Below are 59,612 nucleotides of genomic sequence, written 5' to 3'. Positions count from 1 at the left end.
TTACTATTAAGATAATAGTCACAAGATGAGAATATTTAGTTTTATTGTGCTGGAGGAAAGGAAAAATGGCCATTGGGAAGACATTTGGTCATTCTATAGCCAAGTTGCCTCATACCTGTTTCCTCAAGCATGCACATAGCCTGCAAAATTCCCCTGAAGGCTCCTGGGCAGGCACAAAAACGCAAAAGAATTCTGTAACTTCATCAGATATCAGTTTTAAATAAAGAGTAAGAGATCTATGGAGACTTGCGTTCAAACAAGGCTCTGCATTTCCCTGCTTTTTCTTCCGCAATAAGTGGGCTGAGATGCTTCACGCGTAAATGAAGTGTTCCCAGTAGACAACTGGAAGCTTGAGCTTCAATAAATTCAAGAGGAAGCATAATTATTATAGGGAAAAGTGATCTGACACCTATTAAACAGACAGTGAATTGTCCTCTGTCCACAAAAGACTAGGAGAGAAGTGTCGCTTTGTGCATTTCCCACATTAATTGCAAGGCTCATTTCAATAGCTGGCATTGTATATTATCAAATAAAAGGACCTCTTACCATGTTATTTTAATGTAATTAAAGTTCACAATGACCCTTGGGCTTGTCTTTGCTAAACATGAAGAAATATTGCACATGGGTAAACTGTAGTGAAATGAAATGAGAACTGCCTTTTTGTGACCTTCAAGAGTATGTTAAGGTAATCCCTTACCTACTACGGCACTTCAGATGAGTTCAGAAAGTTCTTCTTCTTTCTTCTACACAATAAGAATTCAAATAAGGGGTTTAATATTTTTTTTTAATATACTATTAAACCTAAATTGCTTTTGCCTGGGGGAAAAGCAGGGGTTTGGAACTGGCCTAAGGCAATCACCACCATTACCTCCCTGTTATGCATTCCAGCCTCTCTGCTTATCGCTGTTAAGACAGAACAACATTAAAAGGTTTTAGAATACGTATAGAGATCTGGTAGGGGTGGACCCCACTGTCCCCATGGTTAGAACCTTCCTGGCCATCTCCCAAATCTATCTTTGGTTCAGACTTGGGCCATCCTGTGATATAAATGTCTGCTTGCACAGTCAAGTGCCTCCTCAGCATCTAAGCAGGACTGTCGAAGCATTGTATCTTTTCATCTCTGACTGCAGCATCAGAAACACCACATATATATAATGAAAGTTATTTGTGCCACATCTCCCAGGTAAAAGGCTGGGCTGGTTTGTGCAATCAGGCACAACAACAATTTCTCACTGATAGGTGAGGTTGCTTGGGGGGAGGCAGGCAAGAGAGATTTAATCAGCAAGCAAGGCACACCACGTTAGAGGTGAAATTAAAGAACCTTTCTTAAAGGTGTTATGTTCCAAAAGTGAGGTATATAAAAGTTACGGTTCCATTTATAGCATCATGAATTGAAATTGTCTAAAATGTGTGTTGGATCCTTACCTCTAAACCTCTGAGTGAACTCTCTGAATCTCGGGCATGCAATGAGAGATAGCAACACAGTCACCTGCAGGAGCATGAGGAACTGGGGCTTTTCAGGAGCATGGACACAACATCTGTGAGGAGGCTGGCCTGAGCATCGTCACTTTGTGACTATTCCCCTCACAAAGCTCTTTTCCCTGACACTGAAGAGCTCTTCACTGCCAACCTCTAATTAGAAGACACGTAACTCCTCATTTACAACTCTTCTGTGTCTAAGATCAGGGGCAGATGAACTCAGTGTAAACAAACCTGGGCACCCTCTTTTCCTCACTCACAGCAATACAATTTTTGTTCCACTACAAAAGGTCTCTGCTCCAGATACACTTGGCCCAACAAGAGGAATTAATTTCTGTGTGCAGAATGCATTGATCTTTTAAATAGCACCTGAACAGCACATTTGGTAATGTGTCTGTCTACAGGAACCTAGCTCTAGGGTGATATTACAAGAGCTAAAATAATGTTGTTGTTGTCCAGCAATTTGCATTTGTACTTTCTTTATACATTGGGTTTTATTTTTAGTATAGTCGTATAGTTTTTGCTGCAGGGGATGCAGTTACTTAAAAGAATAATCTTTTCTAATGCCAATATTCTATTTATAATTTTTTGTAGTACATTATTCATGCACTACTGTAAATCTGAATTTCATTCCTGACTTGAAGACCATGAACATCTAAAGGCAGAGCCCTGTTCTGTTTTATTCTCTTCAATACATCATACCCATAAAGTTGCATCTGAGCTTCCTGCTGTCATGCATTAAGCAGTATGACTGACACCTGCCATGTGCTGTTTGTTCCCTTGTGGTTCCCCAGGGAAAAGTGCAGAGCAGACAGCCTTTCATTCAGAGGTAGGGGGGTGCTTTTTAAAACATAGAGTTTGCTGCAGTGCTCAGGGGTTATAGAGATGTTAGACATGGCAAGATCAAGAAACGATGCCTAGCAATTGGAGCGCTGCCCTTGGAAAGTTTGCCATTTCACACGTGCTTTCGCAGCACACATGGGCTTTCTGAGTTCATCCTCTCTGCAAGTGCTGGAGAGCTTGCTCTGCAAAGCAGCTTGGTAAAATAACATCTGTTTTGCCCAAGAAGCAAAGCTGGTTATCAAAGTCTTCATCTCCGAACTTCAAAATCTCAGCAGAGGATACCTTCAAGAGGAGGGTTTACGTTTGGAAGATGGCTAGATATTGTACAGAAGACAGAAGACATGAGTAGAAGCATTAAGAAATGTAAGACAGATGTAATGTGTTTGCTATAGTTTATGCTGCCGAGCAGATGCTCTGTTAGATGATGTTTGTGCAGTCCTGAAGGCTTCATGCCTGGGTGTGCTGCATTATTGCAGGGCAGAGAAAGGCTGTACGTGACCCTGGTCATCATCTCTGTGTCAGTGGGGTGAAAGCAAATGCTGCCTTCAGACACTGGCAGGAGTGATCACCCTCACAGTGATGGTCCCACTCCATAGTTGTGTCCTGCTAACAGGGCTGACCACCTCTGCAACCACCAACATGCTTTTCCTCTGTGCATTGGTTGTACATCTTGTTTATTCATAGAATCCTGGAATTACTTGGGTTGGAAGGGTCCTTAAAGCTCATCTAGTTCTAATCCCCTGCCATGGGCAGGGTCACCTTCCACTAGAGCAGGTTGCTTCAAGCCCCTGTGTCCAACCTCTCCTTGAGCACTGCCAGGGATGGGGCAGCCACAGCTTCCTGAGGTTTATCTGGTTTTCATCCCCAGCTTAAATTCTCTGGCTATTGAGTGCTCACAGTGAGATCGTGCCTCGTAAGGACCAACAAAACTATGTGTCATTTATGCGTGTTGGGCATGTGTCTGTTACTGACCCCAGTGAGTGCAGAGAGGAGTGAAAAAGGTCCACCTAAGGACCAGAAGAAGTTATGAATGCTCCATCCCCGGCAGTGTTCAAGGCCAGGTTAGACAGAACCTTGGCTGATATGGTTTAGTGGGAGGTGTTCCTGTCCGTGGCAGGGGGGTTGGAACTGGATGGTCTTAAGGTCCTTTCCAACCCTAACTATTCCATGGTTCTATGATTCTATAAGCACAGCTTTAGTGCTGGATGTACCAGTCCTCATTTGGTGTCACTGAACACTGAGCTGGTCGGGTAACATGCCTTCTACAGTATAAGCAGCCTTTAACACACAAGCGACTCTATGGGCTATATTGCTAAGAAAGAAGTATGCCCTTAAGTGTGGGATCAAGGCCATACTGCAGAGACAGCCTTGTAGTTTAGACAGATAAAAAACCTGACACGGTGCAAGGCTTTTAAATTCATTTTCTTAACTGCCACAGTGCTTCAATGGTGCTGATCTTAAAGCTCCTGAAGGAACCACATTGGTACCTACACTGGCTCCTCCTAAACACCAGTTTCTCCCTGCCAGTAAAAGGGAGCGTTAGCTTTTTGAATGCAGGGATCAATAGTACTGCATTTTCTCATAGTTCTTATTAATGCAAGTGATGCAAGACGGAGCAAGCGGCTCGACGGTGGAACAAGTGATCCTATCTCCCCCTCTGCTGGAAAACCACGATATGACCTCCTGGCAGAAAAAGGATGAGATGCGCAGGGAAGCAGGCTGGAGTGACTGCTCTGGCCCTCCTGGGGCCAGAATACAGCATAAAACCTGAGCTGTAATCCCCCCTAGCACAAGGTTGTGCTCTCCTCTCTGCTTTTGTCCATTTTTATGGGTTCCGAGGTGTTTTCTCAGATATACAGACCCCACTGTATCGGGTCCAGGAGCAGCTATTTACCTCCCATCTCCTTCACACAGTGCTGTCCCACGTGCAGGGACAGTGCTGTGACAAGGAAAAATCACTCCTCAGACCATCCTCGATCCATAATATTACGACACTGGGCTAACGTCATCACCAATTATGTGATGGGCAATACCTGAATTCAGTTGTCATCCAAAGAAGACTTTGGATTGCCCCAAAATTTCCCTGGTCTTCACAAGTCACAATGTCCTGCCTTCCTAAAAGCCTGAAATATCAGGGATAAATCATATTCCTAAATAAACCATATCATAAATAAGCCATATGGCAGGGGGGTTGGAACTAGATGATCTTTAAGGTCCTTTCGAACCCAAACCATTCTTTGATTCTATGATTCTGTTCCTAAGATCTGCTGTCGCTTCTGGTCTCTTGTAGCAGCTCTTTGAAATTTAAAATCACACAAAACTATCCCAAATCTATATAATATAACATATAACAAATCCCACCAGTCGCTAAGTAACTGAAATGAATAACGCAGGGACAAAAGGTCTGCTGAATGCCATGCTTGCAGCCCTTGGACTTGCTGTATCTATAGAAGATACTAACTGCACCACTGCAAAAAAGAACCCAATCCACATCATAAGATTTTACATTTTTAAACAGGCTGAAATTGTTTGTTCTGGGAGGTTTTGCATGCTTAGGAAGTGTTTTGTGCTGTTGCTCTCAGCAGTGGTGTTTGGTTTTATCCCAGTTAGGGTTGTGCCTGGGAATGCCTGTTCTGGGTCAGTGCCTTTGATACACAAACCTAGCCCAAACGCTGAGCTCCTGCTCCAAACTGCTGCCTGTAACAGGCGGTGGACAAGGTGGTCATTGTGTTTTACAGGGGCATCATCATTCATGGCAATTTGCGTCTTGGTGGGGACCGATGGGAGGCACCAGCACTGTGGGCAGAGGTGGGGCAGGAGGGGAAGGGCTATCCAAGGCATTACCTGCCTGGCGTGTCGGAAAGGGCATTAGGTCCTGGTTTTGTCATCTCCTGACATGTCCGTCTAGGTTCTCTAAGGAAATTGTGCCATATGGCCCATTAAAAGGTGACTTACATAGAGCAGCGCCAGCACTTTTACCGTCAGGCATTCCCCAGGAAGGTCCAGAGCCAGAGGAAAAAAGCCGGCTTCCACTTCTGTGGTGTTTGATCTACACAACACCACGGCTACGCTGGGCTCCCGCTGCAGTTATTAGAGCCCGGTGCGATTTATGGCAGCCCTGGGGCTGCTGGCAAAGAGAGGTGAGGCAAGCGGGCTCCCACCAGGGCTAGCACGCACAAAATGCATGTCTTAAAGAAACCTTTGGCATTTTTCTGTTTGTTTTTAGAGCCCGGATGGAGAAATCTGCCCCGTCCTTTTCCCCAGGACACGGCTCTGAAGTCACAACCTCCTGATTCTCCAACAGTGCTTTAATTCACGGCCTGTGTTCATACCACTGGGCGGGTCATAAATCCTCCCCAGCTACCTGTACACAAAGCTGGCATTCATTTTCATCACGCCACAACTCCAGCCCTGACTTTGGGGACTTCCCTGCCAACTCTCAGCTCAGCAGGACCCCGCTTTCTTCTCCAAGACCCCCACACAGCAGCAGGGCTTTTCATGTGGTGAGGAACGAGACTGGTGCTTCGAGTCATGTCGCCAACAAATTAATTGGGTTCCTCCCCTCCCCAAGTTTCTTTTCCCTTTTATTCAGCTCTCCCCAAGCTTGGCTCTGGAAAGCGGGGTCAGGTTAGGCTGCGAGGGCATTGGTCCCATTCTGAAGGCATTAGGGATGCTTGAGGCAAGGCTTTCCTCCATACCCATGTGCAGAGAGGGAATGTCCGTCCATGACTCAGGTATCGCAGCCATTACCTTCAAATCATGGAGAGAAATCACCTTCAGACAATCATATGTGCATCAGATCCTACACACGATCATAAACACATCAGATCCTACACATCACAGACATGCTTTACAAGTCCCTTTTCCCCCTAAATTTAAGGCCTGCTATTGCTGCAGAGTTTCTTTTCCAGGCAGCTCTTTGGAAAACAGATATAGATATAGATATAGAATCATAGAATAGTTAGGGTTGGAAAGGACCTTAAGATCATCTAGTTCCAACCCCCCTGCCATGGGCAGGGACACCTCACACTAAACCATCTCACCCAAGGCTTTGTCCAACCTGACCTTGCACACTGCCAGGGATGGAGCATTCACAGCTTCCCTGGGCAACCCATTCCAGTGCCTCACCACCCTTACGGTAAAGAACTTATTCCTTATATCCAATCTAAACTTCCCCTGTTTAAGTTTTAACCCGTTACCCCTTGTCCTGTCACTACAGTCCCTAATGAAGAGTCCCTCCCCAGCATCCTTATAGGCCCCCTTCAGATACTGGAAGGCTGCTATATATCTTTATAGATACAGATGTAAATATAGATATAGAAATATGAGAGATGTCATGTCCTATTATGTGGGATTAGGGTCTGCTGGTGATGGGTGACTGCTGCTCAGGCTGCCAATGGCTTCCTCCCCACCCAAGCTCTATCAACATCCCCCTCTGAATACCACTCAGCACCGGGGCTCCATGCAGCAGTTGTCTCTGCTGGAAGGAAAACAGCCAGCTCTCCCGCAGAGAAAGATGAAATAATATCTGATCAGTTGTGGAAGCAAAAAGCAAGTCTTGGGGCTCTCAGTTCTCTTCTTGCCAAGCAAACTTGGCTTCCTTTAGCTGGGAGACATGCTCTGTACAAACATGGGCTCAGCGTTCGGACAGTGTTCTCCAGGGCAGAAATATCCAGTGATGGGAAAAGTCTTGTTTGCCCTAATTCAACTGGTCTGTCCTTAGGACTCTGGGAAACAGCTCAGCCTGAAAAGGAGCTGCTTCACCAGGGAATATGTGTGGGTTTCAGAGAGGATGACTCCTTTTGCTGGGCTCTGCTGTGCTGAGATGAAGAAAACATTTGGCTCCTTCAGGGAAACGTCTGTTTTAATCACTCTGAGGTCTCTGGGTTCTGCTTGGGAAGAGCCTGGTGTGTGTTTGGCTGATGCAGTGGGGTGGGTGTGAGCTGTGCTTGCCTCAGGCGTGAGAGGGGACCTGAGAACTGCCACAGACATGGCCACCCATGATCATAGAATCGTAGAATCAACTAGGTTGGAAAACACCTTTAAGATCATCAAGTCAAACTCATACCCTAGGACTGCCAAGGCCACCACTAAACCACATCACTGAGGGCCTCATCTACACCGTTTTTGGACATTTCCAGGACGGTGACTCCAGCACTACCCTGGGCAGCCTGTTTCAATGCCTGGGCACCCTCTTGGTGAAGATATTGTCCTAATCTCCAGTCTAAACCTTCCCTAGTGCAGCTTGAGGCTGTTTCCTCTTGTCCTATTGCTTGTTACTTGGAAGAAGGGACTATGCACCTCCTGGCTCCATCCTCCTGTCGGGCAGTTGTAGAGAGTGATGAGGTCCCCCAGAGCCTTCTCTTCTCCAGACTAACCCCCCCACCCAGGTTCCCTCAAACTCCTCATTACACTTGTGCTCCTTCACCAGCTTCACTGCCATTCTCTCGACCCAATCCAGTACCTCAGTATCCCTCTTGTAATGAGGGACACAAAACCTAACCCACTATTCAAGATGCATCCTCACAAGTGCCCAGTACAGGTGGATTATTACTTCCCCAGTCCTGCTGGCCACACTGCTGCTGATACAAGCCAGGATGCTGTTGGCTGCCTAACATGATGAGGGCAAGAACCGTTCTCCCCCCCCTCAGCATCAAACCAAGCCCGGTTCTCCCCTTTCTGATCCCATCCCAAAGCCTGCCCGCCGTTGGCTCAGGGATCCGGAGATCAGCGCGGGCGGGCAGCTCTCCCCGCCCCGGGGGCAGACCCGGCCCTGGCCCAGGTGTGTTATCGGGCTTGCCCCGCCTCGCCCAGTGCGGCGGCGGCGGCGGGGACGGACGCGGCGCTGGGAGCGGCGACGGGAGCCGGGACACGGGCACCGATAGCGGCTGCCAGGCTCCTGCAGCGCAGGGATGGATGCGGTAACTGCAGGGGCGCCGCTGCCCTTCACCCTCACTGCATCCTCTCCCCCGGAGCGGGTGCTGGTGCTTTGTAGCTTGGGGCTGTTCTCTCCACCAAGTGCAGTTTAAGCCGGGACTTTAGGTGTGTGCTCTCACTGCTGCTTCTGCGCTGCATGGGGACCACAAACCAGCAGCTTTCCTGACCCAAAGCAGGGGCTCCCACTGCCTGTCTTCTTCCCCCCTCTTGCTCTGAGATCAACTGCGGTTTCTGTCTTTTAATTTAACAAAAAGTAGAGGTGGATTTGATGTTTTCCTCTGGTTTATGAGAAGATGGTATCTGTGCTGTGCTCTCGTCAGTGTGCTCGGGGTCCTGGGCCCAGCTCCAGCCGCCCTGCTGTGGGCAGTGCTGATTAAACATTTACCCACAGGACCTCCCTTGGAAATCAAGATAAAGAAGGGATTAAGCCAGAAAAAAATCAGGAGGGGAACATGCAGTGCTTCCTCTTGGCTGTCCTGCATGCCACGTCTTGAACTGGGTTTTTCTTCCGGTGTTGATTTCATTGTAGGAAATCAATTGCAGAGAACTAATGAGAATGAAAATTCCTTTTAGTTAGTCCTTAATAACAGCACAGACCTCCAGCTGCTGCTCTTTCTAAAAGGTATGCTTATCATAGGCTTAAGATGAGCTTTATTCTGCTTCCTAGAATGATATTAATGTTAGAAGAACTATTTTATTTATAGGGAGAAAATATGGAGAGTTTAGCTGTCCCCTGGCTCTGTGATGCTCACAGCTTTCCGGCCAGTGGAAGTTTGTTTCCTTTTTATTCTCTCCCTCTCTCATCTTGCATGGGCTTTTGCCAAATGTGTTATTATTCACAGCGAATTATTTGGCCAGATGTAGCTGTAATGCACATTGTGAGCTTTTGGCAGTCCTTTAAATGTATTAGTGCATTCTCCTCACTTGTCAACTGGTCTAATTGTCTCCCTGCTGTGCTGAACCCTCCCTGGACTTCACATGTGTCCTATCTACATGCGACCTGCTTGGCACCATGTTTAGGCTGAACATCTCCCTGTGTTAGCTTGAGGTGTGTGGGTCAAGCTGAAGAGTTGCTTGGGTGGGTCTGAGGTTTGAAATGGTCCTGGCTTTGATGGAAAACTATCCCTGCAGAGACCAGGAGAACTCATTGCACCTCAGAGGATCACACTAAGCTCAGCCCAGTGCCTGGAAGCAGTAGCAGGAGCTTTGTGGAGAGGGAGAGAGCATCAGGCTGGGTGTGGGTGTGCAGGAGGTGGCCGTGGGGTGCAATTAAACCCCATCCTCCCAGGCAGTTCATTGTGCTTGGCCGGGGACCGTACGTGTCCCTCCTGTGCTGGGTCTGTGCATGCTGTCAGTGTGAATACCCCAGCATGCGGCAAACTGGGGGAAGCTATATTGTAGTGAAGGGCAAGGAGAGTGCGTTAAGCACAGATAATCTTCCAGTTAATTAGGCAAATCATTTGAAGCTGCCATTTCAAGGCAAGAGGAATAGCAACTTGAGGGAAGGGGGAGAACAGGAGGCTTGTATCCATCCCGCTTTAATTAAAGGTAATGCCAAGCTAGCGACTACCACAGCTGTTTCTGTCACAGCACTGCCAGGCTGAAACCCCTGTTTTGCATGAATCCTCCTCACCTGTGGCACAGTGAGACATGCAGGTCTGTTTTTTCTCCTCTCTGAGGACACTGATGAGGAGCTATGCATTACAGTAAAGAAAATCACTATGGAGAGGTAAACAGCACTGAACCCTTCAACTGTAGCTGCAGCACGTGTGCAAGCTCGGTGCGATTGCATTAGGGCACCTCGCTGCTTTATGTCCTGTCTGGCAATCCTGGAGGGATCGGGTACATGGGGGATTATTTTTTTCCTCCCAAATCTGATTGATCCTCCGTGTGCTTCTGAAATCTCCCATTCCCACCGGCTCGCCGCTAGATTAGGCTGTCTGGGCAGCTTACCCAGCATCACGCTGCTGACCACTAATATGAAATATAATTGGAGCAATTCAACCCTCTCCCCCAAGGGTTGGTTCTTTACATCATGCACTACCCTGTGAAAGTAATAAAGCCAGTGAAAGGGGTTATTCAAGAGAAATTGTCAGTGTTTAATAAATTGTGCAATTAAATGCAATAAACCCTCAGTGCGCTATTCATCTGCTCTGCCTTAACACTTAAGGCTGGGGCTTTTTTCAGAATAACGAAGTTCTGTCCTAGATAATTTTTTCCAATTTCCTCATTAGAGGGGTTCTCGTGAAGCCTTTCAGTTCTCCGCACTGAACCAAACTGCCAGAGTAGTGCACCTAATGTAATCACGGCATATAAAATGTTATAGAGCAGTTCAAGGACTTAAGTAGCTCATAAATTTCTCTTCATATTTTCTCTGTAGTTCAGGCCAGGGTTGAATTGAAGCCTCGATGTTGCAGGTAAACATTGTGGTCCCCTTTCTCCAGCATGGGACAGGGAGATACCTGGGGACAAAGGCTTGAAACAAAATGTTAAGTGCCCTTTTAAACTGTGCTGTCACCTATTAGCTCTCTTTGTTCAAAATCATATGGGGTCTGGTAACTGTGTTAGAGAGGAATTGAGTATCTCAGCCTGCATTGAGTATTCATCACCTGAACTGAGAGATGCTCTTGCTGTCCTTGTGTGGCACATGTTTGGGTTGTATGTCCTTTGCTTCCTGGGAGTGAGAGGGAATAACAGCAAGAGGAGAGGCATCCAAAAGGTTCTAGGGATCTGAGCTAAACTAGCACAGTGGAGGAGGATTGTGCCCCAGGGATCATTTAGAACCTGCCAAGGAGGATGTTTGTACTTCATTTCCTGTGGCGGAGCTTTCTAAGGGAAGCAGGGGATGGACTGGGGATCTCCACTGGCCTCTCCCCTGGCTTGTGCTTGTGTACTGAAAATAAGGAGCAGCTTTCCTACCCAGTAGGTGCATAAGTGGTAGCACAGAGCCTCTGCCAGGAAGACCTAACGTTCATTTTTGTGTTTGCCGAGTCCTCTGGAGGGAGATTCTCCAACACTGGGTGATACTGAGGGGGCAGAAACCGTTTCCACCTGGTCCCACTGGCTCTGCTTGGCTGTGTTTCCATGCTCTGCTCCTGTGTTTCCCCCTGTCTCAGCTCTGTTGTCTTTACAGAAGTGATTTGGGAGTGTTTGGAGCATCCTTTGAATGAGCTAATTCTCCTCTCCTGCTTTTAGTTTCTCACTATATGCTTGACACATCCTTGGTGACCAGGGTGGAGTCTGTGACCTCTTTCCCTCTGAAATGATGTTAGAATCATAGAATGGTTTGGGTTGGAAAGGACCTTAAGATCATCCAGTTCCAACCCCCCTGCCATGGGCAGGGACACCTCACACTAAACCATCTCACCCAAGGCTCTGTCCAACCTGGCCTTGAACACTGCCAGGGATGGAGCATTCACAACTTCCCTGGGCAACCCATTCCAGTGCCTCACCACCCTTACAGTAAATAATTTCTTCCTTATATCCAATCTAAACTTCCCCTGTTTAAGTCTGAACCCATTACCCCTTGTCCTGTCACTACAGTCCCTAATGAAGAGTCCCTCCCCAGCATCCCTATAGGCCCCCTTCAGATACTGGAAGGCTGCTATGAGGTCTCCACGCAGCCTTCTCCAGGCTGAACAGCCCCAACTTCCTCAGCCTATCTTCATACAGGAGGTGCTCCAGTCCCCTGATCATCCTCGTGGCCTCCTCTGGCCTTGTTCCAACAGTTCTGTGTCCTTTTTTATGTTGAGGACACCAGAATTGCACACAATGCTCCAATCATGATCATATAAATTGCCCGTTGCACCTCCGAAAGCAGATGTTTTGTGCTCTCCTCTCTCCCCCCACCCAGGAAGGCGTGAGCGATTTCAGAGCCCTCCGAGCAAAATTTCAGAGTGACTCCAACGTGGCCCCCAAGCTGGTGCAGCCACGCAAGAAGCCTCCCCCTGAGGCTGCACCCAAGCCGGGCTCTGCAGGGAACGCTGTGCCCAGCCCTCTGCCCCGGAGTAAGAGCAAAGAGGTAATACTATACCCTAAGGATGAAGCTGCCTCCCTACCCTCTGCGCTCACCCAAAGCAACCCCTTGGTATGGCCTCGAGCCAAGCTGGGTTACATGAAGCCAGCAGGGCACAATGAGGAGCATAAAGGCAACATCACAGAGAAAGGGCTGAGTTCTCCCAAGAGTGATCCAGGGAAGCCTCTGCCATCCTGTTGCACTGACCAGCAAGGATCAGCCAAAACAGCTCCAGAGAGCCCTTCGTTCCCAAACTCTTTCCACCATGCCCTACAGATTTGGGAAAACGCCTTATCCCACAATGAGAAAGCAAATGCAATGCTCCCAACCCAACGGGCGTCGAACTTGTATGTGCACCCTCACCCGGAGCAGAGGGCAACGCATGCTCCTGCTGAGACAAGCAGTAGTAGGATACGACCTTCTCGAAGCAAGCCAGTGCTGGACTTGCTGGCCCAGAAGAAGAAGGATGCTCTGCTCAGCAGTGGGCAGGCTCTTCCTCAGGCTCCCAGGAAACACAGGACCTCTGAAGAAGCAGATACTGAGACTGCAGTGGCAACTGCATTCTGCCAGCAGGGTTATTGTGCATCGAGAGAGCAGCCTCAGCACCAGAAAGGTATAGTAAGCTATACTCCGTGTCCCAGCCCATGGCAGGGGGTTGAAACTAGATGACTTTTCAGGTACCTTCCAACCCAAACCATTCTATCCTTCTATGATATATACAGTTAAAGGCATTGTCCACATTTTGAGAGTAGGATGAAGAGTGAGGACAGGGGAGTATCTTTGGTTTTGGTCTGCTTTGGCCTTTCACAATCACAAGGTAAATGTGGCTACACCCCGCTATTCGGTTTGCACACAGACATATAAAGGCTTGGCTTTTCTGCAAAGACACTTCAGTTTGAATTAAAATGGCCTAAACCTGATCTCCCCCCTCTGCAACCCTCCCAGCTTTGCAGAAGGTCATGTTTGAGCTCGGAGGGCATATTCTCCTTGCGATATTTCATACAGAAACGGGTGCTAGGAAACTCAAATGCCGTGAAGTTCCCCTTGCTAACGTCACACCAAGTGACGAGGCACTGAAAAGATTAAGCCTTTGTTTACCCTGGAAAGCTACCTCTCTTGGGCTGTGTATTGAAAACAGCTATGCCACTAAATGCTGGCAGATTAAACTGTTATCGGTACAGAAAACGAGGCGAGTATTTTATAATCCAGAGGAAGGGAGCTGTCGAGAGCTGAGGCCCCAACATGGTTAACTGTAAAAATGGACATTGCCATTTACTTTGCCATCCTGGTAACATGGTTGGAGCCTTGCTGTGTGATGGGGACACCGAAACTGGGAGGAAATAGAGCTGGGTAGAAATGTCTGTATAATAACTAATGATCCTCTATGGATTTTTGTTCAAATGAGGGCTAATTGCTGCCTGTCCTTGTGTTTCTCTGGAGCAGAATCCAAGCCTGCGTTCTGCCAGGCCAGAGCAGGAAAACGGTCTCACACCCCACAGAGTGAGTGGCCAAGAATTAAACCTCTCCCTTCAGCTGAATCCCTTGGTCCTGCCCCTGTGAAGCCTGCAAGACCCCCGGAGTTTGATCTCAGTGCTTTCCGAAGCGCCGTGCCTTTGGTCCACAGAGGAAATGAAACAAGTAAGAGATTTCTAGTCTTTCTCCCCAGACCTCTTCTGTACAAAATGAATCATAATCTGCAGTTTATTGACATCCATAGGGCCACGATTCCAAGTGCACAGAAATAAGGTGTTGTTACTTGTTTCTAACGTCTTTCTCAAACATCAAGAAGTGCTCGGCAGCTTCAGGGAGGCTGATTTTTGCTCTTAATCTGGAAAAGGGATCTGGTTTTCCAGGTTGGCCGTTATCCCCCATGCAGAAACCAGCCTTCCTCCCAGCTGCAGCGTGTTGTGAGTGGTTTACAGCTGGCTGTAAAGCAGCAGCAGCTGCCTCTGAGGCAAGCTGATCTTTATCACTCCTCTTCAATGGGAAATGCCTTCACTCTGAAGCACACAACTGTGGGAAGGCACAATAAAATCGGTAGAAACTGGTCTGCTAATCCCCCCCCTTCTGTTTTAAATACAACAGAATGCAATGTTGTTAAATGTTCCAACATCAAGAATCGCAAAAGTTCAGTTTCCCATAATAAAACCCTATTGATGTTGCATAATAGAATATTCTGGACTACTTATTAAGCAGCTAAATGGTGTTTCTTTATAGATACAGACTTAATTATAGCCAGATCTTTAGGCTGCTTTTCTAAGAAGTGCTCTGCTAAACTCTCTTTGGCTTTACTGTGCCAGTGCTTATTGTTCTGCCCTGGCCTTGATAAGAATAAGAGGGAAAGAGAGGTTTTCACTGAAGCTCTTTTCTAACCTCATTGCTTCTAACTATATTAATGCTTCTAAACATATTAATTTGGTGGAAGGAACTATTTACATTTAGATGTTATCATCTCCGTGCCCTCTCAATATTGCTCAATTATAGAACTCTAGAAAGCCTGAGGTTGTTGCCTGGAAACATGAAATAATGTTGTGTTAACATAGCCACATCCCCACTTTCTGCTGGCAATCTTATTTCACACCTTTCTTTGTGTGCAGACAGTGGTCTTGCCTTCAAATACTAATCCTCTGTGTGTTTGTGTGCAGCTGCTGATGAAGAGGATTACTTGACCCCTGAAAGGTGAGTGTGTAGTGAGGCAACGTGTGGCTCATAAGTGATGAAGGCATCTCCATCCCATGATGCTGAATGATCCCTATGTAGTCTGGAGGGAACATCCCACTCCCAAAGGCAGCGACTTGCTGGGATGACCTTCTCCTAAAGTAGAAAGCTTCATCCCTGTTTTCTCCTCTGGGTTCTTTGAGCAGTGTGGAGAATCCTACCTGTGTGTCATTAGGTCTGGTTCAGCCGGCCAGAGGGAAAACACTGCCAGTGCTTTGGCTGCAGAGATCACTCAGCACCCGTGTTTTTTGCTTCCTGTTTTCCATGTACTCAAGTGGTGTTTTATAAAAGAGATGCTTTTGAGAACTGTTGTGAAACAAAGCCCTGGGGTAACCAGCTGGTGTTAGGGGTTTGTTGTTGCCAGCAGCAGAAGAGCTTGCCCTCCTGCATAGATACCTTAAGGTCCTTTCCAACTCTAACTATTCTGTGACTCTATGTTTGTGCAGCCAGAACGCCAGAGTACAGGAGCCTTTGCCCCCCCTCCCCATCGCCAGGGCTTCATCTGTCTCCACGTGGAAATGAGGTTTTTAGGGAGTGGTGGTCCAAAGTCAACAGAGGTCACAAGCCGACCGGTGCAGCTTCTGATACCATAAGTGTCCAAAATGGCTCAAAATCTCACAGACACCATTGCCTTTGTATACAAGGGGATTTTTCCTGCTATGTCTCTGAGTTGTCATGAGTGGTTGTTAGTGGTGCTGGTTCTTTGCCACAAGAACAGCTGAAGTGTCGGAAAATAGTCATATATGTGTTTTGTCTTATCTGCCTGAATATACAGCTGTGAAAAAAGGGAAACAGAATGGCTTATCCAAGGCAAAAAGAGCCGAATACTCAAAATACTTTCTGTTCCCAAACAATGAACTCTTGCAGCTATTGACATAGCAAGTTGTGCTTTTCACATCATGAGGTGTTCCTGCCGGTGTTGGCTGGTGTTTCGTTTAACTTTTAACCTGTGCTTGTCGGAAGAAAAGTGGTCAAAAAATAACCAGCTCCAAAGCTGTCATGCACCACAAGGAAGCTGTCTTAGCAATAGATTGCAGCAAGATTAGCTGTCTTACGCTAGTATTTCTGATATGGTCTTGGCAATAGGTTACCTGTTAAATATTAATCAGGTGTAACTGGGGAAATGAATTCAATGAATTCCAGCATAAAAGTGAAATCATGGGGTTGGAAAGGCAGAAATTCCCCTCCTCTAAGGCGCACCTGTAATAAAGTCTGGTCTCTTAGAGACCCTGACACAGTTGCTTGGGCCAACCAATCTGGAGCTCTGATTCCTTGTTTGGGGATAAACACTCTGCTTTCACTGGTGCTAGTCAGGGATCCATCAACCCAGTTGTATTTCAGGTCTGGTGTAGCACTGTGGTGTATATAAAGGGCTGTCTGGAGTCCAGCCGAACTCCCAGGATGCTGTTTTATCCAGGGGTTGGGCTGGGGAAGTGAAAGGTCAGGGGTTTTCCTGGCCTCCATTTCCTCAAGTGATGGTACCAGGGACAAAATACCTGTATGTATATGTGTGTCCCCTTCAGTGGGAGACATGTCCAGAACAGCTGTGGGACCAGCAAGCTGGAGGCACTGCCCCCAGTGCTAGGGGCCTCAGAACAGGGACTAGGGCAGCCTTTGGTATTAGCACAAGCTTCTGACTGACTTTAGGTGCCCTTTCTTACTTTGATTACTTTACTTTAACATGCAATTTGAGTTTCTTGTTCCTCATGCTCTGTTTTGCAACAACTACTTAGTCCTTACTCTGCTGAAGATGAATTGTGATAGTTTAGGGTGATTCAAGGAAAACCAAACCCTCCCTGAGGTTTATAATAGACTTACTGTTAAAAGATGGAAGTTCTCACTATAGCTTTTCCTGGTACTCTTTCACCACCCTACCCTGTCCTCTGCGTGTGTTACAAGCTGTATTATGTGCATTTGCCACTTCTTAGTACGCTCCTGAGGTGCCTAAACCTCTGCTGCAGGGGGCACAGGGGAAGAAGCCTCTGGGATTTGCCTGGGTAATGTGGGAAGGCTTGGATTTCTCCCTGCACCTATTCCCAAATGATGCTAATTTAAATTTCCAGAGAAAGAAAGGAAAAAGGAGAATGAGGAGGTGGAGGCTGGGTTGGGAAGTTCAATACTTGAGGCTTTGTGGTGCTGGGGCTGAGATGCGGCTGGTATATCCCACATGCTGTGTCAGCATGGAGCATGTAGCTTGTTGAACTTGGGAGCAGGATGTTTAAACCTACCCTCTGATACCTCTGCTTTCCCCTTCCTGTTTCCTTAATTGAGAAATAGCATGCCAAACAGTGCAACTGGGTTGTTTTTCATTTTAAAGTAGCTGTAGTAGGCTTGAAAAATGCTACACTTTGATTTCCTTGGATTTTTATTGTTCTCTTTCTACTTTTGAGGGATTGCTGTAGGCAGAAGACCATAATCCCAGTATGAAGTGCCCTGATGTGCTTTGAGTCCTGTAAGCACAACCTGGCCTCCCAAAGGAAAAGCAGTGGCACAGGTCTTCCTCCGAGGAATTCCCGATTTCACTTTGCTTTCTTGTAGGCTCAGTATCAAAACACTTGAATTCCTTGTTGTTAAGATGATTTTTTTTCCCCCAAACTTCTAAAAGGGCCAGAAAAAAAAAAAGTCTCTTTTCTCTTTTCTTTCATCTTCTCAGTGCTCAACTTGAAGAGCAGCATAATTATGAAGAAACGCCAATGTACCTGAATCAGTCTGGGGACACCACAACCTTGTGTGTCATTGAAGGTACTTTGAAAAGCCTGATTCATTCCTAAGTGAATTATGTGCTATCTGGGATAGAGCCTTTGAGAAAGGAAATAACACAGTTGAGAAAAGCAGATGCACACCGGTCCAGGTGACCAAATATGACTGCCTGTACTGTCTCTCTTTGCACTGGCTATGTGTGAGGACATTGGGGCACAGATGTTAGCATTTTGGTGGTGAAATGCTGCAGTAAAGCTGCAGTGGGGAAAAGTCAGGAGATGCTACGGATGTAGAAGAGAAATAAAAGAAGACAGTGAGGCAAACCTCAGCATCTTCTTGGGCACGGGTACAGAGACAGAGCAGTACTTCTTCCCAGTATAATTTTCTCTATCAATCAGAGTTGCCACTGCTCTACTTCTGCTTTTTGGGGGAGGTTTGTTTCTGCCATGTGCATTGGTTTTCTCTCCTATGGGATCAGGAGCCAAGCAACTTCCTTGGGGGTACTTGCTACATCCTTCTTGGGTTTGCTCCTTGGACTATGAAACCTGTGGCAAGTCAAGCTCAGTGCTACAGTCCTGTGAATGTAAGCCAGTGCTAAATAACACATTGAAGGATGCTGGCCTGTAGGACGTGGTGAATGTGCCATAGTGCACGTATGCCTGGATGCTGAGTGTGCAAGCTGAAGTTGGGTTTTGCAACTGAAAGTGTGGTGACTTTAACATGGTCTAAAAAGTAATACGTATTCACAAATTTCTTTTCTAGTACCTAAGGCAGAACCTCAAGAACTCAAGGTAAGAATTCTCATCACAGCCAGTTTTGATCTCTCAGTCTTGACAGTGCCATACACACCATGTTTTCCTGTCCTAAAACCTTTTAATAGCGGCATTTATTGCCTGCTGAGTATTTGTGTGTGTTGTCTGTGAAGACTCTCATAACATAAACAAGAAGCTGCAGAGGGGACACGAAGACTAATGAGGTTTCCAAACACACCAGGGGTGAGAGTAAGTTCCCTTGACTTCTGTTGTAAGGAAGCAGTAACACCATCTGGACATTGGTGGTAGACCAAGTAAGTGTCAAGCACTGATATCAAGATCATGAATTCCTGGAGGAAAAACCCACTGAATTGTTCTGGAGGTTCCTGCCAAAGATGGGCTGGTGCTGGTAAACCCTCTATGAAGGCATCAAAGCGAAATTGTGCCAGGTTCCTTGTCATGGCAGCACGCTCCACGTTTTGGCTCAGAAGTGAGGGCAACTGCTGTGGGCACGACTGTTCAGATTTCCATGCCCTGTTTTGGGGCTATCTCTGCTGCAAACTGCAACTTGACTCTCTTCATTTTACTCTGGCTGCGAAAGGGGTGGCTGTTCACCATGGCAGTGCGGATATCCTGCCATGAAGCCAGGATAGTGCATTGCACAGGGCAGGAACTGCTAAAGCTGTCGTCCTAGAGAAGACCTGCTTGGCTGCATGGCTGAGCTCACAGTGAGTAGCTGGGCTAAGAGAACAGGTCACCTCATGTCAGGAGATGATCATGTACTGGGTATCAGTTCTGGCTCTGGTAAGAGGGGAAACTACACTTTGGGAAACATCAAATTCCACTTTCAAGCCCTGACTTGCAAAGCAATCATTGTCCAGGAAATAACACAGGTTTCCAAATGCACTTACCTATGCATGACTTGCAGAGAGGTTCTCTGGCTTGGCTGCAGTCTTATTTTATGGTAGGTTGGAAAATCTTTAATTAATAAAAAAAATCCTCCTCTTCTGTAAGGTCTCCAACCTGTAATTGCTTTCATTCTGACCGGTAGCTTGCACTGTTATATTATCCTTACATAGCTTGTCAATATGTGTATCTCCTGTCCTGCAAAGTGGAGGAAATATCCTTGTTTGATGACTATTCCAAATGCAAAATGCTTCTGGGCTTTCTAAAGAAATATTTCTTTAAATACTAGATGACAGCTGAAGCCTTGTATAAAAGCTTGACTGTTGAGAAAAGCACAGTGACTGAAGGCTTTCCTCTTCTTTATTTCAGAAACAGAAGGCTTTTCTCTTTGCCAAATCCAGGTAATTTCCTTTCCTTTCTCTCAAGCCTCTTCTAAACCCACAACTAATTCAGGTTAGGATTAGAATACTGTAACTCTCAGTAAATACAAAGAAATATCATACGTTTTGTGACCAGGACGATGTAGACAATGATGCTCTTCTGTGTCAGCGTTCATGATTGTTTTCATTCTAAATCATATCTGGAAGGGAGATTTTCTTCTCTCCTCTGGCACACAAGGAAATACATTATCTTTTCCTACTGAAACCTGAACTCTTTCAGTATAAGAAGGTATGAGGTATGAGGCTCTCAAACTGGGACACCTGCTTCCAGGTCCAAAGCTGTGTAGTAAGTCAAGGTCTACACTGAATTTCACCCTATAAATGTCACGTTTCAGACTCCTTGCGCTGTATAATTACTGTCACTGGCTGAAGGCTGTTTTTTCAATGAGAATTGAAGAATCATGTGATAAAACAGGGTCCCTTCAGTGGGAAATGTTGTGATGCTGGAAGAAAGCTATCAAGTTCTTCCTCCTGTTGCTGTATCTTCTTTCCGAAGCCACAATATAGTACGGTGAGAGGCACAGCTCGTGAGCCAGGTACCACCACTGGCAAATAGATCTAGCTTGTCCATTCCTGCTATTAGAAAACAATCATCTTATTTTGTCTCTTTTCCAAAAGTGACTGCTATTACTCCAGGTAACCAGCAACCTTTAGACTTGGATTTGTCCTTACTTTTGGTACAGACAGTCTTTTTGTAACCTACCTCATTCAAAGGGAAAATGAGCGGCTTATTTGAGCACAGGCGTAAAGCAATCAGTTTGTCCGTGACTTTACTAAAGTGTCTGTGTTCTGAGATATCTCTCATTTCTCAAACTCTCAGTCCTGGAAGAGCTACAATAGATGATGAAGAAGAGGGAAAAGCAAATTTTGAAAGAGAGGAACAGGAAGCAAAGAAAATTTTCAAGGTATTGTATCCCTGAGATTACTTTTAATAACTACTGTGGGATATCTCTTCTCCTTTTATCCTCCCTCCCTTTGGAAAACAGTTGGAATGTGGGTCCTTAATCACCTGGGTTTTTCTGCCTTCTCTTTTGCTTGCTCAACTGCTGCTGCCTAAAAGACTACCTAAAAGGTAGTGCTGCCAAACAGCATCTGTGTCTACCAGCAATTCCTGATGGAAAAAGGTGTGGAACTGTTTCAAGTCCAAAGATAACTTATATTCTTACAGATATGCATATGTAAGTTATACCCATTTCTACTGGAAAGCTGTTTCTAAAGACTGTATTGACCAAACCAAATGTCTGATCTCAGACAGGTGGAAATGAATATGTATCTCCCACTAACCGAACGAAGGAAGATGGTGAAAGCGGGATGAAGGCTCTGCAAGTGAAGGAGGATGTGACCAGTACCCAGACTGCAAAGCATCCTACCCCAAAAGGGCTGGCAAAAGACAGAGCAGAGCTCTGTGAGTATCTCATTGCGCTCTTGAGTGTTTCCTCAATCCTCGGTCCCATCTGTTGCCCAAATGTCTCTTCCATATGGGAAATAATGTTAAATTTGGATGCAACTCTTGAACCAATTTAGTTAAACCAGGGCAAAAGGTTGCATGTGCATTTGTATTTTGGTCTGAATCATTTATTTTGGCTTTGCAAATAGCTTCCTAAGTTGGTTAACCATCTGCGTAACTCAAACCGAGGTGTTTGTTTTTCTAGCAGATTGCCCTTATCCAAGAGAGCTGAAATCCATCTCCTCTGCTCCTCATAATTTATTGAGTCTTAGAAAAGGGTTTGGCTAAGGCTTGTGATAGAAACACACGTGAGCAGGATGAGAGCCTGAAGTCTCGCCCTGTCCCTTATGAAGATGGATGATGGCTTCTTGCTCCATCTTCTTAGTAGTTCCTGTGAGCCTTTTCTTTGGGCTCCTTCTTTCACAATGCTCTAAGGTAGCATCTGGAGCTTCTGATATGCACCATAGTTGCACAATTAAACTCAGTCATGTTTCCTTTGCCAATACTATTTTGCAACTTCAGGTTTAAGTGTGCGTGGGCTTACTCCTGCTCTGCAAGCCATTAGTATGGTATGGCAGCATTTCAAAGATGAAAGAGGGAAAAGTAGCTCTATTGGGCTCTGTGGACAGACCAGGAGTATGAAGGAGAACGTGTAAATTGACTGTGGCTGTTGGTGGTGGTGTGGTCCTCAGGTGTTGTTTTATTATTACTATTTATTATTATTTTAAATCACTTCATAGCAATTTTCTGTTATGGTTGGTGTCTGGTTTTGTATGAAATCTGCTTGACTTTTGAACAGCTGGAGGCAATTTCTGTTGGGAATCTGCCTTAGAAGTGCTCATGCTGAGCCTCCTGCCATTGCTTCATTAGGGAATTGTTTGGTTCCCCACCCCATCCTTTTCTTCTTCATAGGGTTTGAATGCTCGGCAGAAACTTTGGTCATTAACTCCACCATACTGTGGTGGTGCATGTTTCTGGTGAGACCTACTGCATACACCCATGTTCATTACAAACACTATTTGCTTCTATTTGTGTGGCTGCCTTTCTGTATTACATGTACATTCAACTCCCTTAAATCAGTTTTAAGGATTTGCTATTTCCACTAACCAAGCCCTCTAGTAATAATCTTTTTTCTAAGCTCATGAAGTGCAGCTCTCATGCTTGCTTCCAGCTCTTGGTGAAATACATCTCTGGGAGACTCTCCCTCCTTGTTTCATTTCTGAGATGTTGATTTATAGGTGTATTCCCAATGGAGAGGCCTGTTATTTGGATCTTAGCATCTCCACCAACCATGCTAAGCCCTCCCTTAAATCACTTCTCTGGACATTCATAAACAGTCTCTTGGAATGTCTTCTGGTGAGGAGGACTTGAGCCAGAGCTGCCACAGTTGAGAATATTGATGGGCATTTTAATTTTTATTAAAGTATTTTAGTACTTCAAAATATTTTAAAGTTAAATGTTTAAAACTTCAAATCTTTTAAAATTCTTCACTGGTCCATCTCAAAGTGGCTCAGAGCAGAGACTTCCCTGGACGCCTGGAATAGAAAGTATGTCTGTAAGCTCTTATTTCTCATGCTATCAACTGTTACCCTCAACAGCTGTCCTTGCCCTGTGACAAGGTCCTCAGAAAAGCCTCTAAAGCAAAGCTCCTTTCTCATTTCCAGTGCGTTATGTGTATGTTGGTGCTCCAGAGCCAGGGGTAGAAAGAACAGCATTGGACCAAAGCACTTGGCAGTCTCTGCAGGCACCAGAGGATATATATGATGATGTTGAAGAAATGCAAGATAGGCTGTGAGTATGGACTTGGGCTCTTTGCAATAGCTGTGTCTACGAGATGGCTTTTAAAAGCTATGCTGTAGCAAATCCCTATGTGATATTTCTGTCTTCTAGCAGCCATGGGTCAGACGCCTCACGTCCATTCACTTCAGCCAGCGGTAAGTGCAGCACGTGGAGAAGCTCAAACAGGAGCTGCTTTTAATTTGGGCTGGTCCCTGGGAGATGATGTGGATAGTTTCATTTAACTTTCAACATCTACAGCGTCTCCTTTTGGCCTGGTTGCTCTAAATTCCCATTAAAACCAGTGGGGAGCAATAAACGTGTCTTGCATGGAATTAATTTGAGCAACCTTGAAGCATCTGTAAGAGTAAAATATTACAGCCTGGGTGCAATTTGTCCAGTGAGCCTCACCTCATCGCTGCTGAACGTGGTTTCTGATAATGGCATGCCTTGGTTTTAAGTTTCAGGAAACAGCTATGAAGAAACATATGAAGATGTTGAGATTGGGAGTGATAATCCAGCAAAAGTGGAGTAAGTTGCAATTTCTTACTCTGTGTTTTGAAATACTGACCATGCTTCCTTGATCTCACATGCCAGTTACTGGCTGGAGGCCTTTTTTTTTCCTAATGCAACTGCAGAAGAGTTGTTGTATGGGTGGGTTTCTTCTTCCTATTCCTCCCTGTTTCCCCTTTGGCTGACACTTATAGGGAGTGAAAAATAGTTACCAGAATGAAATCCCTAAGCAGTGAGGCCTTTTTCTTAGAACTTGTAGCACTCCCCATCCACTGGAAGCACTTCCCTTACAGAACTCTCCTTGCATAAAACACACAGGACAGTATTGCTGGCTGCCTCTTGATCAAAAGTTTTGCTCAGCTGTAGCCGAGAAAGGGCATCTTTTTTGTGTGTCAAGGGACAAACGGGGACCTTGTCCCCATAAAAAGGGACAAAACGCTCACATTTCAGTTCAGTGAAGGCTGGAAAGCTGAAAGGAGCCCAGGCTGACATGCGGTAACTAACTTGCAACCTGCTCTTTTTTATTCAGCTTCTCAAGATACTTGCTTCCACAGGGTGTGTTATAAAAGCAATGAGTTTTGCAGCCTCAGATTTATAGGTTGCCTGAGCTTCCCAAATGGATTAAGAGGTGAAATGTGAAGTTCATTGTGTTTTTACTTATTAGCTTTGTGTGGTTCCTTACCCTCCTGCAGTAAAAGATTTCCTGCATCCCTTTGTAAGAAATAGAGACTGCCTTTGGGAGCAGCATATGGGCTGGGGATGCCGCGCAATTGCTTCGAATGCAGCTGGTGGCTCTTTCCTAAGGAGCGGTGTGGGAGGAATAATAAGGTGTTGCTGTACATCTGCTTTTCCCTTACGGATGTGAGGCTCGTACTGGCTTGCATCTGGATTCAAGTCTAATTTCTGTGTGGATGCAGAGCCTGTGTGTGTCAGAGAGGGGAAAAAGGGTTGAGAAACCTAAAAGCATGGAGGTGACTGGGCAGTTATTAAAAGGCAAAGTAATTTCTCTGCAAATTATCCATGGCTTTGTGTGTTGGAGGTGCCTGAGCTTCCCTGGACAGGGAGTAAGTAGTGTGCTGGCATCCATATCTGGCTCCCGGACCAGCCCTGTATGTCTTCCACCTATCGGGAAGCGTACCCACACCTCTTCTACACCTTTCTGCACATGGGTGCTGAACAGTAGCAGAAATTAAACTCCATTGCTAATTCACAGAGGAGCAGTGCGTCTTGCTGAGCTTGCAAGGGAATGTCATGACAAAGTTAGGGTCGGGACCAAATTCGCAGGGTTCAGAGGTCAATGTCTCAATCCCCCAACCAGTCTTTCTGTAATCTTTCCATTGATGCCACATGCAGGATTAAGGGTGCTGATACAGATCAAATATTTTGAACAGTACTTGCACATGGGTAATGTCCCCCATGTGAGGATCTGGGTTGGTCGCAGATACTTCATTAGGAAGTTGCTGTGTTGTAGCTGTGCAACCCCCTGTAAGCCACAAAGAGAAGCACGTGTAGTGAAAGGTCCCTCTCAAGAGCATACACAGCAGAAATGTGTGATGAAGGGTGGCAGAGACAGGTAAATGGTCCTGATGTGCTCCTTTAATGGTCACTATCTGCTTCTGGGGAGTTTTTCTCCCTTTTGTCAGGAATTTTTACTCCAAATATACTTGGACCATTCTGTAGTTCGGTCTGAGAACACCTTCAATTGCAAAGTTTAAATCTAAGCAAAGGTTTGAGCTTGGATTTCATAATTAAGCATCTTTTGCTTTGTTGGTGCCCATCCCACTGAATCCGTCATTCATCTGTATGATGCTGTTAAGGTTTAAAACCTAATGCTGAGCTAAGGTCTAAAGTCTGCTGACCTGCCTTTATCTGCTTCAAGATCTCTGGAGCAGCAAGTATTGCAACTCTCACATACTTCAGCACTTGGTGCCTCTTTAATTTGAAATCTGTTTCTCTTTTGGACAGAACAAAAAAACAAAAGAGATTTGGAAACTTGTTTAAGATAGAAAAGTTGAAGCTGAAGAGTACCAGGTTCAAGGAAAACTTAAAGTAAGAAAATGCTGGTTGTGCAACCCCTTCCCCCTCCAATCCTGAGCATTCATATTTGCAATCATTTGAGAGGAGGAGGTCTAGGAGTAAGAAATACAGCTTTATTGGGAAAGTTATGCCCAAAGTGCTTCTATCTACTCAACAGAAGCTGCAATGGCAGATGGAACTAGATGATCTTTAAGGTCGCTTCCAACCCTAACCAATCTATGATTCCATGATTCTCTGTTGGCCAGTGGTCCATCTGAGCAGCTTCTCCAAAGTCTCTGGCATCAGGAATCTACAGGTGCTGGCCCTACAGTAGCGTCCAAGCTTTCACAGGCTTTCTGCTGCCTTTGGTACCTTTCTGATACCTCAACATGATGCAAATACACAAGGGAACATAGAAATGTGCTACCTGCTGCCTGGATCTGTGGGCCAGGATTAGGCAAAGTCTTGCTGTTGTGGCTCTCAAGGGTTGAGGTTTCTTATTCCAAGCACTTATTCCATTTATAGTCAAGCTGGCAACAGCATCTGCTGAAGAGGTTTATTACTGAGTCTTTAGTCTAAAAAGTAAGGAGAGAGGATATTGTATAACTTCCTGTAGTGCCCTTTTGGGTACTCTAACGTTCAAAACCCTGGTTAAGGTTCCACGGAAACTGCCTTTTCCTCCCGTGCAGAGTGGCTGCCTGCAGAACCCATCCTTCACTGCTGCCAGTATGTGCTTCATCTCACGCACAGTGCCTGAAGTCCAGGAAAATGCTACTTTTTCTTATTTCTTTGGGAATTCTGGATTAATCCTTTCCTCTTTTAAATGAGGAAGGTTTGTTTTGCTTAAAATCCTTTTCACACTAGGTGCTCTGCCATGTCAGTGGCTCCTTCCTGCATTACTGCTGCATATGTTTCCAAGGAAAGAGCCACCAGGTTTCATGTCACAAAGAACCCTTAAAGCTCCAGTAAGCATCTCAGTTATCTACAGTTACTGTCACATTTAAATTCCTGGGCAACCCATGATATTGGCAGACTACAAGGTGTGAATTACTACTGACTACAGTTACCAGCTGCCCATCAACCCTCCAGCTGTGGGAAAGGGGTGCAGAGGTGGGAAGGAGCAGGTTCCTTTTGCTGATTTGGATTGTTCTTTGGGTGCAACGTAGATGTCTCCTAACCTGCTTGATGAACACAAAGGATGGAGTTGCTGCTTACTCAGCAAAGGATGTCTTTCTAGCAAATACATCTTCAGCAGAGAGCTGGTGCTCATGAACTTAGGGTGATGGTGATGTGCAGACTCATTCCTAAAAGCCTCTTTCTATCCACAGGTTGTTTTCCATTTCAGTACCAAATTTAGGTAAGCAACATATGTATCTGACTCTTGGGGCTTTGTGCTTGTGTTTGAAGAGGTAAATGCATTGCACAATGGAAAATCAACCTTAATCCATCGTGCCTCTCTGAAAATCATGTAATGTGGCAGCGTTAATGTTGAAGACTTGATAGAGATTTGTGCTTCACTGGAGACTGGGTTTTTTTCCTCATTTTTGAGTGTTTTCTTCTTGAAGAGGACCATTCCTCCTGTAGATACATATATACTTGGGAAGGCAATGTGTGAAGTGGTCCATGCAGTGGCATTTAGCAGCCAGTGGCACTCCAGCAGCTCCCTGTAAAACTACTTATTGCTGCCTGGTGGAGGGACAAGTTCATGCCTGTGTAAATGGGGGTGGACACAAAACCTGTCCTGCTAATCAAGCTTGAGAAACTGCTCAGGATGGAAACCCTGCCTGGGCTGACTACAGGGTGAAGCTGCTGCTCCTATTGGATCTGGGTGGCCAAACCCATCTAGATAATTGTCCATAGAGACAACTAACAAACCCAAGCATCCTGCCTTATACTGGAGTCTTGCTCTGGCATAAGTTTTGGAGCCCATAGGTTTTGGGATCTTCCTTTTGCTTTGCTTTAGTCCCTTTGGGTTTGAGCAACTAGCAGCAGCCCAGTTTTCCTCTGCAATACATGGCTTTGAGTACTTGGCTTAGGATGACATCTAATATTAACTTTCTTTGCTGCGTTTTGGTTGACAGGGGCTGTTTCCCAGGAGGACATGGTGTATGATGATGTCGAGGTGGGGCAGAGGGAGCCAAGGTGAGGACAGTGTCCATTCCTGAGGCTGGTCTTGGGCAAGAAGATGTTCCTTTTGGCACAGACTTGTGCCCTGGGGAGCCTGTGGTACTGCAAGCCACTGAGGGTCATGAAGCTGGTTGCGACTCAGCCCTCTGGAGAAATTCCAGGTGCCCTCTCCATGTGTGTTTGATTTGGCAAATAGCATCCCACAGAATGTTTCTTCAGTGTTACCTACTCAGCGCCAGAGATGTGAAAAAGTGAGAGCTGCTCCCTGAAACATGTGAAAAGTCAGGTAGTTTTGCTAAGGAAGGAAAACTCCAGCTCCCAGACCTCATAATCAGCCCCGTCCTGGCAAGTTCCTTGTCAGAAAAATTACTTTTAATAGGAACAGCATGTCTTGATGTCTTGCTGCCAGATGATTGTGGCAGCAGTGCGTGCTGGTATAAATCACAGCAAGTGTTTGCGTTTCTGTGGTGGTCATGGTGGGGGAGACAGAGAGAAAAATCATGACTTTGTAGGTACATGGGTTTGGGAAGGGGGGACATGGTCTGCTGGGAAAAAACTGGAATTTCTCTGTGGCTCTTTCCCCTTTTCCCAGAGAGAAGGATGACAAATACAAACCCTGGATGCCAAAATTTCTGATGGCGAAAGAGGATAAGGACCAAAGGAAAAGCAGCGGCGATGTGGAAAGGTCTTGATTTCTGTTCTGTGTTTTCCCACATTGTCTCACTCTGTACCTCTGTCCCTTGAGTTGTCTGCAGGAGTGGGTTGGCCCTGCTTGCACTGACATTTTGTGTTTGCTGCTGCTTCAGGGTCCTTTCTTTCCCTTTGAATCCAGCTTTCAAGAGACTTTACAGACAGCATCTTGAGGGCAAAGCAAACTCTATGATCTGAGCTGTTTGCAAGTGGGGGATACCCTGGGGGTCTTATCCTGAAATCCTATCATGTGTCTCACTTAGCTGAAACGAAAAGGTGTTACTTGCTGTATATTCGTTCGCTTTTCTGCCATGCTCTGTCCCATTGCTTCTTTAATTGTGCCTTGGTTAAGTATTTGATCTCCATGATCAGCTATTCCTATTTTGGCAAGCTCACTGTGTTTAGAAGCCCTGTACACAGCGTAGTAATTGCCTGTGTGTTCCTCTTGCCCTTATTTTAAAGTAGTGATTTCTTGGGTCTTCTTTTTCCGGTTGGGTTTATGGCTGTTTATAGGCTGTTGCTGTAGCATTTGTGCATAAAAGCAAAAAATACAACCTTTTCTTACCAGTGCTGAGAAAAAAAATGTGCATGGAAATAGGAGGTGTCATTTCCCTTTTAAATCAGAAAAAAATAGGTATTTGCAATGAGCTTTTTCATGACCCAATACCTGGGACTTCAAGCAAATGCAAATCAGAGCTCTGTTGTCCAGGTTCTTACCACAGAGCTCCTCCATGGGGTACAAACACCACTTCTGTTGTGCACAGTCATGTGTATGATTTTGCAGACTATCAGGAAGTCAATGCATTTTCATCCACTCCTTAAAGGTGGCAGGACCTGCAGGCTGAGCTTACCAAGGAGAAATCTCTTCACACCCTAAAAGTTCCTAATTTCAGCTCTTGTTTCCCCTCCTCTTCATTTTAAGTGCGTGAAGGCTAGCCAAAGGGGACTGATTTGTTGTAACTTGGTGGGTTTTGTTTGGTTGATCGGGGTTCTTTTTTTCTCTTAGTTTTAAAATGAATGTCATAGCTGGAAGTTCATGTACAAACCAGAAAGAGCGGCATGTCCATGCCCAGGGAATGCCTTAGCATGAATGGCAATTGCTCCCTTTAAGCTGGTTATAAGAGCTTGTTTTTCACTTTACCATGCCATATAAATGTCTGCTTGGGTGACTTTCTCCTCCATGTGCTAAAAACGCAACACAAATCTGGAGAGCTGTATCAAGCCCTGCTTCCATAAATGACTTAGGAGGGGAGTTATCGGGGAACCCTTTATGTTTGGATATAAATAAAACCAGAAGGAGACAAACTGCTGGGGGAAAAGTGAATTGTTGTCTTCCATAAAAATACGTTTGATTTGAAACACTTGATTGTTTGTTCCCACACTGCTTATAGAGCAAACAGTTATTCCAAATGGAGATACAAAATGGCTCAAGTTCTGCTCGCCAACAGATCCGAGTGGTGTGTTCATCCTCTCCTGAAAACCAGCAATGTGAATGGTGTGCTTTGCTCTTCCAAGAGTTCATTGCAGACACGGCTGGAGTTGTTGGGCTCTGGATTTCATTTCCCAGTGTGCCAGTGGTTATTTAGATGGAGCTGAATAGTGTGTGTGTGTGTTTCTCTTGATACAGAAATATCTTCAAAGTCAAGAAAAGCAGTGCAGAAAAAAGCAAGAAGATGGGAAAAGAAGAGAAGTCTTTTCGAGAAACATTTATGGTATGTGTCTTTTTAGAGAGCCAATAGTGTCAGAGGAGGAAAGCAGCTACATCTCATGCTTAAAAGATGCATGGTGGAAAGCTGGTCCTTATCTATGCTGGGAGAGATGTCCCACTGACTGGTCACCTTCTCCTCTAATCTGGGATCTTCCTCAGGAATGTTGCTGGGGTTTTCTCCCCGTTCAACCCCAAAGCCTCACAACCCATCCTGGAAAGTCTTTTCTCCATCCCTCCCCACCACCCTTAAGGAGATTGACTGAGTGTATAGTAACTTGTGGTTGTATTTCTTTTCTGCAGTATGATAAGGAGATCAATGTCATCAGCACTGCCACTGCTGAGTGCTCGGTCCCCAGTCAGAGAAGAGCTGATCTCCCGGTCACAGCTGGAGAACAGCTGGACGTTATCGATGTCACGGAGGGCAATGCAGTGATTTGCCGCAATTCGGAGGGCAGATGTAAGCTCTTAAGATGTGAGCCTCTGGCAGGGGTGGTCACTGCAGTCCTGGTTTGAGGGGCAAATAAGCTTCACAAGCAACAGTACAGTCTTTGTGCTTAGCCACTGTGACTTTATTTGCTCAGGAGTTTACTAATTTACTTCTCTTTCCCCCCTTCTCAGACGGGTATGTTCTAGTGGAGCACTTGAACTTCAGGTAAACTCAGATTTTATTTATTATGATGCATATTTTCTTCTCCTTCCTGTGTATAGATATCTGAGAGCTGGGGAAATGTACTTTAAACTTCTGAAGGCAGGGGAAGGTTAATGTAAACAGCCAGTATTAAATATTAAAGAAGTATTTCCAGTTTTAGGCTGCTGGTTTGCTGGGTCCAACTGCATCTAAAAAAAAACCCATCCAGTCATGACTTTTCTAAATTGGAGATTCTTGACTTGCCTTCAGATATGCCATATTAACCCACATCTGCTGCAAACATGGGCCACTTGGTGTGCATCGCCTTGCCAAAACACACCCTTAAATTCCCTGCTGCAGTATCATTTCCTTGCATGCTCATGCATAATTGGTACAAATGAACCTCCTGTATTGCCCAGGTGCCCACTGCTGTGAAACTGCCTTTTTTCTTGAGACAGATACTGCTAACTGAGAGCTGCTCTCCCAGGAGCATCCCTGAAGGTCTCTCTGTGCTTCCTGTGTCCATGAGACCCCACATTGATCACCTGTGGAGTGGTGATGCACGTGTAAATAAAGCTTTATTTTTTACACTTTTACACTGCTTAATGCACAAGAGATTTTCCTCTTTTGTCTGTTATTTAGAGCACGTCTTCACAGATTATTTCAACATTAGTTATGTTCTGTAGTTCCCACTTTTTGGTATACCTTGTTGGTCTGCTCTGAAATAGCCGTAACATACCTACATTTGCAGTTTACCTGCTCTATATTGTTACTCTCTAGTTTAGGTGTTAGAATTGCAAGAATTCCCCAAAGATTTGCTCTTTAACAAACAAACCATATAAATTTGAACTGGCTTTGGTCTTGACAAAAGTACTGGGACAAGAAGTATGTACCACACCACTCGTGCTGTGTTAAATATACAGAATGGAGGAAAACTTGACTCATTTCTCTCCAAAAAACATGAAAAAAGAGTAAATAAAGCATTCAGTCCAAATTTACTTTATTTTTGTAAGCTAACTTTGGCATCCCAGATATGTAAAGGCTGACTTCTGGCTCCCACCGCCTCACAGCAGCAGGCAGTTACCCAACAGTTGCCCCTGTGTTCGGGCTCTTCTCTGCCATGGGGCTGGAGGATGATTGCTTATTTAAAGTAAAATGCTCCTGACTGTAGGAAGGGAAATATAAATTGCTAATGGCTTCTCCTCAGTGTATCCAGTGGGTACCTTCTCTGAAGCAGAAGAACGTGGATAGGGGTTTTTACATGACTTTGGAGGAAAAAAAAACCCATAAACATGACCTTAGTGTACATCTTTTGCCCCTCCCCAGCGCATTGTAAGAGCCCCTCAGTTTGCTCATAAATATCCTAAAATTGTAGCTGGTTTAATTAGAAATTATTAAATGTTCCAGGCTTAAGGAAACACAGCAAAATAAAAGCGCTGTTTGCCATACGGCCATTTCAAAGCTGGCATAGAAGCCATCAGGAAAAAAAAAACCCAGAGCAAATATTGAACATTTACTTTTAAGTCTATACAGGCATTCTTATTTATTTTACCATGTGGTTACTATTAAGTGCATTGGCCTGCATCCATCCTTGCAATAAGAAAATAAATAGAGCAAGCCCCTGTAAGCATGCGCAGCTTTGCAGCCTTGCCAGCCCAAATATTTAGACTTCTCTAGAGGAGATGGAGAGTTTGGGGAGCTGAAGTGCGTGTTTGGCTTCAGAGCAGGCTGGGACGTGCTCTGTGTCCTTCACCTTTGCTGGGAGTTGTATGGAGGATGGAAGTTGTGGAGACAGTTTACCTGGGGGGATGCTTTTTTTCCATGGCATGTTTAGGATTGATCCTGTGAAGAAAACACCTCCCTTCCTTGACTCCTTCCTCATCCTCCTCCCCATCCCACAGCTCTTGAAGTCTATTAATCACACGCTCTGCAAGAGCTACAGGCAAATCTTGTATTGGCCACATGTGCAAGTTCTTTTTTGTCTCCTAAGGAAATTACTTAAGATTTTCTTTTCTAAATTAAACTAATTAAAGAGAAACCTCCCCATATATCCTGTGATATACGTGACCGGGCCCCGCTCCCCCTGCAATTACGCACAGTCCTTGTGGGGCTGCAACCCAACTAGATGCAAAACACAAACCTCTGCACTAGCGCTGGCAGCTGACTCAATGTGAGGACGCTTTGCAATGCATGTAAAACTCTTTTCCTCCATGGACAGAGTCTAATGCATGCACAGAAGGAAAGCGCTTGGTATGGGATGACTCAAGACAATACAAAACTGCTTTACATATAGCAACTAAGATTTCCTCAATTAAACCACAGGCTGGCTATACTAAGATTATAAGATACCGGTCAGGAAATTAAACTCTTCCTTTTTTTCTTTTATAGCCTTGCTGGTGCATCCTTAACACATCAGAACTTAAAATGATTCTCATATGAATTTAAAACGCTCTTCCTCTCTGTTTCTTCTCAAAATGGAAATCACCATGATAACAGTTGTGACTTGCTGAATCTGAGGGAGAACTGAAATTTCTTAGAAGCCAATTCTGTCTCACACAAATGGCGTAAAAGGAGAGTGTGGATAGGGATGGAACTGGAGCACTCACTAGAGATCCAGTGCTTTAACTGTATTTACATCCCACTGCATCACAAGTATATAGGAACTAAGTCCAAAAATTCTCCCCCAAGCACCTTTCCTGCAATGAGAGGCTATTTTTGCACAGTACCTTTAAAATGCTTCTCTCCATGCTTCTGCATAAGGAGTCGAGATTGGAGTCAGCACAGGTCCATCAGCTCTGCTGGATGCACGTTAATACAGTAGAAAACCTTTGGGTCTGGCTCCTGGTGTGTATTTTGGGTTGGGGAACCTGTTTATGTTATTCATGTATGTATTTTAATTCCCTTTCCTGCCCCTTTGCCCCTCCCAAGGCCTGGGGACGTCCATGGTCCCGCAGATCAAATGTGCTGGGAGCATCATCTCCAGAGGGAAACTACCAGCCAAGCCAAAAAGGGGCTGTACAAAAAGCGAGTTTTAAGGATTTGTTGCTTTTGCCTCTTTTCATCTCCGAGTTTATTAAAGTGCAAATGTCAACCATGGAGACAGCTATCAATCACATGCAGTGCAGTACACCGAGAAACACTTTCCACACCATAAATGGGAGGTAAAAGACTTCGTTGTGATTATTCTAATGCACAGTTACTTGCACAAAGGACAAAACTGAACCTAGGCTCTGTACCCAAAAGCTCACCCCAGAAAGTACTATAACAATTCATTTGAAACCCAAACCTTCTCCAGTCCATCAGCTGACAAAATAGAAAATACCAAGAAGGATGGGGTATTTGTAGAGCTCGGCGTTTTTTGTGCGCTTCACATTAAAGATATGTTTGACTGGATTCTTCTACTCAGAGTTTTTTAAAGTTCAGTATTTTAACCAAAAAATAACCATAAATACATACTATAAATCATAAATACTCCTTATAGTACAAACCAAAAACTGCAATAGACTAGTCTGGTTCACCTGTCTCCTAGAGCTGAGGTTTGTCTGCCCAAAGATGCTGGGCTATGGACACTACAGTTATCCTGGGATTCAGTTTTGCTTTGTGCTCTGAAAGAAAAAACAAACCCCACAAATGCATTGAGGTACAAAACACGTGAATATAACATGATACAGAACACATGAACATGCTTTCAGCAACAAGAATAAATAGTACCATGTCTACAGTATTACTTCACAGCTTTGTGAGATGAGGTTAAATAAACTATTTCAAAACTTGAAATAAAAGGAGATGAGTCTTACAAATAAACTGATTTTTAAATAAGGCAGCTTCAGCAGGAATTTCAAGGCTTTTGTTGAAAACGGACTTTTTCTAACACCAAAAGTGTGCTCATACTTTGCAGCTAGAGCTCTGATTTACTGTCCAGTTCTCCTAATTCTGGTGATGAAAACGAGCAAAGATATGTGCATCGAATACACATAATACCAGGTTTGCTATCTGCAAAAGTCAGTGCTTTATAATGTGGGAATTCTGAACACCAGTTCACCTCTCAGGCATGGGAGTTAGGTACCTCTGTGTCCAAGAGGCAGGCTAGAAATTCACAATTAATTACAGGAAGCTGTTGCTTTTCTTCTAAGTGAATGATGAAGAGGAATATAAAAGGAAGCCAAAGGAAAGCACTAAATGGAAAGCCCATATCAAAGTAAGATCTTAAGAAAAGTGACTCTAGTAGGTATACACCTGAAATAAAAACAGATCCTAAAACTTTCCTGTAAAATACTGCAGGAGCTGGAACAAGGATCGGTTCGGCTCATCCAAAGGGAGGGATGCGCCATTCTTCTTCCCCCAGCTAATAAAAGGGTGAAGCCAAATAATTGCATAACAAATGGTACTTCAAGTATTCAGAAACATGGCCTGCATGTCTCACTGGTGGGATTCTGCATAAGATGGGGGAATCTGTGCACCTCGTGAAATAAAGCTGCGACTTCCAGCAGTCCTAATGTATGTTGAAGGCACGATTTCACATACCGCGTATAGGTCTCTCTTCCTTCTCCATTGGGTGCACACAAGATGACTGATGGTAAAGAGCAGTAAAATGAACAGGAGTAGACAGAATGGTTATTTTGTTCAAACTTCATCTATTCCAATACGAATGGCATCATAGTCACACAAAAAAAAATGTATATACAACAGATACCAACCACTTGCTTAAGTTTTTTACAACACTGCCCGTATATATACCCCTGTGCTTGTACACACCTTATGAGAAGCTCAATTGGACACGCACTGAAGATGCATTTCTGACCTGTTAAGAGGAAATAAACATCCCTCTGCCTTTGCCTGCTCAGCTTTGACTCCCGAAAATAACAGTGCCCCAAACCCCATTGGCACCAGGGCTTTGTCCAGGGAGTGTGGAAGGGCAGGATGCTCGTGGCTCCGCTCCTCCCTTTCCCAGACAAGGCTGTGTTGGGTCCAATGGGGTCAGCTAAGCTACTCATGGGCTTTACCTAGAAGAGGGTGTAAAAATACCATCCCTTTTCTCCAGGTCCTCTCACATGCTCAGATTAGTGTGTGCGATGGCAGGTATCCAGGGCACACACCTACACTGCTGGGCAAATAAAACTGCGAGACCACTGACAGGGATGCTAACCACATTTTTAAATATATATATATGTATATATTATATATGCATACATATATATGTTTTCCAATTAATACAATACAAGCTATTTCTGAATGCACTCACCCAAGAGCTGGAGGTTAATGCTGGAACCTATTCTGACCTCTACATCCTTTGCATTTTGTCTCTCTCCCGTTTGGGCTGAAGCGAAGTTTGGGTGAGTTTGTGGCTTGCAAAGCACAGCTGTCCAGAGGCTTTTGAAGAATTGCACTTGGAGTAATTCAAGTTTCTGTAATTCAGATATGTCTTCCCTGCTTTTCCGATGCACATGCATGTACCAGCATTAACTCAAAAACCAAACCTGACCACAGTGTAACAGTGTAAAAGTTAATCTTTTCCTCTGGAAAAATATAACTGGAGGTCAGCAGCTTCTTTGCAGCTAGGAACCAGAAAACAGCTTATCTGAAGGTAAAAAGAATACACTATTAAAGGAAGAGTGAAACTTCTCAGAATATTTCAATATGCAGCGTGGATTTGGGTAAGGCTGTAATGGACAGTTCAATCAATGGGTTCGTCAAAGAGGTACTTCCATCCGTCCTACTCACTCCCCTGCCTCTGCTGACATCAAGCAGGAAAGTTGCTTCATTTCTCTTTGTGTCTCTCCATATGGAAAACTGAGCCTTTCGTCTTGCCTTCTAGGCAGGACTGGTTTTGCAGATCCATACATGAGTTTACGTTTGCATGGGTCTGAGAAGATGCCGAGTGCCACAAGGGCTTATTTTACCACCTCGAAATCCCACCCACCTCCAGGAAGCAAATATATCCTCCCAAGAACATTTGCTGCTGTTTAATACTATTAGTTCTGCTGGGTAGGAGATCCCAGACGACAAGTGTCCGTTTAAGGCAAGACATCTGTACATCTATATGCTCCTGAACCACAGATTATATCTAATATAATCTGCACCAGCACCTTATCAACCGGGCTACAGATGTTTCCAGGACAAGCAACTTGGCAAGATGCTCAGTTGCGAGTGATGATTTAAAAACACTTTTACATTTCAAATACATTCCATAGCTGGGGTATGGACATTCATAGCTGTTTCCTGGATGGAAATGAATGTCCATCCCTATGGCCGCTCAGCTGCCTTCTCCTGCTCTTTTCCAAAGGGGCTTATCTCCAGCACCCAAAACCATTTAGGGCTGTTTATTCAGCATTTGCTCACATCTCAGCACTGATCTGAAAGCTGCTAAAGACCTGGGTGTGCTGCTCAGCTTTGGTTCTGGGGTGGGGTGTTTTTTGCATGCAGGAGTCTAGATTCTCCATCCTCACCAGTTCTGACCTGCTCACACCACAGCGCTGGAGACATGCATCATCTGATAGCCACCAGGCACAGGAACCAAAGCCATCCTCCACCCCAGAGTACTTATTCAATAATGATCATATCATAAAAGGATCATTACAAAACCTAGGAGTACTACAAATATTTCCAGTATTTCTTCTAAAAACAAAAGTGTTCTGCTGCTGGGTTTATAACCCAACCACTGCTGCGCTGGATTTCGCAGACAAGAACAGCAAAACTGTTTAGAAGCTTTCTATTTTGTGCGGCTTCTGGAAGAATAGGAGCTGTAAAGTCACGTTTAGTGAGAATCCAAATGTAATCTGTAACAAAAGTAAGGCAATTTTGTGTTTCTTAAGGAAACAAAAAGGGACTTCAAGCTGAAAATGTCCATTGAACTGCCAGTTGATGGCAAAAATATCCTGTATTTGTCTTCATTACCTAAAATGATGAGTACAAAAGGCTTAATGTGTCATTCCCTTCTTTGCTTCCCATAGAAACTTGCAGAAAGTATAAATTAAAGTGCAACTGTACACAAAACAAAACACCTGGCAAAACCCCTTAATGGGTCATAAGAAACTATCAAAAAGATGGATTAAAGTTTTTTAAGTTAAGTTGAATGACCACATACCTGGGACCAGCAAAAGTTCCCCTTTGCTTTGTTTCTTAAAACAAAACCCCCAAAAGAGAAGAAAATAAACACGTGTGTGTTTGTCCCTGGATATTTTTGGCGACGTTTTCATAAAGCATTTTCTTCTTGAGTGATGAGACTATTATCTTTCTTTGAAATCAAGTAAATGGAATCAAATACCATAGCAAAGCCAAGCAGAGGCCCATGAAATTAAACCTAGGTAATTAAAAAATAAGAATTCTTTTACACAAAGTAGTCATACATGCATTAGAGCTTACTCTTGAGTAACAAGAATTTAACCTTAAAAATCCCTGTAGTTTGTCTTAAAAAAGAAAACCCTATCCTTCAGGTAACCAGTAGTAAAGAAAGAGTAAAACTCTGGATTCAGATATCCCTGCCTTATCAGTGGCGTGGTGAAGGTCACAGTCCGGTGAGCAGCAGCGGGATGGGAGAGCCCTTCAGCATGAAAAGCAAGACTCCAGCAGCATGAAGCGGTGAGCAGGGAGGTAAGGAAGGCAGATCTGCAGCAGTTCTAGGATGGTGACAACAGGCGAAGGCTTCCTATGGGAAAGGTGAGGGGTAAGTGCTCCGGAGCGGCATGATGCTGCTCCATCTCGCCTGGATCCCCACCCTTGGGTGAAGTGTGGGCAAAGCGCTGGGTTTTCAGGTGGGTCATCAGCATCTTGCTGTCCATTGGTGGCTCATTGGACTCCTGCTTGAGATTGAGGTGCTGGAACTGGTGGTGTGGCAGGGGAGAGTGAGCGTGTTGGCTGGGCATGATGATTAAGGGCTGGATAAAAGGCAAGCAGCCTTCGCATCCGAATGTGGTGAGCAGGTCAGTGACGTCTGGGGCTCTTGTGAGAAGAAACAAAGCATCTTCAGGGACATTCCTCTGTAAAGAATTGACACTTACAGGATTTTCCGTGGCAGGTTTCCAACAGGACCTTTGCAAATCCCACCTTCCCATCTTTAGCATGGGGAAAAAAACAGAGCATGGCATATTGCACTAGTGCAGAAGCATCTAAGCAGCTGCTAGTTTTAGGAGGAAAATGTTACCAGAGGCTGGCACTCTGCTGGCACCCGGGTGTGAATGCTGCAGAGCTGCTTCACTACCCCTCCACTCCATTTCTTGTAGCTCCTGGTTGACCCCTCTGACCTGGCTCAGCCCATCCTGCCCCTGCTCTGCACAGCAAAGGGGACACAACATCAATCTCATCACATGCTGCCTGTATCTCAGAAGGCTTGGCCAGCACTCAGTTAACTCAGGATGAACCAGAGGGGAGGTGTGTTCCAAAACATCAGTGATACATTTGCTACTTTACAGTCATGCCAATATTTCCCATTTGGCTCACCAGGAAAAAAAAGGATATCGGATACATTTCACCACAGTATCGTGAATGAAATGAAGCTGTTCTTGATTTCCTCAGTGCCTTGTTAGAGGGGTGTATGTTCTGGGTCTGGAATTGGGTCTGTGTCACAGTCTGTGGAGTGTTGAGGGGCGGAGGAGGAGGAACGAAGCAGAAGAAACAAGGGGACGGACAGGTCAGACCAGATCCTCACAGTGCAATACCGTGTGCGGAGGGACCGGTGCCTCGGTGGCACTCATCAGCGAGCCAGGGCCATGATGAGGCTGGCGCACATCTCGAAGAAGTCCATGGTGTGGCTGCCCAGGCGCGGTGTCACCGAGGGGATGCTGCCCACAAAGGAGCCGCTCAGGGAGCCCATCAGTGACTGGCACTCGGTGGCCGCGGCAGCATCGATGCTCAGCCTTGGCCGGTGTAAGCCAGCGGCAGAGCAGGAGCGCTGCGGCGTGGACGAGCCAGACCTCTGCTCCATCACATCGTCTTCAATATTCAAAATAGAGCAAAGAAAGAGAGGCATTAGTTTGGCATCTGCAATGCATGTTTGGTATGGAACTAGTAACAGTAGTGGAAGCAAATGGATCAAAGGGGCTTCCACTGACTTGAAGTAGCTGCAGAAGCATTTCAAAATACAAAGATTTATTATTATTATTGTTACTATTATTATCAGCTTCAAAACTGGCCATTTTATGTGTTCTTACATCTTGCGTTGCACCATTTCCCACTTACCATCGATGCTTTTGAAATCCAAGAGATAGCTGCGGTTGTCAACCTGGTAGAGCTGCAGGCTCATCTTCACATAATTGCCTGTCACCGGGTTCTTGCGGCGCACTCTGAGATGGTAGGAGTTCACTACCTGCAGTGAGAAACAAGCTTCTGGGTGTAAGACTCAAGATAGAAAGCAGAACATTTCTTCCCTTATGTTTTTCTAAGCACTAGCAAGACGTTTTCGGAGAAAAAACACAGTTTCTAGAAAGAACAATGCCTACAAAATGAATTAAATGGTTTCACATCCTATTTGTTCCTATTCTAAGAAAGATGCTTCATAGGGCTGTGATTCACCAGCTGCTGGCAAATGAAGCTGCTTTGACCCATCTGCCAGCCACCAAACTGATGTCTCCTTCACCAGCAGCAATGGCTATATAAGCCAAAAAGTCCACTCATGTGCCCACGTATGAGGACCTTGCCCATGAAACCAGCTGGGCAGGTGGGGGGAGCAACTTCTCCCATCAGCGCAGCTAAACTCAGTGTTCATGAATCAGTCTTGAGCTGTGGATTTTCTCTTGCTGCTTCCCACCCCACAATCTGCTGCACCTCATTTGCAATGAGATCTTCTCTGCGCTATAATTACAAAGCAATTGCACGGATGGAAAAGCTATTTTGATAAAGAGTCACATCTGAAGTTATTCTTAGGGTGGGAAAGATTATTGTGAAACCTTCTCCTACAAAATAAGCTCCACTGCCCACATAAAGACATTGGGCTGACTTGGTTTGTGAAGCTGTACCAGAAATACATCAGGTTTGTTCACTCTCTATAAAACCGTGCAACTAACAAATGTCTGGCTGGCACACACATATAGAATCATAGAATAGTTAGGGTATATGCATCTGAAGACAGTTCATCTCCTGGCTGGTGCAGTGAAATCAGGTTTCTGGGTGCTACTTGGCTTTTAGATATGTAACATTAATAAAAATAAGTAGGAGATAGAAGGCTTTGAAGAAGCAGCACAGTGACCTTCACACTGTACAACCCTTGGGAGCTGGAGCGAGGAGGGTATCATCTCCTCTGGTGATGAAGATCTGGGCTGAAATTCTCCTTACCTTGCTCCTGATGCTCTCATGAGGCTGCTGTGAAAGGCCATGAGTCAGGAGAGCTCACCTCAGCAACTGCACTGAGGCTCAGGGAATCAGGCTCAGCAGCAGATATTCACAGCTAACTTAGGGATTTATTAATCTGACTTTGAAAGAGATTGTGACTAAACTCTGCGTAGCTCTGAAGAAATATCTGAAGTGAGTACCGTCAACTAAAATGTCATCTGGGCTTAAATCAAGCTTCAAGAAGCTGAGCCTAAACCAAGGAATCGGTAAGTGTCTGAAAGCACATCTGGTCCACGAGCACTGTTCCATCTCTGTCAAGGGAAATGCCACCACATCAATGCTCCTGCTCCCCTCATCTGTGCATCTTTTATGCAGATGCATATCGTGCCATTTCAGCACACATGACTGACAGGACCCAAGCACAAATAATGAGGGTTATTGGCTCAGGAGCACTCAAGATGACCTCGCAAGGAATTAGCCACTAAAATTAGAAATGTGTCTGGCTCCTCTTATCCCTGCAGCTAAACGAGGCAGAATCATCTTTCCATCCAGAAGCTAAGAGCATTTGGAAAGCAAGCCTTTATTTCACGCCATAAATAAACACAACAGATACTGAACCACAGCTAGCATCTTAATTCAGCGTGTTCATATTAACAAGAAAGAGCTGGGATGATTGCAAGGTGGGGGGCATTCACTGGGTGAGGCTGCGAGCATACTTACTAACATCCCTGAGCAATTCAGCTCATGGGAAAATGACCCTTGAAGGCCACCAAGAAGCAGCAGCACTCCCTACCTTCCACTCGAAGTCCAGCTGTTTCATAGCACGGTACACCTCGGCCATAATGTCATAGGGTTTGCTCTGGCTGCGGATTCCCAGGTGCCACTTGGCCTTTTTGACAGTCAGAGGTTTTGGCTTTGTGGTGTTGAGGGCATCCAAAGGACATCGTGCTTTGGGGCTGTCCGCTATCAACGGCGGCATCCGCTCGGGATGCGGCTTCACCCCAGGAGGGATGTGCAAGGTGCTGTCATCCATGAAGGAGCCCGTGGGGGGGCTGGAGGCGAGGTAGAACTCGCTGGCTTGGTTCATGATCCTCCGGTTGTCGATGATGAGGTGGTAAGCCACCGCTAGCTGGTCCTGAGGGTCACCACTGTACAGGCTGTTCATCACCTCTGACTCCGTGCATTCAAACTTCTCACAGACTTCCCGAACTGCATCATCATCAATGACGGTGGCATCGTAAGAAGGGTCCTCTGGGAACAGGTAACTGGGCAGCTCCTCCTTAAACCACTCGTGTTCCCTAGGGAAAGCAGAGAGGAGCCACTGTGAGCTCTGTGCAAGGAGGGCTGGGGCATCCATTGCTGCCAGGCCCTCGCTTGGTCCAATATGAATCCTCAGCTGCAGGTTGAGCTCAACCCAGCCCTGCATGGGCACCCCAGTATTGCAATGGCAATGACACTTTACAAGCATGGCTGCTGGCTCACGTGGCTTTGAAGTAAGAGCTCAGCACATATGAGATGCTCACACTTTTTGATTACTATGGGTCTGATAGAGATACAGAGCACCAAAGCTATCCAGGTACCTGATTCCCACTGACTTACAATGAAGTCAATGATAATTAAGTGATAATTAAATGATAACCTTGTCTATAGGGTCTACATAACAACTATAATTTCACCGTAAGTGCTGCTGCTCTATAATGTAATTAAATCCTCTAGCATTAAAGAATTCAGAAATAAAACAGGCATTTTACTTGGTTTTCCCTGAAGGGTAAAATTAAGGCCATCCATTGCAAATACATCAAAAACCTGAGAACTCCTGAATGTCCTAGTAACATTTATGTATATGCTTAGCACACCAGTGGGATGTAATGATTACTATAAACCTCATAAAATGCTTAACAGTCTCCAGTTTAACAAAATCTTTCTAAAATGGCTCAGACAGTGAGAATTTTGAAGTCCTGCTACCAGTCATAAACTTATAATGATCTCTGTGGGCACAAATACATGTATAAGAACCCAATTGTACCCTTTACCTTGAATTTCCACATTGAGGCATGCAGATAAAAGGTTCATGGGCACTGCACTCATTGACTACACAAGAAGACTTTGCTGCATTTAAAGATAAACCATTTGCTCACATTTAAAACTATATCCAATATTTATGGATTAAGTTAGTAATTCTTATGTTTCTTCTCCTTTTTGATTGGATAGACGCTAAGTACAGTGATTACCCTCTTATTCTGAACCGGTATCCAGGGGAAGGTGGTCTTGAAATAAAGTAATAAAAAATGGCTGGTGGATATTAAGTTCTTAGAATCATTGTACAATATAGCTGGGTTTGCTAAGCACTTTTAAGAGCTTTTTAGGCTATTTTATAATGCAATAAAACAGCATTTATATATGTAAGACCCGGTCCCTTCCAACCCAAACCATTCTAGGATTATATATACACATATATATATATACACAGACACACAAAATACGTACAAAATCATCACCCTGTTCATCCTCACCTGTCTCTCCATCAGCACAGAAGGGTGCATGAATGCTCCTTGAATCACTTGGGACAAAAATCAGCTGGATTAGCTGACTACTGCCCACACACCAGCAGATGATAACCCCCAGGACAACCACCACCCTCTGCTACCAGTCTCTCAGAGCCCCCCGAGCACAGCCAGCCAACCCCATCCCACCCTGGCTGACCTGATATCCTTGATGGTTGCTCGCTTGAGGGGGTCAACCTGCAGCATGTGCATGAGGAGAGTGGCAACGGAGCGGTTGAGGTATTCTGGGATGTAAAACACACCTCCCCGGATCTTCTTGAAGAGAGTGGGGACGTGCTCGTCGTCGAAAGGCAGAGTGCCACAGAGAAGGGCGTAGAGGATAACACCACAGCTCCAGATGTCCACCTCTGGACCAGCATACAGCCTGGGCGAAGGCAAGGCAGGAGAAAGGTGTCATCCCCTGTCCTCCTCTCCTTAGTTAGGGTGCAGGCTGTACCGGGTGAGCTGGGGACCTGCTGCCAGCTCCACCAGGCCAGAGCTGCATCCCACCCCAGGGCCGCTTACATGGATGCTCCCAGCTAAACCTGCCTAAGCCAAAATCACTGAGGAGTGAGGGGAAATGACACGGCAGAGCTGGTGCTGGCTGCCCGCGCTTCTCTGGATGGCCATGCACATCCCTGCCTCTGCCAGACCCTCCAAAAAGCAAACCTGTATTTCCAAGAGCTTTGCCAGGCTCCTTATTGCTTTGCCCCAAGGGCTCAGCCAGCAATTTCTGTTCATAGAAACCTCGAATGGTTTGGGTTGGAGGAGACCTTACAGTTCCAACCCCCCTGCCATGGGCAGGGACACCATTCATTCAGCAAGGCAGATGAAATGGCAGCAGGTAATACATCTTTGAGCATTTACTCTCTGTTGAAGTGTGTGTGCTGGTACATGAGCACTCCTGCTTCTGACCAGCTGCTAATGTGCTCCCTGGCATCACCAAGTCTGGACACCCCAAATACACCGACTTTGCTGCTGCCTGCTTGCTCTATTTGTTTATCTGGTTTGCTACAACTGATGCATTCCTGCAGTGCTTACCCTTGGGCTGTCAAACCTTACCAAAACACAGAGGTTCAAATGGAAATAGAGAAGTCTCTTCCGGAAACCTCAGCATCCTGCACTCGCTCCTCCTGAAAAGCACCCCCACAGACACACCAATGTACAAAAAGCGCCAGTCATGCACACAGCCATTCCCTGAACACCACTACAACACCAGTTCTGCATACCCAAGGGTGAGACTTTCCCCACTGAGGCCAGGGACAGCAGCAATGTCAGTTTGGAAATGCAGACGATTAGCTAGATGCCTTCTTGATCCTGCCTCCATGCCCAACTCCAACAGATAGGAAGCCTGATCCTTTTGCTGATAACTGCATGACCTGAATAGCTGACTGGACTTTTAAGCCTGAACAAGATACACTTTTAGGACTCCGAAATCTGAGCTGTCACACTCCACTGCTTTTGTGCTCTACCCAGCAAAGGCAGCAGGAGCTGGGAACCAGCTCCCCTGACCCGCACACCCAGTGGGAATGCATTCATCCCACTGCAGGAACAGTGGATTGTGTCTTTTTATCATAAATGCATACTCTGCTGTAGCTTTGACAAGGCAGATTGGGATATTAATCAGGGGTATTAAGCATCACCAGTACTACAAATGGTATTGCAGCTATAGGCAGTGAAAAAGTGCAATGTGTAGGCTTGATTTTGGTCTTATTTCAACTTTTGTTGCTAATAAGCTGTATTGCCTGTATCCTTGGGACAATCATGCTCTGCATACAGGGACTAAATTCTCCTTGTTAATCTGCCATGTGCCTTGTCTCCTAAATGTGCGTCTGGCCTTTACTGAAAACGACATTGAAATAATACTAACAATATTTATTTGGAATCATGGTAGAGCTTCTGGCTTGGTCCCCCTCTTGACAGTGAGGATTTACTTGATTTCGCACAATGAGCTGTAGTCACAACAGGGTTTTTGGATGCTAGTCTAATTCCTAGGATACTCTGCCAACACTTATATTGACATAAACAGGGATAAAATAACCATAATCACAGCGAACACACTTTGAGCAAAATGTTGTATTTAAAAGCTATGGTTATAGGCAAAATTCTGTGCTGGAAATACAGGAAAACTACTGCTCATGCTAAGGGCAGCTCAAAAATACGGGTCACATAATGAGACGGGCAGTTTGAAGGACCATACAGAGGACTGAAATCTGTATTTGCAATCCTTGCTATGCTATTATAGAGAGAGATGATAGGGAAATAAGCACAGTCTGAGTAACTTAGGTTCCCAACAGTAAAACATAGGAGGTAACACTTCTGTATCAACATAGTAAAGTCCGATTCACCCTTGCAGAATGCATTCAACGTGCCATGTGTTGTGCAGATGTTGCATGCTGCAACATGCAACCACACTGGAGGTCTGTCAACTCAAGTCATCAATCTGAAACAAAGTTATAAGGGTTGAGACTACTGCCATGAACAAAACCCCAGCCTAAGGAACCAGAAGACAAATATCTTCAATATAAGAGCTCAACAATGTAGGGAAGTGATTAAAGATCTCCCTGATTCTTCTGCTAGTGAACGGTTTTCCTCATTACACTGTTATTTTATATTATAGGTGGGCAGGAGAGAAGTTGTGATCTGGAAAAGCCTTTCCATCTGAAACCTCAGTATTTGCATGTTAAGAGTAATTTCCCTCCTCTTTAATTAGCAATATAGTCAACATCTCCTATCCTAATTCACCCAAGGTGAACACCTTTAGCAAAACCTGGTTTCCTATTGCTATTGCAGGTACTGCAATAACCAAGCATACTTTCAGATTTCTGCCAGTAGATGCACCTAAACATAAAATACAGGCTGGAAGGAAGGACCCAGCTGCTTTGACTAGATGTGCAAAGCTGTTTCCAATCCTAAGAACACATTTAAAGACTATGTGCTCGCACAGGCTCTGGTGAGAAGTGGAATGTCCTACCTTCCAGAGATGACTTCAGGGGCTGCGTAATTTGGGGAGCCACAGCTGGTGCGTAGGAATTCGCCATCTGACATCATGTTGGACAATCCTAAAAAGAAGATGTTTAGTGGGTAGTGATGTTTGATGTGAGGGTCCAGGCACAGAGAACTCAGTGTCTCACAGAGAAGGAGAGGTATTGTAAATGGAGGGGGAAATTTGAGGGGGGGACTGTTCATTTAATTTAGATAAAACTCCTTTGAGCTGATCTGAAAATTCTGATGATTCTCATAGAAGCACAGACTGGTTTGGGTTGGAAGGGACCTTAAAGCTCAACCAGTACCAACCCCCTGCCATGGACAGGGGCACCTTTCACTAGAGCAGCTTGCTCCAAGCCCTGTCCAACCTGGCCTTGAACACTGCCAGGGATGGGGCATTCACAACTTCCTCCACAATTATTATCATTATTGTTATTTTGATGTCCAACCAAGGAATGTTCACTCCAGGCTAAATTTGCTTCTGTAAGGTGCAAATCCCAGAGCACACAGGAACAGAGACATAATTCATCCCAGAGCTCTTCCTTTATATAGGAATTGTGTTGGGGTGTGAAATTAGTAAATCTTCAAAAGGATTTATCACTGCTAGAAAGGAGTCATCAGGACACGGCTGGTAGCCCAGCTATTCCAATGGATTTCAATCAGGAATGCAACCTAACAGCCTCCTGTTACTGCTCATTTGTAAAACAAAGTGAGGCCAAGAGCACATGGCAAAACCTATGGAGAACATGCATGAAAATAAACATGCAGCCAGCTCAACCTGGAACTAACTGCACCGAGTCTGTCTTATACATAAATCAGCTAAATCTTTGTATTAGGTGATTATACTAAAACATAGTGAAGATTTGCATTACTTTGCTGCTCTATTCTTAATGGCAGTACAGAAGCAGCCTACAGTAGGAAATCCCTGCTTTTCAAAAGGGATGGTGTTTACAACTGTGGGCTTTTCAGGTAAAGCAACTGCTTAGTGGTTAGGAAAACAGGCTCTGGGTTTTGTAAGGCGTGCTACACGGACACGCTCCAGCAAGCGCCTCGGAGCTGGCTGCATGTCTGGAATGCTGCTGGGGTCACATACCAAAATCAGCTATCTTTGCATTCATGTGTGCGTCCAGCAGCACGTTCTCTGGTTTCAGGTCTCGGTGGACAACCATGTGTCTGTGGCAATAATCCACTGCAGAGAGAATCTGCTGGAAAAGGCGTCGAGCTTCTGCCTCTTCAACCTACAGATGCAAGGGGAAATAATAGTCCTGAAGGTTGGTCTGCGTGCAGAGCTGGCAAGGGAAGGTTTGACTTAGCAAGGAGCCAAAACGTTCCAGGGTACAGAGAGAAAATCACAGTGAGCTTGTGACCAGAAGCAGCAAATAAACCAGATTTCCCCCCTTGCATTTTATAATGTGCTAGTCTCTGCAAATGATACAGCCCAAGATGAAATTAGAAACCTGAATTTAGCTGAGCTATCAAGAACGTGCTGGTGGCACCTATGAGGCAATGGCCTGCTATCCCAAGAGGACCAATTCTCTTACACAGCACATGCAGATCAAGGCTGGACAAAACACCGCAGAGGATGCTGCAGGGAGCAATTCCTCATGGACAGATGGCTTTGGGGAAAAAAAAGCTAAAGGTGGAATACTGTGATGATTTAAATTAGCTATAAAGTTGCCTGACTTTTATTAAGAGAACTTACATTTAAAATGATGAGGAGAATGATTATTTTTACCGATTATTTCCTAAAGACACTCGATGAAAAATTTAGTTTCTGTATGCAAAAATCCAGAAAAGATCCAAATTAGTCACTGAAAAGATCCAGATGGGTGAAACGTGCTGGAAATCAGAACTACACTCAGAAAAGTGGAGTCCACTCCATCGACCAGTGCACTAATCTATGCCATTTAGTTATAAATGCATTGATTTTTGTTGTACAGACAGGAAATGTATAATGGGCTGATCCTTCACCTGAAACCTTACTCTGAATGTCCACTTAAGCCCATTTTTATCTCCTTGCCCTGCAATTGCTCCCTGACTATGAGGAGGTCCATGGGGCAGACACTAGTGATTTTCTTTGTAACCATAATACCACATTCCATGGGTTTAACCTACACCTCAGGTGATTTATAACCAGCAGGATTACTGGCTTTTGAGAATGTTGTTCAGATAAGCCACATCCTTTAAAAGTCTTCAAAAACCCTGACGTGGAACCAAGGGGGAGTCTCAGGGAGGTGAACGACTGGGATGGAGACCACACCGAGCCGTCTTCCTTTTCATGCCGTAAATCTGCTGCTGAACCATGGGGGTTTTGACAGGCAACCCGTAGCTAAAAATGATAAAACTATGCTAGTTTTCCAAATATTTGCACTAAGCAACACATTACCTTGGATGCTTTGGGCTGCGTATGGAAATACATCAGAGAACGCTGCAAAAAAAAATCACACACAGAGTTTGTGTGAGCTGGGTACGAGACACTTCAGATGGGTTTGCTGTGAAGCAACTTCTATTTTGGGCCTTAACCTTAACTGTGCTCCCTTTAGCAGTCGTTTTGCTTCTAAACACCATCCTCTTCCCACACAGGTGTTTGGGCTGTGTTTGGGCATGGCACTGGCACTTACACGTCCATGCTTACAGATGTAATCAAACAGTTCACCGCCGGATACGTATTCCATGACCATGAAGAAGTCCGTTGGCGTGCTGATGACCTGGTACCTTCAAAAACACAAGTGGATTACTTAAGAAAATAATCAAGAAGAACAGGGAAAGGCTTTTAAACAGATTCATGTCAACACTTAAAATAAGCATTTGTTTGGATCTTGCATTTATAACTGCTTTCCACTTCTGAAAAGCCATCTCTTATTTCGAGTATAATCTTTCCCTTGTCTATGAAAGGATCTCTTTTACAGACCTACAGTTTTGCTTCAAGCTTTTAAATGATCCTCTGAAATCTCTGCCAGACAATCCTGTGACACTAAGGACTGTCCTGACTTACAAATTTCCATTTTGGCTAAGATTTGCAACAACAGCTTTAGAAATGAATGCTTCTTTTGCAGGCGGCGGGGAAGAGGGTATATTTGGTTTCCCTTGCATAAAGCATAAAGAAGATGAAGAACTCTAGGCACTAGAGGGAGCTTCTTTTGGAAGCTTTAGAAACAAAGATGAGCACCCCAAAAAGTTATTTTTCAAATAGTAAATCCCTCTACATTCTAGAATGGGGAAAAAAAACAAAAAGAGCATCACCCTTGACTTGCAAATTATTTATTCTCCATTTTCGTTCAGTACGATCCCTGAGCGCTGCAAACCCATTTCAGTGTTCCAGCTGATAAAATACCACCAGCTGAGGTCAATGCTGCTACAGGCATTCATAGCAGCACCATCTGAGACACCCCTCTCTTTTATTCCACATACATTGTGGTTTGCTTTTTTCTTTTTACAGCCGAATTTCGGTGGGTTGGAATTTGTAACAAACACATTTCAAACTGTTTTCAGAGATCAGCAGTGAACAGGTGGTAGCCCCATAAAGATCAACAGCATCAACCTAATTTTTCTGAAGTGCTTTGGACCCAGACATCCCAGCTACTGTTAACTGCCCCACTATTTCTTTTATATACACATAAAAAGCTATTGAAAGAGCAGGTTTATGCACCAAGGTCTCTCTTCCTCACCTCTTTTATCACTGTATTTCATGATTGCAGTATGTACCATAGGACACTTACATTGTTAAGTTGGGTTTAATTTTTAGGCTTTAATACTTCGACAAATGTGTGACCAGGACTTAACTTGCAGGATGCTGGGCACACAGCTGGGGACTCTTGCTGGGTTTTTCATGAAATAATACCAATCTGTTCTCCAATAAATCCATGGAACTGTGAAGTTACTCTAAAGTCAACAGCTGCTGCATGGTTAGTTATTTAACTGGAGAGAAAATTTGTTTTCCCTTGCCTCTAAATCCCAGGTATTTGCTATATCTCATGCCAGTTTTAAGGCTGACCTAAATGTCAACTTCTCCTTGCAGTTACCATTCAACAGCTTTCTTTTACAGAAATGCCAAAGATATTATCAAGTGCCTCGTTAATGTGGCCTGCCTGCACAAACTGGGGATTGAGAAGGATTCCCAGAGGCTGGAGTGCAGGTGCTGATTTACAACTTAAATTCAGGTTCATCAGAGTGGCAACTTTGAAAACCTATGTCTGAATAATAAATAATAATAAAGAAACGTTCCTTTAAGCTCTGGGTAATCAGGCTATTAAAACATAAATCCTATTGACTTTGGGCCAAGGCTTCACTCTATGAGCCTGGCCATGCCGCCGGTCCTCAGGCGCAATTCTCAGCAGCTCCAATACTGGAGATCTGAAGCTTAAATAGGATCATCACAAAAACTCTTAATAGCATCCCAGCACAGGAAAGCCCAGACCTTCCCTACGCACCTTTACAATGGTCTCTGTGTTCAACAGAGCACAGCTCTGAGCAAAACCTGATGCAGGGACATTGGGCTGTTACTCCCAATGGGAGAAACATCTTCCATCATTGCTCAAAGTGTCAACTGTGTCCCCTCCATAAATTAGTGGGAGACTCTCAAAAAGCAATGATTAGCTCCAATGTGCAAAACCTTGACCACATACCTAACATCATCTACTACTCCAAGCCATCTCCTGAAACCTAGTCAATTGTGAACTTGAAATCTTTGCAGATCGAGTAAGCTGAAAGGCAGAAGGGTACTCACAGTTTGATAATATGAGGGTGTCGAAAGAGTTTAAGGTTTTGAATTTCCCGTTTGATCTTCCCAACCACATCCAGGCTGCGGATTTTCTGCCTGTTGAGTATTTTTACTGCTACTTTGTGCCCAGTCAGCTGGTGTTCGCCAACTATTAGAAAGAAAGCATTGCAAAGTCACTAAACTGTATAGCAAGATTCATATAGGCCATTTAGGACATTGATTTATAAGCAAAAAACAACTCTTGAAGGGAAAAATAACAAAATACGAGGGGGTGAAATATTTTATCTTAGTTTTTGTCTCTTGATTGTTTTCCCACTGGAGTCATGTAAGACAGAAGGGAGGAGACTTCTCCACAAAAAACACTCCACTAAATAAAACACTGAGTTACTGGAAGAGGTCATACCCAAAGCTAATTTGCAAGGATTTATAGCATGTAAAAGCTGCATTAATCATAAACAGATATATTTAAATAGAAAAGGAGAATCTCCACCATAACACACTGGTGGATTAAACCCCTGATAAACCAAGTCTTAGAACTAGACCATCACACTGCTTTAAAAAAATGATACAGGGATTTTCCCTGCCCAAAATAGGACTGCAGGATTTGCATTACTAAAATGAATTTCTATTTATACTTTCTTAAGCGTGCTTCTTGGTTTGATGACAGGCTGCAGGAACACTGCTGTACTGCAAGAGCAAAATGTGGTGATAGAAAAGATACAAACTTCAGGATGGGTTTTTATAATAGGCACTTGGTGCATTGAGATGATGCTTATCTCCTGTGTACGGGGACAAACGGCAACCACAGACTGGGAGTAGCACCACTGTCACTGGGGGAATGGCACTAACTTAACAATGTGAAATGGATTCAGCATCCGATCCATTTGTTATCAATAAACAGACTATACAAACAAAATATGAAGCTCTTAGGAAGCACGATTTATATTGAAGTTTACAGCAGAAACTGCTTGGAAACTGTCAGCTGGATGTTGATGTCCAAAAGGGTTCTCTGGCCATGAGCTACCCCTTCTCAACAACTCATGTTGTATTAAAAACAGTAACATACGGATGGTTTTCTAAAGACTGCACAGAAAACCTGCTTACAGTAAATATTTGTGCTCTTTAATTATGAACGTTACCCTTCCAGTACTAACATACAGCACAAGGAGTTAATAATTACAAGCAAACCTTGTTATTACATTATTAGGCTGTAATTTTGGAGGCTCTAATGAGCTGATCAGAAGCAAGAGTAAGCAGTCGGCGTGAGAAGGGCAGGGCGGCAGCGCCGGCGCTGCTCAGGGCATGCCAGGTCACTATTATTAGCCACCAGATAAGACCTACCAGAGATTCTTTCCTCAGTAAGAGCATCCTAAAAATAAAACACTTTACTGCCCTTGAAAATTAAAGCAGCGCTTTGCACGTCCATTTTATTCCTCGCAATACTTGAAACTACTAGGTGAAATTAAAATAAACTCAGCTTTGCAGTATAGATGCAATTTAGAGATTAGCTGAGGGCTGGAGGAGGCAGATAATTCCTCTCTCGCGGTGCAAAGACTGTGCTGTAAATAGTCCGAGGAGGCATTTTCCCCGGTGCATCCTTGGAGAGAGGGGAGCAGGGCAGTGCTGGAGGAAGCCTCTGCAAAGCAGCATGTGTGCAAGGGGCACAAAAGCGTGCTCAAGCTTTATTGCAGCTTGCAAACGGGTCAGGGTACAGCCTCTTCGTTAAGTGCAAGAAATACTCCCCAAGTTGTGCCAGTAGTAATCTTATAAAGGGCACTGATCTCTATCTGCCAAGCTTGTCATGGTGTATATTACACTGAGGAGGCTGGGGAAGGCATGAAAGGGGGGCGTAGGACATCTTCAGCAGACATCCAAAAGGGACAGAGAATCCACACCTTCTCTTGCCCAGAGAAGCTGTGGCTGCCCCATCCCTGGCAGTATTCAGGGCCACGTTGGAAGGGTCTTGGAGCAAGCTGCTCCAGTGGAATGTGTCCCTGCCCATGGCAGGGGGCTGGAACCGGATGAGATTTAAAGCCACTTCCAATCCAAACCATTCTATGATTCTATGTCTTTGAGATCAAGTCTTTCACCAGAAGCATTCAATTTGGTCAAATATAGCACTGCAATACCTCTGCTCTCTCTTTCCCCGGAGCACAAGAACCTGTGCTTTGAAAGCTGCCCTTGATTCACTCAGGTCCATGGTAGAAATGTAACACACGCAGCCATTAGCTGGGAAACTGAGGAACAGCAACAGAAAGAGGTTTAACACTGAACTAGGAAGAAACCCCTGGTTTCTGCCATCCTTTGTTTCAAGACAATCCCTTCTGGCCTTACCCCAGCTTATGCTTTGAAAATCTTTTATTATGCACTTGGGAAAAAAAATAGCCATGCCTGGAATGAATAATTATTGTTTTTAATACCATTGCTGAAGAGTTCGTCCCCCTTCCATCCATGACAAACACTGTGTAACTCTGTGAAGGTTTGCTAGCTCCAACACATTAATAATTAAAAATAAACAGTCGATTTTGTAATCCATCTTTTGCTTACAGTAAGCATTAGATACAGAGATATTATTGTTCCAGTCCCCCGTGGCTTGTTAAGCCTACTCGAACGCCTTGAGAAATAGAGACAAAGACACAACATAATTTGCTATGTGGTGGGAGACTTTGAAGCCTTTCAGGTCTCCTTGGCTGCAGCCTGCAGATGCAGGAATTTTGACATGGGGTAGCAAGAACAACCTTCCCTCTGCTCAAGGAGTCACTGCCACTGACTCCATGTGCACATTGATGGGAGAATCTGGCCTCAGGATGAGCACTCGCAGGTCCCATGCCTTCCATAATCATGGAAGATGATGCTTGGGATGCTCGTCTCTAAGGGGTTTGTCCTCACCCCAGGGATGGGCAATGGTGGTCTGTGGTGGTGGTGAGGGAGCCCTCTCCTTCCCTCTCACTAACTCCCTGGATTAAAAGCCCAGAGGAGAAGAAGGGGCTGAGTGGCAGTATTAGAAAGGGGTTTTAAACACATATCTTGTATTCTGGTGACAAAGACCCAGGTAAGGTCTACCACAGCTTAAAACAAGTAGTAACTGGAGTGAGCAGTGAAGATGGATCTCACACTGAGACAAGAAGCACTGCACACTGTGCTGCAAAATAACCCAGCCAAAAGGGTTAGGTGGTAATGCTGACCCTAAACTCCAAAAACCAGCACCAAACAGGATGCAGTGTGAGTGTCCTCAGCTGCTCCCTCATCCACATGCACATGTGACTGCCTGGGCACAAGTACACTTCAGCATCAGATGCTGCTAAGGAAAGAAGGGAAGGGATATGTAGAATTAGGTTCTGAAAGAAGTTCCTTCTAATTTAGTTATTTTTATAAGGAAAAAAATGAGGAGGAATAGTGTTTATAACCATAAGCCGAGATCATCATTAAACTCCTTGAAGCATAGCTTTATTTACAGCAGGTACCAAAGAAGCCTACCGCTGGATGCGTGTTTGATGCAGCTCAGTTAAGCACAAAGAGTTAAGTTTTGCAAATGCTTCAGTGGAATGTAGAAGTTTACGGAGGGGTGAGAAAACTCCTTTCCTACCAGCTGTGCCAGCCTTTATCTTAGCCCAAAGTTAAAAATGAAATCCATCCAAAGCATATATTTAGCAACACTGCTATTAATTCTACCCCAGCGCCACTTGCTCGTATGTTATATCATCCTTCCTTTCCCTTCCCTTCATCTGTTCAGTCTCCATTAGTTTATCTTCCCTCCAACACAAGGTTTGTTCTTCAGCAGCAATGGCACAGTGCAGGAGAAAACAGGATTTGACCCGATTCATAGCGTTATGAGGTTTCAGCATAACCAACATAAACATCACCCATGCACTGCCGGTCCTTGAGGGACCGCAAACCGATCACCTTGGTGGCCAACAAGTGTGGGTAAGAAACCACCAAGTGGCCATTGGGAATGTCGTGCATGGAAAAATATTTGTGTTGCTGGATTTTGACTGATGCTCCCCAAGCTGCAACCACCGTGAACCTCGTTGTGCAAGGGCTATGGTTTTGGGAGAGGTCTGCAGGGACCTGCAGGGTGGGATGTGCCTGTGACAAACACAGCAGCAGTTCTTCTAACCCATCCTTACCAACCACCAGTGGAGGAGATGCCACCTCCTTCCTTCATTGCTTCACTAAAGTCATAATCTAAGATCATTTCCACAGTTGTTTTCTCCAAATTAACCTTATTTTTAGCCTGCAGGACAGGGAAAATAACTACCTCCAGCTCTCCTAGTATTTGGCAAAATCCTGGGCAGTAATGCTGACCCTTAGCATGAGACCTCCTACCCATCCACCACATTCACATCCACCACAGTTTCTCCTGCCACCTTCCTCTTTTCTAACAGATGCTGTATTTCTGTCACCAACTCCAGCTGCAATTTCAGTATTAGCACTAAAATCCTGCTCTCATCTGCCAACCTATTTGGCCCCCTCTGAAGAAAGCCTTGCATAGTCTTCCTGTAAATGAGATCAAGGAACTGAATGGGCTTAAAACGAGGAGTTTCTTGCAGTATTTAGCTACTTTTTAGGAGGATCCGTTCACTGATGTCCCAGAACAAACATCCCAGTGGGGCAGCAGGGACTTTTTCTGTTACATCTCTGGTTTCTGATGGCTCAAAGTGATTATTCAGCTCCAGCCACAAATTCGAGCTCTGGTTGGTAGCCCATCATTACTAAATCCTTTCTTTCATTGCCATTTTGTTTATTTCCTTAACAATTACAAACCTTGACAATTGTAATTTTATGATTTCTTAACCTTGAGGAGTAAAAGGCCTCTTGTGCAAGGCCGTGTTGGAAGAAAACACACCACCCACAAGCAATGTCACCGACTGCACCAGCCTTCTTAGTGTAAAAGCAATTATTACACACACCATATACAACACTTGAACCAATCAGGCCAAAATCTTCCTTTTTCTCACGTCTCTTGCTAAACAGGGTGAACGCAGCTATTTCTAAAGCTCATTTGATTAAAATGCTGGAATTCTGTCTAAATAGGAGCTTGAGTTTCTTCTTCTCAGTTTCCAATCTCGAGTGCAAATTACACCTGTCAGTTGTAGGCTAAATATTAAGGGGCCAGAGGGTATATATATATAAAATACGTCTGTATATATATATATATATATATATGCATATATGAAGGATACTATGTACCTGTAAAGGATTTTGAGCTAGGAAATCTTTTATGTCATTTGAAATGCTTCTTTGGAAACTGTCAGTTTTTACTAAGGTCATATATGGAGTGGGGGGTGTTTGTACTAGTTACTCCTGGAAGGTAGTTAAGGAAAAAAGGCTATTGTTGGCAGATTTAATTTGGTCTGCAAGGACAAAACCCTGTCTTTGGAGCCCTTTTTGAGGTCTGCTGGTATCTACCAGTGATTTCAATGGTCCTTACTGTTAGAAGTACTTATTCCAATAACTCTTCAGTCAGTAAAGTTGTGGTTTGGGATTAAACACGGCAATATATTTTTAGGGGCCTGATTAATGGTCACAGGTGGATTTAGCTCCAGTGGTTGTGGTGGTTTCTTTCCCCTGCTGTCAAATTTGGGGTTATTTTAAAACTCCAGTCGCTGCATGCAGGCACATCACCCCTTCGAGCAGCCACTACACTGCCCTGGCTGGAACAAAATCCATTTCCAACCAGGAATCACTGCTATCCATTCTGCTTAGACAACATTTTTTGTTGGGTTTTGGTTGGTTTTGGTTTTTTTTTAATATCTTGATTCAAACTGAAATTTGCTTGTAACGGCAGAATTCACAGGGAAAAGAAACAGAAACCTTTGCAAATCAGGTAAAGCAAAGCAGCGCCTTGAACATGCAAGCTGACTACTCTGGCAGGAATGACACAGGAATCCCCGTGTACAGCCCAAGCCTGACCCGACCCTCCATCCCCGCCTGCTGCCGGTCTCAGCCAGTTCCCAAGCTCCCCAGGGATAACGCACAGGGGGGCAGCAGAAGGAACCCCCTTTACTCCCCGTTCCTCACACCCACCCGAAAGCACTTGCCGCCCCATCGGGAATGAAGAGGCAGAAGGGAGCGGAGCCTGGGCACAGCGAGGGAAGGATGCCCGTCAGCGCCGGCTTTGCTGCCCAACCTTCCCATCACCTTCCTCCTAGTTCTGGAGGAAAGTTTTGGTGGGTCCTGCTGGGCGCACCGGCGGCTGCAGCACACAAGGGCGAGGGCTCCATCTCCCTCCCGCCGCCCGCGACCCTCCGAGCCCCATTCCCCTCCTCACAACCCCACCCCGAGAAGGGGGCACCTCCCACCCCGAGCCCACGGGGCCGGCGCCGTGCTCCCCCCCGCTGCCCCCCGGGGATGCTGCGCGGCCTCGCAGCGGAGGGGAGGCGATGCAGGGCGCGGAGGCCCGCGTTAGAGGAGGGAGAAAGGAGAAAGGGGGTGAGCAGCCTGGAGCCCTCCCCAAGGCCGCGGTACTCAGCTCTTGACTTTGCCGAAGGTGCCGACCCCCAGCGTGTCTCCCAGCACGTAGTGGCCGATCTTCACCCGCCCGTCGTGCTTCTGCTTCTCGGCCATGTTCGCCCCCCGCCGACGGACCACAATGCACAGGGCCGGCCCGGCTCCGCTCCGCTCCGCTCGGCTCGGCTCGGCTCGGCGGGCGGCGGCGGCGGCAGCGGGAGCGGCGGCGGGGCGGGAGCGCCGGGAGCACCGGGGCCGGGTGCGCGGGAGGCGGCTGGCGCGGCCCCGCGGGCGGGGAGGAGCGCGCCCTCCGCGGCGGCGGCGATGGATGGATGGATGGATGGATGGATGGATGGATGGATGGATGGATGGATTTGGGGGGGGGGGGGCTGACACCTCGTTGGGGTGTGCCCTGCCAGAGGTGCACCTGCCTGGGGGTGACACCCCCGTAGGGCGGCACTGCCTTGGGGTGACACCCTCCTCGGGGCGTGCCCTTCTTCTGGGTGGGTTCAGCTCTCCATGGAGTGCGCCCGGCTTTGGGGGTACCTGTTGGGGAGTGACACCCTCCTTGGGGGGTGCTGTGCTGGAGGTACAGCCTCCTTGGGGTGCAACAGCCCGGGAGTGGCACCTTCCTTGCAGTGACACCACCCTTAGGGTACACCCTCCGTGGTGTTCACCTGCCTGCTGGGGACACTCTACTTGGGGTGCACCTTCCTTATGGTGCACTCTCCTTATGGTGTACGTGGCTGGAGACGGCTCCTGTCAGAAGGTGCATCTGATTGCTGGTAGCGCCCTCCCTGGGTTGGCATCTCCCTGGAGGGGTGCAGCTGCCTAAGAGTGATGCTCCCTGGGACGCACCCTGCTTGCAGCGCACCCCTACTTGGGTTGAACCCTCCTTATAGCGCACCTTTGTTGGGGTGCCGCTGCTTGGAGGTGATACCCTTCTTGGAAAGCATGTGCCTAAGAGTGACACCTTCTTTGGAGTGACAACTCCTGTGAGGATGACAGTGTCCTTAGTGTGTGCCGTGCTTATTGTGTGCCTTGCTTGGGATGCGCCTGTTTGTGGGGAAGCCCCTACAGGGACTGTAGCGATAGGACAATGGGTAATGGGTTCAAACGTAAACAGGGGAGATTCACATTAGATCTAAGGAAGAAGTTCTTCCCTGTGAGGGTGCTGAGGCGCTGGCACAGGGTTCCCAGAGAAGCTGTGGCTGCCCCATCCCTGGCAGTGTTCAAGGCCAGGTTGGACACAGGGGCTTGGAGCAAGCTGCTCTAGTGGAAGGTGTCCCTGCTTGTGGCAGGGGTTGGAACTGGATGATCTTAAGGTCCTTTCTAACCCAAGCCATTCTGTGATTCTGTGATGCACCCATCAGAGGATGCCACTGCCCTTAGGGTCCTTTTTCTGCATCTACCTTGGGTTGATCCCTGCTTTTAGTGACCCTGAACTTGGAGCAGTACCAGCCATCAGAGCTGTATTAGGCTCCTAGAGCACATCCTCTTGGGAAGGATGCTATGGGGTGGGAGGCATGGCCCTACACACACTGTGTGAAACCCAGCTGCACCTTAGGCTGGGAGATGAGGTGGATGAGTAGGAAGGATTAAAGGTAATGAAATAATGTGGGGCAGGTGAGGAAGTAGGGAGGAAAGAAAAGGAAAAGGAGGGAAAGGGGAGATAAGAAGTGTGGTTGTGGGATGGGTGGTGTTATGTCCTGGGTCTTGTATGTTGAGGAGGAGAGATAGTACTTAGGGATGTCTTCTTGCTGCCCTTCATCCTGGACTGCAGGCTGGGGGAAGTGGGGACTCAGTGTAAGTAAATACATGAGTATTTGAGATGGGCTGGATTTGGGGTGCTGGTGGTGCTGCTGCTGAGCAGTGCCTTGAGGTGTGATGGCTGTTGAGCAGTTCTCACTTGGTAAAGCAGCTCCAGGAGCCTTCCTTTGGGTCAGTAGCTGT

At 45.4% G+C, this 59,612-nt stretch overlaps 2 protein-coding genes across 8 annotated transcripts; one reads left to right on the top strand and one right to left on the bottom strand.

Annotated features, from left to right (window-relative positions):
• Positions 1 to 8,123: 8,123 nt before the first annotated feature.
• On the top strand, positions 8,124 to 32,473 carry FYB2 (FYN binding protein 2). Of its 5 annotated transcripts, none has more exons than XM_062623123.1 (20): positions 8,124 to 8,243; positions 12,113 to 12,887; positions 13,718 to 13,912; positions 14,920 to 14,953; positions 17,646 to 17,734; positions 18,455 to 18,483; positions 19,720 to 19,751; positions 20,611 to 20,695; positions 21,042 to 21,195; positions 22,902 to 23,028; positions 23,131 to 23,171; positions 23,475 to 23,544; positions 25,492 to 25,575; positions 26,871 to 26,899; positions 27,624 to 27,684; positions 28,262 to 28,354; positions 29,987 to 30,071; positions 30,368 to 30,524; positions 30,686 to 30,719; positions 31,150 to 32,473. In XM_062623123.1, exons 1-20 carry the CDS (start codon positions 8,235 to 8,237, stop codon positions 31,379 to 31,381), a joined length of 2,415 nt encoding a protein of 804 aa, XP_062479107.1. In that variant the 5' UTR covers positions 8,124 to 8,234; the 3' UTR covers positions 31,382 to 32,473. The 5 variants fall into 5 exon arrangements, 4 of the variants coding, with proteins under 4 accessions (XP_062479107.1, XP_062479106.1, XP_062479109.1 ...); XM_062623122.1 differs by having other exon boundaries at positions 23,128 to 23,171; positions 31,150 to 32,472; XM_062623125.1 differs by having other exon boundaries at positions 23,128 to 23,171; positions 31,154 to 31,291.
• Positions 32,474 to 33,722: 1,249 nt separating this feature from the next.
• Positions 33,723 to 57,885, bottom strand: PRKAA2 (protein kinase AMP-activated catalytic subunit alpha 2). Of its 3 annotated transcripts, none has more exons than XM_062623164.1 (9): positions 57,683 to 57,883; positions 51,216 to 51,357; positions 49,111 to 49,204; positions 47,583 to 47,727; positions 46,476 to 46,563; positions 43,662 to 43,886; positions 41,752 to 42,256; positions 39,870 to 39,996; positions 33,723 to 39,623 (listed from the first exon to the last, which is right to left on the bottom strand). In XM_062623164.1, the coding sequence occupies exons 1-9, from the start codon at positions 57,774 to 57,776 to the stop codon at positions 39,385 to 39,387; spliced, it is 1,659 nt and encodes a 552-aa protein (XP_062479148.1). In that variant the 5' UTR covers positions 57,777 to 57,883; the 3' UTR covers positions 33,723 to 39,384. The 3 variants fall into 3 exon arrangements, with proteins under 3 accessions (XP_062479148.1, XP_062479149.1, XP_062479150.1); XM_062623165.1 differs by lacking the exon at positions 57,683 to 57,883 and adding an exon at positions 54,395 to 55,416; XM_062623166.1 differs by lacking the exons at positions 33,723 to 39,623; positions 39,870 to 39,996; positions 41,752 to 42,256; positions 43,662 to 43,886 and adding an exon at positions 45,560 to 45,897 and having other exon boundaries at positions 57,683 to 57,885.
• Positions 57,886 to 59,612: the final 1,727 nt, after the last annotated feature.

This window comes from Pezoporus occidentalis, unplaced genomic scaffold (assembly GCF_034315485.1).
Source record: "Pezoporus occidentalis ecotype Australia unplaced genomic scaffold, CSIRO_AGI_Poc_V1 ctg25, whole genome shotgun sequence".
Taxonomy (NCBI): Eukaryota; Metazoa; Chordata; class Aves; order Psittaciformes; family Psittacidae; genus Pezoporus; species Pezoporus occidentalis.
This window is presented reverse-complemented; position numbering and strand designations above follow the sequence as displayed.

What these genes read in the sequence shown, in the direction of transcription:
- PRKAA2 (XM_062623164.1), bottom strand. Translation starts at nt 57,776, where the DNA reads ATGGCCGAGAAGCAGAAGCACGACGGGCGGGTGAAGATCGGCCACTAC. An exon ending in ACATCTGTAAGCATGGACGT is followed by an intron (nt 47,728 to 49,110) that starts GTAAGTGCCAGT and finishes TTGCATCTGTAG; the next exon opens with GTTGAAGAGGCAGAAGCTCG. An exon ending in GGATTTCAAAAGCATCGATG is followed by an intron (nt 39,624 to 39,869) that starts GTAAGTGGGAAA and finishes TGAATATTGAAG; the next exon opens with ACGATGTGATGGAGCAGAGG.
- FYB2 (XM_062623122.1), top strand. An exon ending in TTTCTCTTTGCCAAATCCAG is followed by an intron (nt 19,752 to 20,610) that starts GTAATTTCCTTT and finishes TCAAACTCTCAG; the next exon opens with TCCTGGAAGAGCTACAATAG. An exon ending in TCCATTCACTTCAGCCAGCG is followed by an intron (nt 23,172 to 23,474) that starts GTAAGTGCAGCA and finishes CTTGGTTTTAAG; the next exon opens with TTTCAGGAAACAGCTATGAA.